Source organism: Centrocercus urophasianus, unplaced genomic scaffold, assembly GCF_019232065.1.
Source record: "Centrocercus urophasianus isolate 14NV4802_14NV808 unplaced genomic scaffold, USGS_Curo_1.0 seq_13, whole genome shotgun sequence".
NCBI lineage: Eukaryota > Metazoa > Chordata > Aves > Galliformes > Phasianidae > Centrocercus > Centrocercus urophasianus.
In genome coordinates, this window is record NW_024884475.1 from 11,867,803 (window position 1) to 11,934,262 (window position 66,460).

At 38.8% G+C, this 66,460-nt stretch overlaps 4 protein-coding genes and 1 long non-coding RNA gene across 8 annotated transcripts; 3 read left to right on the forward strand and 2 right to left on the reverse strand.

Annotated features, from left to right (window-relative positions):
• Positions 1-1,123: 1,123 nt before the first annotated feature.
• Positions 1,124-18,247, reverse strand: ZBTB49 (zinc finger and BTB domain containing 49). Its single transcript, XM_042812270.1, has 8 exons — positions 18,165-18,247; positions 16,465-16,634; positions 13,700-14,805; positions 9,238-9,284; positions 5,602-5,675; positions 4,763-4,845; positions 4,512-4,673; positions 1,124-2,554 (listed from the first exon to the last, which is right to left on the reverse strand). Exons 2-8 carry the CDS (start codon positions 16,614-16,616, stop codon positions 1,887-1,889), a joined length of 2,292 nt encoding a protein of 763 aa, XP_042668204.1. The 5' UTR covers positions 16,617-16,634; positions 18,165-18,247; the 3' UTR covers positions 1,124-1,886.
• Positions 18,248-18,282: 35 nt separating this feature from the next.
• Positions 18,283-25,580, forward strand: LYAR (Ly1 antibody reactive). Its single transcript, XM_042812718.1, has 9 exons — positions 18,283-18,373; positions 18,606-18,792; positions 19,908-20,022; positions 20,540-20,647; positions 21,868-21,951; positions 22,597-22,942; positions 23,174-23,272; positions 24,019-24,104; positions 24,428-25,580. The coding sequence occupies exons 2-9, from the start codon at positions 18,671-18,673 to the stop codon at positions 24,560-24,562; spliced, it is 1,095 nt and encodes a 364-aa protein (XP_042668652.1). The 5' UTR covers positions 18,283-18,373; positions 18,606-18,670; the 3' UTR covers positions 24,563-25,580.
• A 3,065-nt stretch (positions 25,581-28,645) lies between these two features.
• On the reverse strand, positions 28,646-37,606 carry LOC122157189. Of its 3 annotated transcripts, none has more exons than XR_006167788.1 (7): positions 37,348-37,606; positions 36,934-37,022; positions 36,407-36,434; positions 33,091-33,172; positions 31,803-31,875; positions 29,576-29,985; positions 28,646-29,164 (listed from the first exon to the last, which is right to left on the reverse strand). It is a non-coding gene; the product is annotated as an uncharacterized LOC122157189 (long non-coding RNA). The 3 variants fall into 3 exon arrangements; XR_006167787.1 differs by having other exon boundaries at positions 35,768-36,434; XR_006167789.1 differs by lacking the exons at positions 36,407-36,434; positions 36,934-37,022 and adding an exon at positions 35,768-36,028.
• Positions 37,607-37,634: 28 nt separating this feature from the next.
• On the forward strand, positions 37,635-43,212 carry TMEM128 (transmembrane protein 128). 2 transcript variants are annotated; one of them, XM_042812673.1, is made up of 5 exons: positions 37,635-37,758; positions 38,296-38,437; positions 39,473-39,634; positions 40,354-40,462; positions 41,575-43,212. In XM_042812673.1, exons 1-4 carry the CDS (start codon positions 37,641-37,643, stop codon positions 40,451-40,453), a joined length of 522 nt encoding a protein of 173 aa, XP_042668607.1. In that variant the 5' UTR covers positions 37,635-37,640; the 3' UTR covers positions 40,454-40,462; positions 41,575-43,212. The 2 variants fall into 2 exon arrangements, with proteins under 2 accessions (XP_042668607.1, XP_042668608.1); XM_042812674.1 differs by lacking the exon at positions 40,354-40,462.
• Positions 43,213-44,707: 1,495 nt separating this feature from the next.
• On the forward strand, positions 44,708-55,678 carry OTOP1 (otopetrin 1). Its single transcript, XM_042812622.1, has 6 exons — positions 44,708-44,993; positions 48,612-48,748; positions 51,041-51,099; positions 52,855-52,985; positions 54,190-55,136; positions 55,508-55,678. Exons 1-6 carry the CDS (start codon positions 44,708-44,710, stop codon positions 55,676-55,678), a joined length of 1,731 nt encoding a protein of 576 aa, XP_042668556.1.
• The last annotated feature ends 10,782 nt before the right edge of the window (positions 55,679-66,460 follow it).

Here is a 66,460-nt window from a genome sequence, read left to right on the forward strand (position 1 = left end):
CTACAAACCACTTCCTCTCACAAGCAAAATTTTTAACCAGCTGTTTGGGATTTGTATGATTTTGTAGTCCCAATAAATGCTGGACCATTTTTCATGCAAATGCAGCTCCGAAGTCTTGCAGTGCTCCCACATAATGCTAGAGATACAGTACTTACAGCTGTCTTGCTAGTAGTGCACACTGAGACTCCTTGCAAGAAATGACAGGTATGTACTTCAAACAGACTTTCCACCCTATGAATGAACTTCAGAAAACAGGTTAGTACAAGGATATTTTCTTTTCAGAAACTGCAGTATTTAAATAATGTTTTACTGTAAAGCCTGACAGCACAATGCTAAAACTTTGACAGACTGGAAGAAGTTAGACTAGCAGTGACAAGCAGAACAAAACAAAAAACAACAACAAAAAAAAGCAGAAGATCTGTACTGAAAATGAATACAACCATTCTAAGCAGCAAAGCGGAAACAGCCTGTAAGCAAAGTTTTTATCTTTCATTCAATCTATTCATTCCATTAATTAGCAGATGTTTTACACAAATTCACCGAAATGCAGGGCAATTTACTGGTGCATTGACTGCACTTATTTTATATTCCCATCAGCACTGTAAAAATACTTAGAATAGATGGAATTATGTTATTGAAAACCTTTTATAAAAGATGAAACACACTGAGCAATTAAGATATAACGTAAAACATCTTCACTTTATTAAGTTAGAATTTCCTGATCTGTATCTTCATCGTACAAATAATCTTCTATGCAAAATAGTTTATAAAATACTAAAAAAGATTTTATTGTAAAAAAAATAAAGTTTCTAGATATACAGTTACTTTGCACTATCACAAATAATATTTAACATTTAATTTTAATATCACAATACTCAAGTCATGTAAACCAATGGTCCTACTGGTAAGAAAACCACTTTTCAAACCCAAGTTCACCAGGGATTTGTTCAATATTTTCCACTTGTCACATCTACAAGGGTTGCTCTGAAAGTAACACTTCCTATTTTATGGTATCAGCCTATGACATCAGATGACGGGGGTAGAGCAGCAGAACTTGAACCTTCCCACTAATATTCCACTACATTTTGTTGCCATGTGACTGATGGCAGCAGAGGGACAATCTGGCAAAATGGTGTCTGACATGGAAGTGCGTATGAAGAAAAAGTGCATTGCTGACTTCCTCCATGAGGAAAAAATTAAGCCCATTTGCATCCACCAATACTTGCTGAACATACATGGAGACCAAACAGCGGATGCGAGCGCAGTGAAGGAGTGAGTGGTGCATTTTAGCAGTGGCAACAGTGATGTGAAAGACAGGCCATGCTCCAGATACCCATGCAGATTGTTTTTAGTTATGACATGCAGGTTCTGTTCACTGCTTGAAAAAACGCACAGCTAATACTAAGAAAAAGTATTTTGTAGCTGAGAACTTTTTCTATCACACAGTGTTCTTGTGCTCTTTGTATCTGTTGTAGTTTCCGTGGTAATTAATAGGAGGCATTACTCTCAGAGCAACCTATGTATATCCTCACATCATTCTGATGGTCTGCAGTTGAACTGCACTCGTAAAATGAAGTTAGACACTGGTCTCTCCTTTCCCCTATTATCAGATTTAAAGATAGTTAAATAGTAAATTTTAGTACATCAGCTACATATTGTAGTCACAGAAGAACAAAGATCCTCAAAACTAGAACAGAACTTTACTGAGCAGCAGTGTAAAGGCAGCCTACACTGTATTCTGGGCACACATCTTGATTTCTACCAGTACTCAAGCTAGTGGGTTGAAGAACAAGCTCAGATCTCTTTACACTGCAGTGTAATCAGGATAGAGACATATCTATTGCATGAAATGCCTTTAAAATTTTTTGATTTAGTTACTTGACCCTTCACTGCTCCAATTCACTTTCATTCTGCAAAGTCTTCATAGCTAAACCCCAGAGGGTCATGCTAGAGAAGAATGGTCCTTCAGTATTCTTGTATGCAACAGATGATGTTCGACTGCCTAGAGGATCATTACAGTGACTGTCCAAACTAACCATAGAGGAACGAATCATGGAAATACTATCAGACTCTAACGTTTCTTCAGCAGAAGATCCATCTACATCTGCATAAGCATATGGTGGTGGAGTTTGCTGTGTCTGAGCTTTGTGGAGTTTAGCTGAATCCACATTCAATTTCTGTTGGTTTGTTGAGTCATGGTGTTGAATCATCGATCGCAGCTTACAGTAAGAATCTGCAGAACTGCCAAATTCAGTTGAACTTGCAGTTGGACGAATGGGAAATTTAACTGACACTGGTAACAACGTAACTGACATTTCTTGGCCAAATGAGTCAGAGCTCTGAGATTTGTCAAGATCAGAAGTTTCAATCCCTTGAGTAAATTCATCTAGTGTGTTTGGACCTTCATCAGCGGCTTTGCAGTGCATTTTCTTGTGCCTCCGTAAAACAGCAGAGCGAGTGAAGCACTTGTTACAAGTTTCACAGGTATAGGGCTTTTCTCCTGTGTGCGTCCGCACATGTCTGCGCAGGTCACCAGAGCCTGCAAAACACTTCCCTACAAGACAGAAGTGATAACATTATGATTCTGTTCTTAATACAAGCACAAAAACAAGCTCTAATTAGACAAAGTATCAAGTGATGAGCTATGGTACATCCCAGTTGTGTACTTTTATTTAGGGTTTCTTCTGTTTCTACAAATCAATTACTTATTTCTTCTCCTTGAACTGATTTTCTGTCTTGCATTTCCAGTGCTTTAGTTTTTGTCTCCAGAGAAAGGAATATCCATTAATATTTGAAAACTGTGAGCACTCTCAATCTGTTTCAACCTTTGTGGTGGGGAAAAAAAGCATAAAATGAAGATCAATGAGAGTCCTCTGTCTGGTAAAGCAGCGTGCTTTTAATTATATTCTTCCAGCTAGATCTACATCATAGAAAGTAATGCTTTGTTCATTAGAGAGCAACTACTCTTAAAATGCTCATAAGTCAGCTATTTTGTTAACTGTGAGCTAGCATAATGCAGCAGTCCTTTTTTTTTTTTTAGTTTTCTTTTTTTTTTTTTTTTTTTTTTTTTTTTTTAAACACAAAGAATGCATCAAAACCATTTTTTAATTGCTGTAAATATTAAAGTACAATAAAATAGCAGACTGTCTGCCTGTGTTAACAACCACAGGCCCAACAACTCAATTAGCATATTGTAATTAAAAAAAAAAAAAAGGACCAAGCGTGAACCAAGGCAAAATGTAGAAGCACAACTGAGTGAGGAAGCATTAATTTTCAGAAAATGATCCAGACACCTCACGTTCTTTGGAAGAATAAAAGTAACTTAATACACCTTCGTGATTTTCTCATTTCACCTAGGTTAAAGACTACTTTGTTTTGTATGGACAGATACCAACTAAAATCATTTGTATTATCTGAAAGCTCACTGAAACTGCAGTCTGTTTTTGGCACACTTTTCATTCTACTGCTTTCTTTTTTTCAGAAAAGCCACTAAGCAGTAAAAGTTGAGATTACAAATTACTGGAATAGTACATGTGGACTTTTTGCTTCTGCGAATTTCATAACAGTTGATCAAATCTCCTTTGTCTATTTCTTGCCCTCAGAAGATTACCTGGCTAAAACAGAAAAATGATCAAAAGATCACTAGAAAACAAGAGGAAAATAAATCCACTTAAATACTAGCAAAGCAAAGGTTTGTTTATTCTTTCACATCCTGCATGTCTGTATTTCCTCCTATTGATGCAAGATCTAATAATTACAGCTTTTGCTGCTGCCTGAGGACATTACCAATAAAACATACCACAGTTAGACATTATCATTTGGTAAATACCTTCCTCTAAAGCTGATTCCTCAGAACATGAAAGAAATTATATCAATATAGCACCTACAGGCAGAAAAGTAAGTAGCCTGCAGGATGCTAAGTAATAGATGAGATATGGATAGATTGCAATTTCTCAGAACCACATTATACGAGGATGAATCATCGATTAAAGAACCATTTTCAAACCATTTGGAAGAAAAATCTACGCAGCAGATTTTGAAAGTGGATGTTCTCTGGAGTGAGGCTTTAATCAAATTTTGATTTTATTCCAGAAGTTGAAGCAAAGTAGCAAAGTGTTACTATCATTCTATGATTGACTCCAGTTAAACCTCAACAGCATTTAACCAGCAAGAAGGAAGGAAGATTCTACTGATAGCCAAGTGATGCCAAACCAAGCTTTCAGTTAGAAAATGAACAGACAGTATCAGTATTTCTATGGCAAACACATACATGTTGATTCCCTATTTCTTTCCTGTATTCTTCAACTGAAATTCACTTTTGAACTTATGATAGTTGCAACAGTTCAGTACACCAGATGATATGAAAGATACAAGACAGAAGATTTTGTTAGAAACTTTCGCAATGTGGTATTTCAATTTACAATCATTTTAGTTGTTATTCTGCTGACACTGTAAACGCTAGTTATTTAAAAAAACTAAGATACACCAAGCCTACGCACAGTAAGTCTTACCACATGCTGAACAGCTGTATGGTCTCTCTCCAGTATGTCTGATTCTGTGCTTTACTAATTTTCGTTGCATGTTGAATGACTTTCCACATTCATCACAGGTGAACACTTTATCTGCCGTATGAGTCTTTTTGTGTTCCTTTAAATTACTGAAGTTACTGAACCCTAGAAAAATATGACAGACACAGTCTAAAATGACTTATCACATTTAAATCAAAAAACCTTAAGAGGCAGAAGCTTTGATTCTTACCTACCTCTGCCACAGATGTCACACAGATGAGGCTTTTCTCCAGAATGAATGATGATGTGACGCTGAACATCCCCAGAAGCAGCAAATCTATAACAGAATATATAAATTGTGTAACTGGGTTCACAAGATCCTATATTCTCCTAAATATAACCGTAACCATATGGAAATCAAATATAATGAATATCGGATATTCTGAAGAAAAAAAATCTAAACCACAGATGCCCAAATTAATACATTTGAAACAAACATTTTGAAGTTGGCAATGCCTACTTCAATTTATGCTAGGAAAAAAAAAAAACAAAAAGAAAAAAAAAAAAAAAAAACAAAAGTCTTCTCCATAAATGTTATTAATTTCCTCCATTTAACATAGTCTACAGTGCTAACAATATTCCTAAATTATTGTTCTTTTTCACCTGTTAGCAGGAGAAAGAAATACTTAATACTTTGCTTAAATCTGTCAAGGTTCTATACTGTGTAAGTCTCATATAATGGAATAAAAAAGGAAATGATATGATCAAGTAATGAAAACAGAAATTGAGGTTAAGGTACAGAAAAGCAAGATTTACTGTGCATCAGACTGTTCAAAGTACACACAACAGTATATATATCCTTAACTAAAGATGCCAGCATAAAAATTTATATGAGGCCACAGACTATGTATGTAGTGACATCTTATTAATGAGACCTGCAACAAGAGGCTTACATATTTCAGTATATAAACCTAATGTCTTGTTATGAAATTTAGCAGCACACTGCCTAAGCTCTTGGCCCTTACTTTATCACAACCAAAGAAAACACAAGTTTTAACATGGTAACTTCACTGGAATGACCAATTTCACTCACCTTTTCCCACAGATCTCACAAATGTAAGGCTTTTCACCAGAATGTCGACGTAAATGTGTCTGGAGATTACCTGCCTGAAGGAACAGTGATTTAACATTTAACTTCAACTATCCTGTTGGTGTATTCAGATAAAAAGACAATTAGGTTAACTATGAGACAAGCTTTTTATTTCTAATTCTGAGACAGTTAAGACTACAAGGCATGTAGAAATTTAGATTACCGTGTACTTCTAGTCCAAATTGCTTATGTATGCAATTATGTATTGACATGAACAGAGAAAAAGAGTCTGGAATCTAACATTCAGGAAAACAGATCCAGCTATAAATAAAAATGACACTAACTAGATTGCAATCAAGAAGAAAATTCAATAGTAATATGGCTTATGTTTGTCTCATTTTCCCTGAGCTACAAACAAAATACATAACAGGATGCCTAAATTCACCTAGCAGGAGGTAAAGAAAAGGAGTAAACACTTTTCCACCCACAGAAGAGTTAAGAGCTAAGTGCTCCAAAGCCATATTTACCCACATTAGAAGAAAATGGAATAGGATGTATAGAAATGAACAAATAGGATTACTGCCAATTAATTTTCATTACATGTCTTTCCTCCCCCAGTCCTGTAAAAATCACACCAGTCTGCTGGCAAGCCAGCTAATGACAATTTGACAAAACCACGTCACTCATGCCAACTTATTTTTTCAGTGCTTCTGAGTGGTTAATCCATTAAGAGTCCAGTGCTCAAAGAACAAGATACAGCTCATCTCCATAGAAGAGCTGCAGATGTTTCAGAAAAAAGCGTGTGCATACTTCCAGGGTCTATTTTAGCTAAACATATTAAAGGGATGTTTCTATCAGAAAGAAAAATGGGAATGTGAAGATTAACACATCCTCCTCAGTCACAGCAAGTCAACAAAAACCTCAGTAATTTTTTCCTACTCCTTTAGATATAAATTACCTTTGACAATCAATCACTGTAATCTCAGCTTATGATATACAAAACAGAAGTACTGCAGACACGCATGCAAGACAATACTAAAAGAATTAATGTACACACTGAGAGAACTTTCTTTAACCCTGTAAGGTTTTTCAGGCAGATGTTGAAATGGAAACAGAGAGGCATTGGATACCTGTTTCTGTAGGAGAGAATGGATTGAACTGACTTCTCCAAGTAATCTGTACTCTGCAAAGACTGAGGATTTTTTGCAGAGGTGCTTTGGAAAGCAGCATGCAAGAGACAGTACTTAACTGTTATTTATGCCACCAAACAAAATAGAAATGCATGTGATATTCTAGATTGGGAGAGAGTCTGAATACGAAGCACAACAATTATTCTGAAAAGCCTCCAGTAGAGACAGTTTTGGTTCACAATAAAAGTATTTAACAGATAACAGCAAGCAGATCTATTAATTGTAATGCTGTATCACTTCTTGCTAATGAGGCCACAAGCTTGTTATTAACTGCTCCAAGACAATACAAAAAAGAAAAAAAAATTAGTACCCTGTGTTCCTCCTAAATCTGTAAGACTGCATACAACCTTGGCTAAAGCACAATACGCCATCCAAACAAAAAGATGTAAGGGAACTTTTATGAGGATTTCAGTGAAAGAAAATGTTTAGAATAATCATCTTACCAATCTTGGTTGCACAGTATTCTTCATAATTTCAGAGACTGGAGATGATACACTAGACCTGCTCTATTTGCAAATGGCATGCTTTTAAGGAGAAGGAACTGACGCCTAACAGCTCCCAAAAGGAGCTCTGCAGGAGGCAGTGAGGCAGTAAGTAGGATATCCCAGATCACGAGGAAGAGGACTACACTGCAACATGTTGCTTACTAGCAGGGAAAGACGTAGGCTTGGAAGTTCAAAAGAACCTTTTCTCTCAAAAAATCATTTGTGGATATTCCACATTATGAGTCACCATTTTAATTTTCCCTGCTTTCTTCAGTTTCTGTTTCACATTCCACCAAACGGAACATCATTTCAGCTTAATTAAACAGGAGCTGGCATATCAAACACAACAACTGCATTGTGTCCAAAGCCCAGAACATGAAAGCTTAAATAAGAAAAGCTTTACTATTTCTGTGGTCTGCAAGCTGAGAAGTTTGTAACAGAGAACAAGATCTGAGACGGCCTTTTCAACAAAAAATAAACAGTAATCATCCTCAAAACTTACTTTGCTCTTGCTTATTTGCATGATTCAGAAGCAAGCATCTCAGAAGTATGCAAGCTCCTATTTATGACAAGAAGTGTAATACACAGACTGAATTTTGTGGCTCATACTCTGAAAGTTCACAGATTCCAGAGCGTTCCTCCAGATAAGCATGATAACAGAAAGGCGAGGGAAGTTCTATAAGAGCGTTAAGTTAAAAGGCAGAAATTTGATTTTTTTCTCATTTTAAATTAAAGAGGAAAAATGCATGCTGCCTTACAGTCTGCCATATACATTGCATACATGAAGGTTTTTCATTCCCTCTTCCCACATGGTAAAGGTCTACAATATAGGAAATCACCATGTTTGCTAGAAGTGCTTTTAAAGGAATTTGTGAATACCCACTTTTTTCTTTTAATGAGTGGCTGCTCAGCCATCCAAATTAATGAAAAAGTAATTTTTTTTCTGGCTAACAAGCAGATCCAGATTTGCTCAGAATAGCTTGATGATAGCTTGCTCACTGGATATATTCAGTTCCAGACCAGACTGTGCAACTGCATCAGATACACGGATCAAAGAAGCCCCCTGGTCAGCTGCAAAACAGGCCAGAGAAGCAAAGCACACGTGGGTGGGAAGCTAAAGGCCCTGCAAGTCTAATCCTTAAACCAGGACCCCTAAGGAAAAACAAAGTTATTTGATAATTGTGATGCAATCTTGGCATGAAAATATACTGTCTCCCACAGTTCAACATAAATATTCCAAATAAGAAAATAGAAAAGAAATGGAATTTTTTGAAGGACAAGACAACTAGGCAACTTATTTCTAGAAATATAAATAAGTTGTACTCAGAATAGTAAACAAGCATAGTAGGGCAAGTTAAGACAACTACAGCTTAGGCCCTGTGTATAAGTAGGGAATTTCATGAGAATTTTGTTAAAAATTCTGACTTTTGTAACTTCAGATAGACTACGCTGTACTTATTTATAGAAGAAAATGGAGTCCAAATGTAGACACTCATTTTTCTAGACAAATCAGAAAAAATCTGCTTAATTTATGTCACTTACAAAGATTAAATTGCACTGTGAATACAATGTATTACATGAAATTCCCACGTTTTCTAGACAGTTATGTAAAAACACTATTCAGAGTGGATTCCTAAACATAAGGCAACAGCACAACCTGAGAACAAAAGTTCTATTTCAAATTGGCTGTGGCTCCTACAGATAAATATTCATTTGAAGATAAAATACATAACAGGCATCTACTGAGAGCAGACAGAATCAAAGGTACAAAACGTGTCAAAGACATCTAAAGCACTTAACATGTTATTTTCAGATAAGATGTTTAAATATTTTATCTAAAAAGTCAAGTCTGTCTGAGCAAAAAGTATCTAATCTACAGACACAAAACCAAGTTTATTCTTAGAATCAGGACATGGATGCATTTAATTTTCAAGTGTAAGTACTATAATATAAAATATTCCCACCTGTGAGAAGTGTTTCCCACAAATGTTACATTCAAAAGGTTTTTCACCTAAAAAGAAACAGAAGATAGAACTTCTAATAGCTGCAGCAGAATACAAACGTGTCAAATTCGTACACTTCCTTTTAAAGTATTTAATGTAAAAAATAAAAATATCCCCCAAAGGACACTTACCCGTATAATTAAAGGGAAATTTAAGAAGGAAGTACAGCATTTACCATGAAGCTTTTTAAGGCAGGCTTCTCAGATACATAATTTATATTTCAAAATAAACAGAAGAGCTTTGATATGAATAGGAGTGCTTTTTCATTGTTGTTAATATTTGTTGTCCAGATGAAAGGAGTACCATACCATTAGGAACAGAACAAATGACAGGTTTCTACTACAACAACAAAAGCTATGGAAAGTGCACCGGTCCTTCCATTTGTACATGCAAAGACCCTCTCTTAAAAAAGAATATGGAACACAAATTTGGGAGGATTCAGTTTTCCCTGCTCACTGAGTACCATACGCCTCCAATCAGCATATAGCCATTCACTGACCCCAAATGCGCATTTGCCTTTCAGCAGTACCTGATACTTAACTGCAATATTTCTGAATTTGTGTATCCAAAACTTGTATTCTTGAACCTGCCCACTCCAGCATTTGAAAATAACTTGATGTTCCACCTAGAATGTGACTGTGCAAAACCTTAGGTATTTCCAGAAGGAAAAAGAGATCTTATATTTCGTTTCATCCTGCTGACAAATCAAAAAATCAGTCTATAATTTTTCATTTATGTATTTTAACAAGCGTTCTCCAGATTTTCAAGAACACCACTTGGCCATTTGTAGTCTTATTTTCCACCAAATATTTTTGCACTGTGACTCTTCCTCCATCTTCAGAAGTGTTAGAAGTACCACCTGCAATATCCAGGCACCGAGGTTCTACTTTCCATCACTGCTGCAAAATACATGTGATTGATATCATTTCAGCATCTAGGACCAAATGCAATTGCCTCAGATTTAAAATCAGAGTGAACATAGTTATATGGCCTCACAGACAGGCAGCAGTCTTCTAGATATGTGAAAAACTTAGCTTAAATCAATCTTTCCTACTTACTGAAGAATGGAAAAAGTTTCAAGAGAGCTTTTATCCAAGCATAAGACAAAATAAAACAATAACTCAACAGTAAGTAGCAGAAAGGGTTGACTTTATTATGACTCTAAATATGCAAATGACCAGAAATTCTGATACTGACAAATCAAATATGAATGAAACCATCAGGACATCAGAACTCTGGCAATTTGGAAGGCTTCTGACAGCCATAAAAGCATTGAGGTAATTTGGAAAGGAACACAAAAAACATTAGTGGCAATTCCTGCAGAAATGACCTATATTAAAAAAAAAAAGTTACTGTTGACTCAAAGATTATTATCTGAACAGAAATCCAGTTGTTTTTTTTTTTAGGGTGGAAGGGATAAGGTAGAAATCAAAGGCTCAATTCCTCAAAATAACTGTTGGAGTCTGTATGCAATTCCACTAGGACTGTACTGATGCACACTCTTGTTTCAATGAACTTAGTAGTTTTCTTTTTCCCATGATAAAGATAGAACAAAAAGGTTCAGTTCGTTAAAGAAACATCCAGAGAATTTTCAGAGAACTCTTCTACACCTACACAAAACTCTAAACAACCAAGCATATCAGGCACCTACTGCAAAAACAAATTCTAGCCTAGCAGCAATGCTAGATCACTGAGTGGATGGTGGCTTCCTAGGCTGTGTTACTAAGAGTGCAGCTAGTAAGCTGAAGATGATTCTCTTCTGCTTGTCACTGCTGAGACCATACCTGGAGCCTTAAGAAGGCCAACAGGAAATCCTACAGCTGTCTACAATCATCTAATGAGGACTGATGAAACCAGATATTTGAAGTGATAAGACATAAGGCAACAGAGACAAGTTAGATTATCAGATACAGGAAAAGACTCCTTACTCCATTGGATGGTAAACACTGCTACTCCTTTCCAGGAGAGGCTATGGAATCTCTGTGAAGATACTATAAACTTGACTATACACGGTCTTGAGCAAAACAACCTAATCTAATTTCTGCTTTGAGCAGAGCATTTGGACTACGTGACCTCCAGGAGAATTCTTCTAAGCTAAATTACAGTATGATATTATGTCTGTCATTAAATTCCAAACTACAAACCTTATCTGAGATCAACACTCATCTCCCCAAAGACCACTGATGGATCAACAGCAGTAGAGAAGTCTGGAGGGAGGGAGGAAAGTAACTGAACTGCAACAGTGATAATGCTTAAACAAACATCCAGGAGACTTCTTAACCCTTGAACTGATTTCTGTTTTTTATCTTCTGTTATATCCATCTTGTTCAACGCTGCAAGATGAAATAATTATAAAGTGCACAACAGAGCTCCACAGGAGAAAGACAACAGCAGTGTTCCTGAACAGAACATACAGGCGAGGAGCATAACCCACTAAGCACAGAATACTGGCAACTTGTCCAAGCAAAGCTCAGAATGAAAAGGTTGGGGGATCAATACTGCATTCCATGACAGGGTAACTGTTTCTGTTTTTTGCAATCCTGCTATGAGTTCTTTCCACTGATTAAAAATGACATATTGTCTGAAAATGTTTTTTTAAAAACCGTTATTTTTTTTTACTAGGTAGGTAAGCAATGTGCAAGAGGGAACCAGACAGGTTCTACCACAGAAGTCACACTAATTAAAACACACTACAATATTCAGTCAAGTCAAATCCAATAGACTCCACTGATATGCAGCTGTATCTACAGAAACAAAAATTTTAAAACATTTCTGTCAGGAACCCTGAAGAGATTCCTATATAAAGTTTAGTACCCAGTCCATTCCCTTAACATTTAAGTTACAATGCATTACACAAGGATCAAAGTTAACCTTACACCTTCTAAAATTACTTTATATGATTTACCAGACTCAGAAGCATACAATAACACAGGTCAATTGTACAAGCTATACACTCTTGTACAATCAAGAAGTCTATGGACACCACGACTCACAAAATCTAGATTTCTCCCAATGATTAAGATATCTAATGGCAAATTACAACATGTTTCTCACAGTTGCAGTCTCTCTTCCACATTCATTCTCTAGCAAAAACTCTCATTTTACCAACTTCAGAGACTCTCTCTCTCAGGTGGGACTTCTCTAGATGCTCTATCTTCTATCTGACCACCTATTCTCCTGAAATTTATAAGACTTTAAAATATACTTGGTAATGTCAGCCTAAATTCAACGACAGATTCAAAACGCAAGTCAAAGAAAGAGAGGATGGAGATAAAACACATGCAACTGTTTCATGGGGGAACAAATTAATACAGTATTACAAGTAATACACACACGCAGATGCATTCAAGGACACTGAATAAAAACTTCAAAAGACAAATGAGAACTGTTCATAATTTCAGGTTCTGACTTTCCTTTTTACTAATCACATGGATAAATAAATTCATAATACTCAGGATTAATTAACAAAAGCAATTAGTCTCTGCTAAGAAAGACTCATTTACTGTCAAGGTAGCAATACCTTCCACGCTCATTTGCAAAGAGACGTTTATCTGACAAGACCTAGAGCGATGCATTTGTGTATTTAATATGGGGGAACAGAAGGGCAAAAAGTTTTCTACAGTACTGATTGAGAACAATGCCATCTCAAGGACATGGAACCAATGGTATTACTTGACTATCCACAGTACCTTTTAAAATCCCTTTTAAAAAGCGTTCCTAGTTGTAGAAATAAAATAGAATACGCTAATTCAATGGAACAGGCAGACTAGTTAATTCAAAATTAGACTTGGTCTTGTTTTTCACTAAAACAAAAATGTACTTACAGCTACGTTAGGTTTAAAAATAATATTACTAATAAGTATTTAAAACAAAGCAAGTTCAAAATTCCCATTCATTCTGTAGCTTACTTGCTTCCAGGAGTATTACTTTCTAGATAAATATCATGAAAGAATATATTTTACAGGTTAAAAAGAAATGACTACCAAGCTCCAATCAGTTCTGTTTTACAATGAATAAATCACAATGAAGAAAGGACTGCAGTTGCCTAGAAGCCTTACAATGTTTTCTTCTACTCACGTGCACTTTTGTTGTTATCTGCCTTAAGACTTCCGGACAACCCGACTCGTTTAAAGTAATGGCAAAAATGACATTTCCATTAAAATAACACACAACACTCCTTGAAAAAGCACCCCAGAAACAAACATGAGGCAGGAATCTTCAATACAATAAAAACTCTAAACTAAAATAAACTCAGTCTTACAGTCTTTATTACTACATGATTATTCACTGAAAATAAACATTAAAAAAACAAAACAAAACCTTTGAAAGCATACTCTAAACCAACGTTTCTGAATCAAGAGACACAAGACATTCTCCTCAATCCAAATATTTGGTCTGCAGACCAAGTTATTGGTAACTGTACCTGTATGAGACCTTTTATGGAGCTCCAGATTGCTTGGATGTTTGAAAGCCTTCCCACATAATTCGCAAGTATATTGCCTCTGTGACTGAAGAGTCTGTGATTGTCCTTCTTGTTCCAAAGGACCTTGAGATCTTTCAATTTCAACAGTTTGTTCAAAATTCTCAGAATTCATGGAGTCATCAGCTTCTTTTTCTTCAGCAACTCTGACACTGGTCACACCCATGGTACTTTCATTTACAGATTCATTTACTCGTGTTATTCTACTGTCATCTCCTTTAGGCTCCGGGGGCTGCTCAGCAGATTTCTGAGATCTCAGAAAATTCAACTTTTTGAGGTGAACTGCCTTTTTCAGCCTCATCTGCTTGGTGGGCTGCAACAGCATGCTTTCTGTGTCTTGATCTGGAGCGGCTTCATTCAAGGGCTGAACCAGAAAGTTTGATGGTAAATGTTCAGAGGTTTCCAGAATACATTCAGGGTGACTGACAGGACAAGAACTACTCTGTACTGTGTTTATTTCTGTAGATGTATTGTAAGAAAAGGAATGTTCTGCTACCCTCTCATTATTAGAGCAAGCATTTTGCTTATAGAACTGTTTGCTGTAGAAGTTGCGCAGTTTATAATAGTAATTTGGTTGCTTAAAAGGAAGTTCTGTGCAGTTGCCATCTATGGAGTTGTGTGACTGCTTCTGTAAATCACCCGAGGGTGTGTGAAGATTAACAGACTGTGATGTATGAGAATGGTGGTCAGCCAAGACCTTGTTAGCTTGTGCGTCGGATGAACATTCTTGCAATAAGTTTGTTCCATAACTGTCATTGGTACAACTAGTATCTGCACTCAAACTATTCTGCAGGGAAAATACACTATTACAAGGCATGGTGGTTGTTTGCTCTATGGCTGTAGAAGATTTTAAAAAGGTGTGGCAAATATTCAGCACATTTTGCACTTGAAGGCATTGCGCAATATCCAACATAGCTTGTACATTGTCCTGACTAAGATCCAGATGGGAGGTATACATGAAGTCCAAAATTTGGCCAATCCCACCTACATTTTTAATGTCCAAATGAAAGACATCATTCTTCTGGCCTGAAGAATTCTGAAAAAGGGTCCTGACAAAATAAGGTAGATGTTCAAACACACAAATAATTCACAACACTTTTGTAGGAAAAGAAAAAAAATACATATACAGACACAAACATCTCAAACAGACTGTCTGGTATGAATAAAAAAATTAGTGCTATGTGGTCTTAGCAAATCTGTTGTGGTTTTGCAGATGAACTTCTCAAAACTGCTCAAATATTTCTTTCATACTATTATCCCTACACTGTTACACTTAAAGTACACATTAAAGCAGCAGACTCTTTTTATCCTATACTCGCAGCTTCTTACCCAATGCTCTTTAAACATTTGGTGCAGGGATGTATTTATGGACTGTCTGCAATAGTCCACAAACCCAGAATGGTGTTTTCCCTTCCATCATAGCAATTAGGACATGAGAAATTTGTCAGTAAAAAGATAAGACAGATCCCAAAGTCAGCAAAATTACTCTCTTCTGGCAATCAAGTTTGTCTATCACTCATTATCAGTGAACCTTACTAAAGACAGTTCATTAGTTCTTTTTATGCAAGTAGACAAGAGGACAGTAATAGTAAACTTTTTTTTTTTTTATTTTCCATTATTTTCATTATTTTCAATCCTTTCTGTCATACACCAAAAAAAAATTTGGTGCTGAATGACCAGGTACTGAATGAGAATGAAGTAAAAGAAGAAAAAAAAGAGTAAATGTATACGAGCATAAACCAGCAGTCCAACCATCACACACTGAATTTATCTTCAAAGTAACTGAATTCACAAGAGCACCAAAGCTGTAGCTCTCCATATGCATAACCAGTCCTAGACTGATCAGCTTGGCTCTGCCTCAGCCAGGACCTTCACACTTTCATGAAAAACCCCTAGTCTCTAACTTGACTCTCCCCCATAAAATGATGATGTATATATCATCTTCATGGGTTAACTCACAAATTAGGTTTGTTGAAAGGTGGACATAACATCAGTGAGCAGTGAATCTTACACAAAAGGCAGCTGAGGCTTAATGAAAAGCAGTTTTAGGTTCTGAAAGAATCTCCTCTGGTTCAAAACTGAAAGCAGTTTTGAAAGGATCTCCTCCAGGAGATCAACAGTGGGTGGGCTACAGTGAGGGGAGAAAAATGGGGAGTGATGTTGCTTCATGAACTACCTGCATACTTTAAAACACGTACTGTCTCTCTGATAATTTCTTCTATGCAGAGGTTCAATATTACCTATGTAATCAAATCTTGTTTTGGACACCACCAAACAGAAGTGGATAACATGAACTGCTTCTGTCTGGCTCAGCTCACATTCAGTACTACTACATTCAGTACTACTTCATGTAAATAGTTATCTTTGCATATTGAAATACTGACTGCAGTATTTCATGCCAGAATCCCCTGTATGAAGCACTGTAAGCAAATAAAGAACAAAAAATTTCCAAACTCAAACACTGTAGTAGTTAATGAGGCATACCCAAAAATTAAATTAGAATGCTCTCTGTTTTTACTTAGGTACAATAGCTGATGTAGGTTCATCTCTGGACAAATAGTTTAACTTTTTACCTTCCACTCTAATAGTTACTTTCTGTGCAACTACCAGAAAAAAAATAATTAAACCAACTTCTCAGGTAAAACCTCAAAAAACAGCATTTAGTTCACTTTTTTTTTTTTTAACCAGAAGAAATTTCTGCCACATACCTGAAATACTGACTAAAAGCAGCTAACACATTTTTGTGTGCTTTGAAGCAGACACCTTTCACCACCAACATGCAGTCACAGAGAAGACCCTGAATGCGCTGCTCGTGTAGCTGCTGGAGTAGATGACAACTATGGCTAGCAACAGTGTCCATGCTAGAAAGTCACATTACCTACAATAAAATAAAATTCTAAAATGAACTTTAAATATCAACTCGCAAAATGAATTTAGAACACGAAGAACACTTTCACCATTTTTTATCTCCTAAAGGAAACACTAGTTTAGACTTGCCTTGTGAGCTCTGAAGACATTTCTCTGTTTAAAAAAAAAATAAAAAAATCAATCACAGTATCACTCACCAGAAAACACAGCAGCAGTTATGGAAAATATTGATTTTAATGAAGCATCTCTTACAACAGAAAGCTTCTGCAAGAATGTGCAAGCGGCGCTGCAAAAATGCTGATCTCTATATCCACAGGAAATACAAAGCCAACTACTTTAACAAGATTATATGGCACAACCATATCAGACCTATAAAACAGTAATATCTGTAGAGGACAACCTCATTTGTTTCATCCTCTCAACTGAGCAGGGTGAACTCTGGAGCAGCACTGTTTGTAGCACATTCATTGCTATTGCAGCTAAGCACATTTCTCACAGATCTGGTTAAATAGACAAGCTAGAATGGCAATTCTTTGATTTAACAGAACATAAAGCCTCACAAAAGTCACTTTTTGAACATGTTGAAGAGAACACAACTGATAATAATCCCACACAATACATCCACGTTGAGTTCAAAGCTTTTTTTTTTTTTTTTTTTTGAAAAAGGATGAAACTCCAGCCCTACATACTGGTAAGCACAAACGGAAAACTTAAAATCTTAGGACAGTGTCAAGTTGTAGTCTTAATTAAACGAAGCAGAAAAAAACACAATGCTTAAATGTGACAAGAGCACAGTTATCCCCATTTTCAATTCTGATGAAGAGCTATGGTTCCCCATTTTAATGGGCTCCATAACAGAATCACAGAATGGCCATGGCTGGAAGGGACCTCAAGGATCATCAATCTCCAACTCCCTTGCCACATGCAGGGCCACCAACCTCCTCATTTAATACTAGACCAGGCTGCCCAGGGCCCCATCTAACCTGGCCTTGAACACCTTTAGGGATGGGGCATTCACAACCTCTCTGGGCAGCCTGTTCCAGCAACTCACCACTCTCTCTATAAAGAACTTACACTTACCACACATTTCCTTTCCTTCTGGCATATCGAAGTGGTATTGCAATGTACATTTTATCCCCTATTTCACCTTGTCTTTTACCAGGCTTTAAACTAAACTAGCTGCACCTTTTGCTTGTCTCCCCCCCGGGGGCTTCGAAAGCCCTTAACAACCCACGAATTCGGGCATCCTCAGCAGCCAGATGCCTCGGTGTCCGTGAAAAAGGGCACCCACTCCGAGCTACTCACAAGCAAGAGCAGCCCCAGCCCCACAGCCGCAATTTACGCGCAGATCAAGGCTTCAGGATCCCCTCAGACCTTCAGGATCCCCTAAGCGCGAAGCAGGAGAAGGGCGGAAGGTGACAGAGGGAGAGCGAGGAACGAGGCAGGTACAGAAGGGAGTGGGCTGAGGATACAGCGGAGCGCGGCAAGGCTTAACAAACGACCGAGGAAAGGAGCCGGTCCCGCTCAGCCCAGCGCTTACCGGCTGCGGTCACCTCGCAGCTCCATCTCAACGCCAAACCCACACTCAACCTCCCCCCACCGCTTCCGGCGCCGCTCCTTCCGCTTCCGCTTCCGCTTCCGCTGCGTCCCCGAGCAGGGCGTTGCGCATGCGCAGAGTGGCGGCCGAGGCGGGAGCGGGGAGACAGGCGCACGTGTGGGGCCGGGCAGCCGTTGGAGACGGCGGTTGCGGTGAGAGGGGGTGCGACCGGGGATCGTAGCCCGCAAAGCGACAGCTGTGGGGGGAGGAAAGGTCTCCGAGATGCAGCGGTGCCGCTGCGGGGACACCCTGAGCTAGGGCTGGGAGGGGGCAGCAGAAAAGGGAGGGCGTAGGGGAAAGCCGAACTGCGAGGCTGTTAAACAGGGGAGATAAGAGCTGGAATGCTCCTTGCAATTGGTGGCAGCGGGGATCTTGTCTCGCCAGGGCTGTGCTGTGTGGGGAGGAAAGAGATCGGCCCCACCTCATAGCAGCTGCTGACCCTCACCGCCATGGTCGTCTTCACGTGCAACGCGTGCGGGGAATCCGTGAAGAAAACACAGGTTGAAAAGCACGTGAACATTTGCAGACACTGTGAGTGCCTCTCTTGCATGGACTGTGGCAAGGATTTCTGGTAGGTAAATGATGGCAAGCGGCCTTGTTTGCTCCTCAGTGGTTGTCACACGTCAAAGGTTTTCCTACAATGTGTGAGAGCTAACTTTGGCAATTTCTGAATAATTCAGATTTCTGCTTAAAAAGCAAACAGGTTTGTTTCAGGCTTAATCATCCAATTGCGAACAAGGGCTTGGAAGTTCTACTGCGTTGGGAGGGAGATGTATGGCACTGCACTCACTTGTCCAGAGCATCTTTGTGCACCTCTCCTGATTTCACCTGGACAGAATCACAGAATGGCCAGGGCTGGAAGGGACTTCAGGGATCATGAATCTTCAACCCCCCTGCCACATGCAGGGCCACCAACATCCCCATTTAATACTAGGCCAAATTGGAGTAGTATTGGACAAACTGGACGTCAGTGTCAGACTGACAAGTGTCAGATAGGATTGATGTTGCTGAAAAGGCCATCAGCAGTAGATAAAGGTGTCATCGGTACTGAGTATATACATTAAGTCCAGGTCTGCAGACTAAATGCCACTTCTGGACATTGCCAGAGGTTATGTGAGGTTGGCAGTGATATCCAAAATTGTGAATTTGCTTCTTCTCATAACTCAAAAGACAGCAGTGCTACTATCTGCGTTTTAAATATGAATGTATGAATTTGCGTAAGAAAGTAAGCTCATCCTCAGATAATCAGAGTTATAGAATGGCTTAGGTTGGAAGGGACCTTACAGATCATCCAGTTCCAGCCCTCCCTGCTGTGGGCAAGGTTCCCAGCCACTAGATCAGGCACCACATCAGGGTCCCATCCAACCTGGCCTTGAACACCTCCAGGGATGGAGCATCCACAGTTTTTGTTTATCTCTCTCAGTACTTTATCGCCAACAAAATTGTTATTCATTTTTTCTTTTTGAGGGTCCACACACGTTGATTAGAACAATTATTACTGCATTAGTGTATCCACATTTGATGTAAGCAGTCTTACAAGCAGATACTTTAACCATGTTGAACTTCTATCATATAAGTGTTAGCAGTATTGAGGTGTAAACAGTAGATGCTGTTACTTCAATTTGTTGACCACTGAGTCTGTTTGGAGGACTGAGCAGTGAACTACAGTTGAAAATCTGTGTTCAGGGGTGATGACTATAAGGACCATGTGAAGTGTGTAACCGAAGATGAGAAGTATGGTGGAAAAGATTTTGAAGCCAAAACTAGTAAAGGAGATGCTAAACAACAGGAGTGGCTTCAGGTAAGGGCTATACTGTATACTGATATAAGCAATTCTTGATTGTTGAATTGGCTTGATTGTTGTTACTGAAGCAGGCACTGCTGACAGAAGAAATGTCATCTGTGGCCTCAAAGATGGCTTGTTTTTCACAGTTCCAGAAGGAAAAACATTTGCAAAAGTTTGCAAAAAACAGCCAGTTGAGAGTTCATTTTCTTAATGCAAGCACTTTTCAGAGTGCAGGGCTCCCCTTTATGATGTGGTTACTTTAATTTAAAGTGTAACTTGTACAACAGAAAGTATCAGTGAGCAGTCCTGCTTGCCTCTACTCAGTATCACAGTATAAGTATTTATACAGATAACTGATGCTTGTGATAAAACTATGGGATAGTGTTTATTTTGAAGCTTATTGAATGATTTCAGTTAGCCTATGCAGTCTGTGGGTGATTTTTGTCCAGTGTGCTTCCAGCTTTCATACCTTGCATGCATCTTTTGATCACTATGCTTCTTCACTGATTTCATCCTGCTTTTCTTCGTTCAGAAAATTCATGAAGTAATGAAGAAACCCAATATAAACCCTAAAGTGCGGAACATTTTGGAGCAAATGCGTTCCTTTGGTAATATTCCAAGAAAAAAAGTAAAATTTCAGGTATGTTTTAAGAGCTTTGTAGTAATTTGTGCAGTGAACTTAAAAATAGACTTCCCTGGTGTCTCTCTTTTGAGAAAGGTGGGACAAATTGTTTTATTTTGAGCATCAGGAAGTGGATGATGTAATGGCCAACTTTCCAATAGGAGATGCTTGTAAATTATTTCTCCTTTCATAAAAGGTGTCTAAATGCAGTTTGTCTAAATGCAATTTTAATTAGTTATTAGGCCAGAGACTCACAAAGTTGATTCCCAGACTAACGGATTAAGGTTGGATGTATAGGCTTGTTCTTTTGTAATACTTCCTTTTTTCTTTTTGCAATTGCTTTTGAATATCCATATTCTTAGACATATTTGCAAAGAATTTTAATGTCTGTGGCTTAGGTTTTGCCTGGGAGCTGCAAGAAACTTTGTTATAGGGAGTTTTCCTGTTGGTTAGTGTTCTGAGCCCTTCTCCCATACAGGGTACTTAACTGAAGTGTGCTTCTCAACCACAGCAGACTCCAAATACTTTATGTGGTATCTGTAAAGAATTACAAGTTGGCCTCCACCTCTTTTTGTGTCTCAATTTGTAAAGCTGAAAGAAAATAATGATTGCTTCTAGGTGGTTCAGATAGGATGTAATAAAACTGATGTGAACTCACTGCCAGAGAGCTAGCTAGAAAGTTAGACTTAGTTTGACAAAATTGACAAAAACGTTCTAAGCAAGGGAAGTTGTATTTTCAATCATTTTTTTCTTTTTGGTAAGATGTTGCATTGAAAGATCAAAAGTTTTTGCAGTCCATTATTCCAGTTTACCAGTGCAACCTTCCCAGGTATCCCTAAAGGATTGTTTGTCTCTAGCGAAACAAGCAAGAACACACCTTTAATATTTTAGCTCATACAAACAGTAAAAAGGTTTAGTAGGGCATAGATACAACCAGCTCTGTTCAAAAGCTTGAGGATGTCATTTTCTGTATATTGATCTCATCTGGATTATTGTTGGTGAGGCAATTGACAGGCGTGGCATAGACTTTTAACAATATGCTCTACAAAATTGCATTAGTTTTAAGGGATTTCTAGAGAATAAACATCGAACCAGATCTTCATCATGCAGAATAACAAAATTCTTAAATTTAAGAGCTAAATATATGGTAATAAGAAGAAAAGAAAAAAAAAAAAAAAGGAAAAGGAGATGCACTTTTTAAAGTTACTGGTAATGTGTTCTTTTTCTTTCCTTCACAGAACTGGATGAAGAACAGTTTGAGAGTTACTGACAGCACTTTGCAAAATCAGGTGTGGGATATTTTTTCTGAAGCAACTGGAGATGTAAGTTAAATTAGAGGTACAACATTGTACAACAGGAATGAGTAAAAAAAAATGTTTATCTGCAGAAATCAAAGCTTTGTGTTGCCTTAATTTTAGCAAATATGTCTTAAAAAACTACACAGACTCTTCTTTAATCTGCACATTCCTTTTTCCTTGTATTCTGATAATGTGTCTAATTGTTAGTAGCAGTGTTTCAGAATGGTGTCTTTGCCTGCTAAGTACAGTGTTTTAGTTTTGGAAGTATATAATGTTTTCTCTCATCACATTTATGTTTTTTAGCATTCATGTTGACTGTGCCCTTAGAAATTCTGATACTGCCTTGATATGCCTTGAGAGTGGAGTTTAAACATGGATCCATGCAACAAGTGCACCATTTACATAGTGCAACATGTACCGTAAAACATAGGAAAAACAAATTAAGCCAAGTCAAAGATTTTTTTGCAAGATAACATTTCTGCTGTGATGGTGAGGGTATTAGTTAGAAGAATCAAGCCACAGTGTTTACTTGTGTAATACAGTGTTACCTTGTGTAATAAACCTGGCTGAATTCAGGATATTGGTGTATTTCAGAAATGATGTAGTGGAGAAAAGTTGAATTATCAATAAAGGCATGTCAAAACTGTCATACTCTGTCTTTGAAAAAAGGTGTCAAGTAGAAAAGAACACGACAAACCACAACAGAAGGATGGAGTACAGTTTGCAGAAAGTGGGCAGAAAACAATGGCAGAAGAAAACGGCGTTACAGATGGTAAAACCGAGCGGAAAAAGAGTAAGAAAGAACGAAAAGAAGAGAGACAAAAGAACAATAAGAAGGAGAAAAAAGATTTGAAATTAGAAAGTCAGCCTGTGAGCTCAGAAACAAAAAAGAATAAGAAGTCCAAAAAACAGAAGGATTGCTTGGAGAATGAATTTGAAATGAATGGAAATGGCCATCAGAATGAAACAGAGGAGGAAACAAATGTCAGGAAACGCAAATATAAACATGTAGAAGGTATCTATCCTACTAACTGCATTTTTGTCTCTAGACTTTTGTCAGTGCCTAAAAGATCAGTAATCTGCCTCACTGGAATTTTTAAAAGGAGTTAATGTTAAATACACAAATTTAACAGAACATGAACATTTTAGCAAATACAAGCTTATGTTACAAGAATAGAAACTTACTTCTTATGCAACTAGAATTCTTCTAGTTTTATCACTTTTTCTGTGTGTGTTTCACCTCTAGAGGAACCTTGTGTCACAAAAAAGAAAATGAAAACTGAAAGCATGTCAGAAGACATGGAAACAGAAAACACCAATGGCAATGAAGAAACTCTTGGAAAAGGTAAAGATATTCCGAAAGGGAAAGTTTAGATGGTTACAGAACTGTGCTACAAAAGACCTTGTGCAGAATATGGTGCTTTCTTAGCAAGCCATGAAGTTGTGCCTCAATCATAACATTCACCTATCTGTTCCAGAGGAAGAAGGCTGTGCTACACTTTATACCTAGTTCTGAATTCTGTTACTTCTGTGCTGGCAGCCTCTAGCTACACTTAATTTCTCTGGACAGTGAGGAATCTGGCATATTTCTTTCACCACATTAGGTTTCTTCCCTGCTGCTGTACGCCTTGGCCAGCATAGAGGAAAAACAATTAGCAGCTTTGTATCTGTTCTGTCTTTTACATTACCATTTTTTCTAATTGAATCATAAATTGGAGTTTATCTGTGTTTGACTTGGTTTATGCTTACATAAGACAAGGCACTTCATTATCTTTAGGGAATGCCTGTCCTTGAACATGCGGATTGCATATTATGTAATGGTCTCTGATTTATAGCTGAAACTCAGAAGCTAAGTAAAGGCCATCTTGAACCCTAATGCTGATGTTGTACAATGATTCTTCACAGACATCCAATTAAAATGTTCAGAAACAGCCTACCTGACTTTATGCTTAAGACACTCTGCTGTTGTAGAGTCAGCAGGATAACAATGAACCGTGATGGCAGCTGAACTGGTTCTAAAAGTTGTAGGTTGAAGGTTCCTACCATAAGAAGATCTGGTATACTTTACAGTTTTATATGCTTATTTTCTAGGTAAATTCAACTGGAAAGGAACCATCAAAGCTGTTCTGAAACAGGCTCCAGACAATGAAATTTCAATTAAAAAACTAAGAAAAAAGGTACAGTACACCATCCTTTTTTTTTAGGTTTTAAATCTTCTTTGGTCTTGATATTTTTTTTTTCCTGTAGTGCTGAAGCTTGTAAAATCCTGTTCCTGTCAAAAATGTTTGATATTACTTAGCAGAACATCAGTTGACAGAATGACTAGAACTAGACTCGTTCTTTAGAACTCAGTAGAATACAGAGGCAAGTTCTGCAGAGGTGTAGCACCTGTGCATTTTGATACATAGAATCTGTGCTGCTTTTAATACAGTAACATGAACGTATTACTGCTTTAACTGGATCTTTACTAACTCAAAGCTGTTCCTCTTTCTTTGTGCAGGTTATAGCTCAGTACTATGCAGTAGCTGGTGAACATCACAAATCAGAAGAGGATATTCTAATCATATTTAATAAGAAAGTGAACAAGAATCCCAAATTTAAAGTTTTAAAGGACAAAGTGAAACTCCTGAAATAAGTTTTCATCCTTTCCATAATGTTTGCATTGCAGACTGAGTCAAATCCTGCTGTCAAGTAGACAGACATCATATATTGGTCTCAAATTGTTTGTGTATGAGAGAACAGAATTTAAGACTGGATTCATCTTCTTTTTCTAGATCTACTGCAGAATATTTTAGGAGTGCTGCATATCTGTTTCAGATATTTTTTAATTTTTAAGGAAAATGTATATTTTTTGTACAAGTTTTAAGAGGCATTGAAAATAACAGGCAACAGCTATATTAAAATTCTTCCAGGAATGGATGTTATTTATAGGCACGAATGTTTATCAGGACCAGGGTAGGAACTATTTTAAGAGCAATAGGATTTTCATATTCAAAACGTCACCGTAGAAAAATGTTTTGTTATGATACAGTTAAAAAAATGGTATGACTGATAGTTCCTTTATGCACTGTAGCTTTAATAACCTCTTAATTTTGTGCTGTGAAGTACATAATTACAATGTCTGTAAGATTTATGTATGTAAAATTGCACATTCAGTGAATATCTGAAAACTGTTACCTGTACGTGCATAGCTACTTGGTGTTATAATTAGCACTACAACTGACTAAATAAGTGATGTCACTTAGACTAAAAATTGACCAACAAAATAAATGACTGTAAAATACCACCTTAAATTTATTAAATCTTGTCAGTTTACGATTGTACCAAAAAAAGAAACAAACCAACCCAGAAGAAATCTGTGCATGAAATCCACAAACTATATATATATATTTTTGTATTGCAGTCACTGAAAGAATGTTAAAAGGGCAGAAATCTTAAAATACCTAATTTGTAAAACTAGTGAATATATTAGAAGTGCGAAAATGTTAAATGTCTGGGTCCAGTTTCTCTGAGTACATATTTGTCTTGTTTATAAGAAAAAATTACAATGGAAGTCCATAATAAGTTTCTCTCTTCACTAAATGGTTGTTTGCCAGTTCATGAAAATGGCTTTGGACGTATGTGAATAAAGTTTATTTACAGCCCTGGGAAAACTGAGTTCTTTCAGTGCATTCTAAAAGCTTATTTTTACTTTTTTTTTCTTTCTTTTTTTTTCAAATATAGGAAAGGACATAAGACTAAAATGAATACACTCCCATTTATCTTTTCACTGTTTATTTTACTACAAATATTAATGTTATATAGAGATTTTAAGTAGTTTTGTTGGAGTAATTAATTAGAGGTTTTAATTTTTGTTTAAAGTTCATTCCAAGTTATGCCATTTTCTTTGTATCTTCCAAAGATAAAAAGTTGTTTTGTTGATGATATGATGGTGACAATGTTGACCGTGTTGTTGACCATAAGAAATAAGAAAATAATAAGAAAAGGAGAGAGAAAGAACTATGTGAACTTGTATGTTTTTCCTTATGGATATTGCTGGAAGTACTGCAGAATGGTAGAGGAGTCTATGTCCCTATAGATCACTTCAAATGCTACTTAAGACCATGCACAGTTGCATTACTGACGTGCAGCTCAACATCAAAAATAACAATAGAAAAGGAAATCTATATTTTTTCATTAGACAATTAAGAGATTCCTCAGAGGTCTGAACTTAACTTTTCTACGTAAAACACATTCAGGATTCAGTTTACTGCTGCAGCTAACAATGTCTCTATCCAATTGAAATTACCCTCTTAATAATTACCTGTTTAGTGGTCACCATTTTAGAAGGGGGCATGCTGCCTTGCATTCCATTCAGAATATTTCACCAAGACAGAAAAATAGCAAGATCTCCCTCCTTTTATCTCAAAAATGATTAATCAATGTATTTACTGATTTTTTGTTTGTTTGTTTGTTTGTTTTTCAGTCCTGTCAGTCAGTTGCAAGGAAGTTACATACATTGGGTGCTCTTTTGTTCTTACATGAAGGTTTTAGCAAATCCAAGGGGGCGATAGTATAAGCTTATCTGGAGATCTTTAATAGCATTCAGACAGCATGCAATATTTTAAAAAGATTATTCTAGGCAGTATAAAAGTGCAGCAGGGTACAACCCACACTGGTAATTTGGAAACTTGCTGCTTGGAGTTTAATTAATATGTTCATTAAGCATTATCTGATTCCAGTTTCTGAGTCAGATGATTAATTTTATTGAACAGCTCTTAAATCTTTTGAGTGGCTTTGGGGTCTTTTACGTTCAAGAACTAATGTCAAGTTTGACAGCCATCTACACATGCATGTATTTCATAGAACCCTTAGAGTTGGAAGGGACCTTTAAAGGCCATCTAGTTCAACTCCCCTGCAATGAACAGGAACACCTGCAGTTAGATCAGGTTGCTCAAAGCCCCAACCAGCCTGGCCTTAAACATTCCCAGGGATAGGGCTTCCAACTGGGCAACATGTTCCAGTGTCTCACCAGCCTTATTGTAAAAAACTTCTTCCTTATGTCCAATCTAAATCTCCCCTCTTAGTTTGAAACCATTTCCCCTTGTCCTGTCATAACAGACCCTGCTAAAGAGTCTGTCCCCTTCTTTCCTGTAACTCCCCTTTAGACACTGAAAGGCTGCTTTCCAGTCTCCCTGAAGCCTTCTCCAAGCTGAACAGCCCCAGCTCTCTCAGCCAGTCCTTGTAGGAGAGGTGTTCCATCCCTTGGATAATTTCTGTGGCCTTTCTCTGGATGTGCTCCAACAGGTCCATATCTCTCCTGTACTGAGGACTCCACATCTGGACGCAGTAATCATAGAATCATAGAATCATAGAATCACCAAGGTTGGAAAAGACCTAAAAGATCACCCAGTCCAACCGTTCACCTATTCCCAATAGCTCCTACTAAACCATGTCCCTCAACACAACATCCAGTCTTTCCTTGAACACCCCCAGGGTCGGTGACTCCACCACCTCCCTGGGCAGTCCATTCCAGTGCCTGACCACCCTTTCTGAAAAGTAATACTTCCTCATGTCCAGCCTGAATCTCCCCTGCCGTAGCTTGAAGCCATTCCCCCTGGTCCTATCACTAATGACACGAGAGAAGAGGCCGACCCCCAGCTCACTACAACCTCCCTTCAGGAAGTTATAGAGAGCAATGAGGTCTCCCCTGAGCCTCCTCTTCTCCAGGCTGAACATTCCCAGCTCCTTCAGCCTCTCCTCATATGGCCTGTGTTCCAGACCCCTCACCAGCTTTGTTGCCCTCCTTTGAACACGTTCCAGGGCCTCAATATCTTTCTTGCAGTGAGGGGCCCAAAACTGGACACAGTACTCGAGGTGCGGCCTCACCAGTGCTGAATATAGGGGAACAATCACCTCTCTGCTCCTGCTTGCAACACTGTTTCTGATGCAAGCCAGGATGCCATTGGCCTTCTTGGCCACCTGGGCACACTGTCGGCTCATATTCAGCCGAGCATCAATCAATACCCCCAGGTCCATTTCCTCTATGCAGTCCTCCAGCCACACCGCCCCAAGCCTGTAGCGTCGCCTGGGGTTGTTGTGGCCGAAGTGCAGGACCCGGCATTTGGCCTTGTTGAAACTCATCCCATTGGCTTCAGCCCAGCTCTCCAGCCTGTCCAGATCCCTCTGTAGGGCCTCGCTACCCCCAGGCAGATCCACACTTCCAGCCAATTTGGTGTCATCTGCAAACTTACTGAGGGTGCACTCGATGCCCTCATCGAGGTCATCAATAAAGATATTGAAGAGGACAGGCCCCAGCACCGACCCCTGGGGAACACCACTCACAACCGGTCGCCAGCTGGATTTGACTCCATTTACCACCACTCTCTGTGCCCGGCCCTCCAACCAGCTCCTTACCCAGCCAAGAGTGTATCCATCCAAGCCTCTGGATGCCAGCTTCTGCAGGAGAATGCTGTGGGAGACAGTGTCAAAGGCTTTGCTGAAGTCTAGGTAGACCACAGCAACAGCCTTTCCCTCATCCACCAGATGGGTCACTAGATCATAGAAGGAGATCAGGTTGGTCAAGCAGGACCTGCCCTTCATGAACCCATGCTGGCTAGGCCTGATCCCCCGGTCACCCTGCACATGCCGCATGATCTCCCTCAAGACGATCTGCTCCATAACCTTCCCTGGCACCGAGGTCAGGCTAACAGGCCTGTAGTTCCCCGGATCCTCCTTACAACCTTTCTTATAAATGGGAGTCACATTGGCAAGACTCCAGTCATCTGGGTGACCAGATCCAGAATCCAGGTGAGGCCTCACCAGTACGGAGCAGATGGACAGGATCACCTCTGTCACCCTGCTGGCCACACTTCTTTTGATGTAGCCCAGGATATGGTTGACTTTCTGGGCTGTGAGGGCATGTTGCTGGCTCATGTCCTTTTGTTTGTGAAGAAAAATCTAACAGCATAACTGCAGTGATTTTGTGCATGCTGATCACAACTGCCATTCTTCCACTGTGCTCTATCTTTGACCATCCAGGTCAACAGCAGCATGCTACTGCCATCAATACAAAGTTTGATGTCCAAGGAAATTGAGCTGACACAACCTACAACTAACATTTTAATACAGTTAACAAACACATGATGAACCAGAAAGCTCATCATCTTCAACCTAGTTTCTTAGCAGCAGTCAATTATTATGGTTTTGCATGGACAGGAAAGTTGTGGGTGCATTCATCAAGCACGCTACTGAACTCCTGTTCAAAAAACACAAAAAGTACAGAATATGTTAAAGAATGTCATGACAGTAAAGTAAGCAGCCTTTTATTTTAACCTTTTATCTGACAGAAATGCTGTGGTATTGAAGTTTCTTTTAACAACTAATCAGTGTACTGGGTTTGTGATGCCATGGAGAAATTTAACTACTAAACTACTGTTTTCACCTTTTTGTAGCCTTTTAAAAAAAAAAAAAGAAAAAAGAAAAAACTTTCTTCCCCATAAATTATATGCTTAGCAGTCAATTGGTAATGATAGCAGTCACAATAAAGTGCTGAGAAACCATAAGATATCAGTAACAGCATTACAAAGTGTTTAAGCATGTTCTGTTTGTTGATTTTCTAAACAGCATAGTAAGAAAACATAAGAAAACATAAGAAAATATGCCTTACCATTAAGATTTTTCCTTCCAAAATACTGCATTGGAAATTGAATGTCTTTGGATGAGTGAGAAAGATGGAAGTATTGTAGATCAGAAAATGAATTGTTTAAAGTCGGTGGCTTTCTTGGTAAGCATAGCATCAGAATTTAAGCAGGGATTTTAATCACTGAAAAGAAGAAAGCTTCAAAGGATGTCTTGTTTGTTGTACTCAGCACTCCACCATACGGGTGCATTAGAGTATTTCATTCTCCTTTCTCCCAGTGAAAAAAGATCCTCCCACCTGTTGCTTTAATCTGATTGCATCAGTACAATGCAATCAGCGTCCAACATGAGTACTGGCTTATAACCGATGACCACACGATAGAGTCCCAGTACATTACTCCATTCAGAAACTTTTAAAGCTGTAATGCTCACCCTTATCTAGGAAATGAGAGGGCAAATATTAAACTCCTTGTGCAAGATAAGCAAAAAAAAAAAAAAAAGGTATATTGTTCTATACATTGAGCTGTGCTCACAGGTCACAAGATATCTCAATCAATATATTCAACATCTCTCCCTTTCTTCTCCTGGTTTAGCTTTCAAGAAAAAAAAAAAACAAAAAACAAAAAAACAAGAATAAGCCCTCTAAGTTTCTTTTCTGCTCTGTCAGCCAAGAAAAGCAGCACATTGTGTTCCCCATTAGTTCTTTTTCAGGAAGTGTTATTTTATATTTAATACTAAATTTCACTTGGAGCAGAGAAAGTTTCAGTGGTAACTGTTCTTTGCACTTGATGAGACAATTCCTTTTGCACCTGTATTCTCATGCTTTTACATTCTCACAGGCTGAGACAACTTGAAGAACATATTTTGTTTCATTTCTGTCTCCAATTTATTCTTAATGACGTGAAACAGCCATTTCTTCAAATAGACTGTATACTTTGATCTTCTGATTTGAGATTTTAAATAGAAGCTTCTCTCGACACCCCCCACCCCCCTCCCCAAGTTTACATCAGAAGCAAAACAACACACTTTGCATAGAATCTGTTTTATAGTTCCTGAAATGACTTGAAAGCAGCAGGATAACAGAAATTGTGTTTCTGTATACCTACCAACTAATCAGGTAGAATGCATTACTACTAAATAGCACTGAAATCCTTAGTAAGGCCTGATTACAAAATCAATCTCAGTTCTCACATGCATTTGTTCTATTAGAAAGAAGATGCTTTAAAACATATGGAGATATTGCTCAAAGTCAGCATGAATACAAAGGGAAGAGAATTATGTGTATCGGTATCTGATAGGACTGCAGGTTAACATGACCAGGAAGAAATAAAGGGAAACTCATCTCTCATATTCTCTTATAGCCAGTAAAACAAATAAAAAAACGACTTTTATCAAGAACTCAGAATGCCATTACAAATTATTCTGTGAATGACCATTTCATTGGTCCATCTTTCAGTATTGGTTTCCCTCTCCTGAAAAATCAGGGTGAATCTACACTTAAACCTCAACATTTCATTTTTTGCTTTTATATTTTAACACATCTTTCTCCTACTAGATATCAGAACTTTAGCATAACAGCCTCCTCTTTCCACTAAAATGCATGAGGCATTTGATCCATATAAAAGCACTGACATCACTACATCTCATTTAGATGACAAACAATGAAAAATAATACCAGAAACTTGCCTGCATTATAAATGGCTCAAGATATGTGAATTTTACTCCTTTGATCTGTTCTTTGCAGCAGCCATGTAGTGAACTCTTAAGATTCAGACACTGAGTTATAAATAGGAAGCATGAAGTGCACTTTTATGTGCTTGATTTTCTGCCTTTCTGATGGCCTTTGATTCTTGGTAATGAGAAGGAATTCATCAGCTTTTGACACTATACAGTACCCATGCAGAACAAAAGCTGATTTTTTTTTGTGAATGAGACAGGGCCAAAATTTTCTCCTAGACTTTTATTGGTTTTTTGTTTTGTTGTTTTGTTTTTAATGATTAAAGCAAGTGCTTCACTGACTGAAGTCAATATATTGTACCAGCATTTTTGCTTTGGACTTCTTAATCAACTGCTAGTATGAAAGCTTTTACTGAATTTATAGACGTTATGCATACAGGTCTTTATTGATTCTTTTTTCCATCTACTCACTCTACCATTTATTATATCTTCATGGACTCTTTGTTCCTACAATTTCCCTATTCTACACCATGAGATCTGTTTCCTCTTCCTTTCCTACTGCAACATATCTCACTCACCTGCTCTGTGTTTGAAAATTCAGCTTTTTTGTGAACACTTGGCCATTTCCGGGGTTAGCACTGGGCAAGTTCTCTGTGAGAAGAAAAAAAAATCAACTCTGTCTTAGTTGTACACTTTTTAAAACCTGTTAATATGAAGCACATTTGTCAAAGTAGTAACAGGAATTGCACATCTCCCAGCTAAAACTTCAGATTGAGATACTGCTGAATTTAGTTCTCATACTAACAAACATCTTTCTTCTTTTGACAGTATAGCATTCTGTAGGCTCCTTCTAACTCAGCTGTCCAATCAGGTTAGCAAATCAAAGCACGTATAAAAATTAATCTTACAGAAAGTAAGTAGCAATGGACTGCAAACGACAAAAACAAACAAATAAAAAACACCCCCTGACCTGAAAGAAATTTATAAGAACTTTGTTTCATGTTTCCTTTTGCAGGACTCCTCAGAGAAATTTCCACAAGCGAAGAGCATGGGCTGAATTCCATGCAGTATACATCAATGAGAAGTTCCTATACTGTACGTGGTACAATTTTTTTCCTGTACTTTGCAATCTTGTAGCAGTGATGTCCACACATGCCTGAGCAATTTTGTTCCACTGCCTCTGGCAGTGAGGGCACTAGACCAAGTCTGAAAAATAGTTAATGTGCTACCAGCAGCCTTAAAAAAAGGCTCTTTATAACTTCTATAAAGTGTCAAGTCTAAAAAAAGCAATACTCCTAGAGTAAGACATTTCAAGTCTAAATAGAGCAAAAAGTTCTTTCAACAATAAACCCGAATACTCTTTCCCCTGACTGATACACAGTCTTTCCTACGTAAATTAGACCTGCCTTGATTATTAAAAAAAAAAAAAAAAAAAAAAAAGATACTGTAGGATGTACCTATGTGCAGTGAGGATGCAGAACTTGTCATAGTTTACAGATGTGCATGGCTGCACAGGCATTTTCCTCAGCGAGGACATCAGTTTCAGTAATTCACAAGCGTTCCCTTTCCCATCCTCTCACATCTGGCCATTTCTTTTTGCCTCTTTGCCATTTCCCTGCATTTTTTTCGAAGGCTTTTAAAACCAGATCAAATCCTCAAACTGAGAGGTATTATATACCTCTACTGAGGACTGAGTAGTCAAGAACAATTATAGATGGAGCACTGCTGCCAAATGCTTTGTATCTTTAAACTGTAGTCTTGGGAAAACATTTTGAGAGCCATTGTACTCCCTAAGAAAGTCAGCATAGTTAAGTGAAACTAAATTCAAGAAATGATTTAGGAGACAGACTAAGAAGATTTACTTACCAGCTTCTAGGAGAATGGTTTGTCCAGATTTATTTCATGCCTCTTTTTTTTTTTTTTTTTTTTTACACTTCGAAGATTCAAACTGGAATGAACAAAGTTGTTTCATTATATATTCTTAATACCAATTATTGCAAAAGGCAAGAATACAACACTGACGCTACCTAAGATTTTTAACCAGGATAACTGACGGTGTTGAAATAGTCTTTAATCAAAGAGACATTCCAGACTAAAGTGATGTCCTGGACCAGCCACATTTTTGTATTTGACTACTTTCAAGATGAAGAATAAGATAACTTGATAAATCAGATCACGTGATGCGTTGATTCTTTTTCATTTCTTTTAGATATTTACTTCCTGTTTTTAACTGCCTTTATCTTTTCTGCCTTCTTTTCCTTCAAAAGTTTCAGATGTTTGCATGCTGACTGGTAGTGTATTCTTTGCATCAAGCACATTATTATATCTATTGCTTCTTTCTTAAGGGTCAATCTAAGGATGCACTGACATTTAATACTCAACTTTAGTTCTGTAGTTTGTATATGTACAACATTCAGATCAGATTAAGTTTTAATCTCTGATTGATATTCATGTTTGTATGAAGGTACTAACACCATGCTTTTTTTTTTTTTTCAGTCCTTTGGTCATATTTTTGTTTCCATTGTACTGAACTGAACAATTATTCCTCAAAATGAAGAATACACCTACACTATAGCCACCCTCCTTCAACTAAAAATGCCCTACCTAGATAAGTAATGAAGGCAAGGCCAAGCAAGCTTCTTGTGAACAAACACCGTTCGGGCTCACACAGCTACTAACTTTTGCAATGGGGAAAAATTTGCAGATATTTGATAGAATACTAGAAAACAAATTTTACTTTTTTAAAAGTCAAATTAGAAATCTAATTCTAAAATACACATGAACCTACACAGGGAATATAAAATAACACTTCTGTATTAAGAGTTACTTGTAAATGAACATTAAAACAACAGTCAGTAAGTGGGAAATACTCAAGTGAACACCAAGAGAACAAACTTAAATATATGCAAGATTGGAAAACTCAGTTTTCATTTATAATTGCAAAAGCTTGAATGTTTAAAAGAACTGAAATAAAGCATTCTTTTCTCTTTAAAAGAAAAGAACTTGAAGGTGTTGAATGCAATTTTTGCAAATGAATGCAAATGAAACTTTTACTTGCAAGAATTATCCATAACACACCCACAGTCTGGATGCTTTGTTGATTATGTTGTTGACTTTGTAACAGCCTCAGTTCAGCTCCTGATCATTATCCTTTAGCAGATTAATAATGACTGAATCAGAGAAGCTCTGTGAAAAGATCACAGAAAACATCTCGGCTCTACAAACACTGAACATGAGTGGTCTAGGTTAAGGTCAAAACTGAGCCAGGGAAGGGAAGCTCTTATTTCAGCTCTTTGCACAATGCCTACTCTGTAGGTAAACAGGAGTCTTCAGTTTAACAACAATAACAGATCTTAACCTTTTCAAGCATACATATTTATTTAATTACTACCTTTAAATCAAAGATATTTCCTATGAATAGCTTTAGTAAAGAGAGTGCATGATTTCCTTTGTTTCCTATTCGAGTTACCAGCATGAAAGTGAAGGCTGAGGTAATCATTTCATTCAAGGAAGTAAAACAAAGAGTCCTTTATTTCATTGCTAAGAAAGCTGAGATCAGAGACTCCTATAAGCTGTTAACTTCAAAATATTCAGCTGAACTAAACAAAACATAATCACAGACATTAATGTTCATGATGTGGATATAAGGCATGTTCTACAGCAAATGAAGTAAGCAAATAAATAAATTCTTGCTTTTTTTTTTTTCTTTTACATGGAATTTACTCAAAAGTCAGTGCAAAGTAATGAAGAATAATCAGAACTCTTGCTTCATTCAACATGAGAAATCCCTACAAAACAGATGATGGGACATTTAGGAAAATATACTGTGTGAATCACTGTTTGCAGCCCCTTGGCTGAAAAGATTACATCTTCTGGCAGATGATACAATGCAGTATATCTGCATACCAGGCTACATGGCAAATAGAATCACAGAACAACCAAGGATGAAAGGGACCTCAAAGATCATAAGGTCCAACCCCTTGTAGGAAAAGGAAGCCTAGGTGAGATTATCCAGCACCTTACACAATTGCATCTTGAAAGTCTCCAATGATAGGAACTCTACCATGTGCCTGGAGAGATTGTTTCAATGACTGATTGTTATCACCATTAAAAAAATGTCATATCAAGACAGAGCCTCACCCAGTGCAGCTTGTACTCATTACCCCTTATTTTCCCCATGTCACCCCTTTGTGAAGGAAGTGCCTCTGTGCCCTCTGTAGCAAGTACAAGAGTACTTGCTACAAGTACTGAAATACTGTGATGAAGTTCCCCCTAACCCTTTACTTCTCCAGGTTGAAAAGTTCTCTTTCAGCCCTTCCTTATAGCCAGGTGTTTGAGCCCTTTGATCTCCTTCATGGCCTTCCTCGGGAACCTCTCCAGTCTGCCCACATCTGAATTGAACTGGGGAACAAGAACTGGACTCCAGGTACAGTCTGACAAGCGCTGAGTGGGATGATTACAACTCCATCTCTGCTCGTAATGCCCCTGTAGGTACAGCCCAGGATCTGCTACATCAGTACAGGTGCAGGACTTTGCAACTCACCTGTTAAATGTACACCTTGAGTATCCTAAGTAATGAAGCCTCATTTCCTTTATCTCTGAAATAATTGCTGCCAAGTCGCTCATCATCAGTCCTGTGCCTTGCTTCACCCATATGCTGGGCAGGACGTAAAATGCACAGAAAAGTACATGATGAGCGAGTAAAGACATGCTATTTCAGCTGAGAAGTCATATAAATGAAGAATTATTCTTCTTCCACTTGCAAAATGCACAGATTAAGCCAAATTCTCCAATGCTTAATCACCTGTAACTCAAACCAAATATAACATAAATTGTTAACGTATTGAAAAATTTGGTCATAACTACTGTTAGGGCTATCATTACACAATTTAGATTAGTGCAAGTCTACTGAGTTGTGGAGCTGCTCTAGCACTGTACTGAATTAGGCTGTACCTACAGAAGACCTATTATTTCTTAAAGATTTATTCAAGTTGGTTGTTTGGTATTTTTTTTTCCCCATTTCAAAAGGCCTTTGATAAGGTCACAATTATTAACCACTGCCTACATGCCATTCATCTTGTTTTTCCTGTTTTCTGAATGTGAAACTACAGAGAAAATATCTGCAAAACATTTATGCTGAAGAATGCATGTGGTATTGTGAAAACTTATTTTTCATACTCACCGATTTCATGCAAAATACTGTTTACCTTCTAAAAGGGAAAGTAAAATCAGATAATGAAACATTTATGTTCTGAATTTCAATTTATATACAACTAGAAGGATGGTAAATATACTTGATGGTAAATATACTTTTGTTAACTAGAATACGTACTAAAATTATTTTTTCTTCAATCTATCTCATACGAATCTCAGCCTTTATGGAATAGTTCTCTGAGATTTTTATTTGAGTCCTGTGCTACCTCTATCATACAACCATTAAGGCTGGAAAAGATCTCTAAGGTCTCCCAGTCCAACCATCAGCCCTTCCCCACCATCCCACTGACCATGTCCCTCACTGCCACATTACACATTTCTTGAACACTTTCAGGGACCGTGACTCCACCACCTCCACAGGCAGCCCATTCCAGTTTCCCATCCCTCTCTTTCAGACATTTCTCCAAATATCTAACCTGAACCTCCCCTGGCACAGCATGAAGACATTTCCTCTCATCCAATCACTGTCATTTGGGAGAGGAGGCTGACCCTCACCTCACCACAACCTTCTCTCAGGCAGTTGTAGCAATTAGGACCCCTGAGTCTTCCCTTCTCCAGACTAAACAATCCCAGTTCCACGTGGTCTGCAAAATACAAACAGCAAAATGTTTATGTGCTACCCAATCTCTGCTTATTTTTCCTATTTTTTTAAGCTACTTTGATAAAACAAGCCTCTTTTTTTTTTTTTTGCACTTGGATTTACATAACACAGTTTCCCATTTTCAACGACGACTGGCATCATTCACAACACCACTAATTTGTAATATATTGCTGGTCCATTATCAGAGTCACTATTTGCTACAGCCGCACTCATAAGGCACGCTTTCATCAGTTTTCTTTAGGGATGAATAATATGAAGTGTTGTTTTATCAGGTGAGCATTAACTGACGAATCCAAGAAGGCAATCACCTGGGTGAAACAGGCAAGCAGTTACACCTAGACCAGGCATGGAGAACTAGCTCCTGGTAACGCTGCGTGTCAGGTATTTCTGCTCGGTCTGGTGGGCTTACACAGCCGCAAGGTGTGACTCCATGAGGCTAAGCACGGTGCCCACAGCGCCCGCTTTGGAGAGGTAACAGCCGTAGAACCGGTGACGAACCCAGCCGGCCGCGACACCCTGCACAAAACCACAGGCCATCACGGCAGCACTACGCGTTCAGGGAAGCGCCCGCCCCGTCGCGTCACTGCCGGAGCGGTCCAAGATGGAGGGCGGCGGGCTGCGCGGGGAGCCGCTCCCCAGGCTCAGACGCCATTTGGGGCAAGGGGCAGAACGCCCAGCCCCGCTGCTGCAGCCACTGCTCCGGGACGGCGGGACGGCCGGTGGGTGGTGCCGGGAACGCTGGCGCTGCCGGGAGAGGTTGGGACTGTGGGGCAGTCGGTGGAGCAAGTGGGAGGATGAGCACGCTCGGGATGTTCGGGGGTTCCCGGAGCCTCGCCTCCACGGCTTGCTAGCGCTGCCTTCCCGCTCGTCCTCGGCCGTAAGATAGAGGTGCTGCTGATGGTGGCGGTGCTGAAGGGCAGAGCGGAGGTCCGAGCGCTTGTAGGGGGCTCAGCCGGTGGCAGTGCTTCTGCGGGGTGCAGGGCCGGTGTGCGTCAGGCTGCTGAAGGCACGCAAACCACCAGTAACGATCAGAACAGTGCGTGAAGCACCACATACGTGCCTCAACAGGTACCTCTGCTCCACTGCTGCCCAGCTAAAAGCGCAATCTATTTAGCTGTGCATGTCCCTGTTCATGGCAAGGGAGTTGGACTCGATGACTTTTGAAGGTCCCTTCCAACTGTACCAGTTCTATGATTCTGTAATGACACTGCAGTTAGTGACTGGCTATGGTGGTATCTTTATGTTTGTGTTTACAGAAGAGTCTACAGCTGGAGAAAAGAAAAAGAAGCCCTCTCCTAGACTGAACATTCATTCTGCATTCTGGATTTTGGCTTCCATTGCTGTGACATATTACTTTGATTTTTTTAAATCTATTAAAGAGACAATTCAAGCAGATAGGTAAGATGCCTTACAAAGATTTCTTACAAAGAAAAGTTGTGTTTTCAGCTTATGTTCAGATTGTTACATATAAACTTTGTGTTTTGAATCTTGGATAAACAAGATCCACAATAGAAACAGAGTGAGTGGGGTCTGTTCAGCCTGGAGAGGATAAGGTGAGGAGGGGGGAATCTCATCAATGTGTACAAATATCTGAAGGCAAGGTGCAAAGAAGATGGAGCCAAATGCTTTTCAGTGATGCCCCAAATTGAAACAAAGAGGTTCTACCTGAGCATCAGGAAACATTTCTTTATTGTGCACTGGAGCAGGCTGCCCAGAAAGGCTGCAGAACCTCTGTCCTTGGAAATACTGCAGAAAAGCTTCCTGGATGTAGTCCTGGGTGACCAGCTCTAGGTGGCTGTGCACGAACATACAGACTGGTACCACCTGGACCACCTGAATCCTTATTTTTTTTTTTTTTTTCAGGCTTGACCAAACCATTTATGTGCATGTAAAATGTGTTCTAGTAACATTGTATCTTAATATGGTACCTTCATATTTGTGCTTAAGTACAAGAAGCCACTGCCTATTTTGTTGAAAGTATTGGGGTTTTGATTTTAATTAAATAATAAAAAAAAAAAGCTGAAATTAATCTGTAAGCATCAGAAAAAGGTTTTTTTTTTTTTCCTTCTTGTTTAGATGTCTATTGAGTAGACTGAAAATATTAGAAATAATTGCTATGAAATAGTTGAGAAATAATTTCACAGAATTATATCTTTTTCATAAAGTTAATTCTCAGTGGGGTTGATAGACATTAAATATTTTCAGATAGCTTCATCTGGAGGTGCCTTTTGAACAGGAGTGATGTATTATGAAATTAAACTCTAGTAGCTATGCAAGTGTTTCATAAAAGTAATTTAAGAAAAATATTTCAGGAGTTCTAGGCTAATCTGTAAATTTAACAGGTATTGTCTGTTCTGTTTCTGGAATAGAATGAAGAGTAATATGTGGACTGAGATGTTACTATACTTAATGTGATTTTCCCTTCTACAACAGTTGGTGGTTTGCCTCTGGCAGTTGTTTATTGGCTGCATGTTTATCTGTTGCCTTTTACTGCATAATATATCTTGAGTGGTATCGTGGAATTGAGGACTACGATGTGCAGTATCCTGTACTGATACCTGTCACGACTGCCACTTTTATTGCAGCAGCAGTTTGGTGAGTTGAAATGTATACACAGACTTTTGCTGCACCTGAGCAGTTCAAACTGTATTAATGGATTCATTTGATCAGAAGTATAATTCCTCTAATTCCACTTAATGTATTGGAGATAGTATAGCACGATTTCTTCATTTTCAGCATTCATCCATGATGCAAGATTTATAATATTTGAAGCTGTCATTAAAAAGCTTACTTTCAATATACTGGATCTTTTCTGATTGAAGAAATAGTTTAGAATTAGTAAGATCCGTAATCCTTGTAAACCATTTATAAAATAAATTTTCTTGCTATCCCTTTGTTTTAATTCATACTCAAATCGACTTGGCTGTAAGTACAAATTAAGGTTTTATTTTCCTCAGATACTGTGCTTGCCCGTGGAAAAATCAAGAATGTTTCTCATATCTTTTACTTACATAATCTCTGTGCACATTTACCCTTGATGAGTCTGAGTGGTTTTATTCAGAGTAAAACAAATCTGCAGGAGTTACTGAAGTTTCAGGATGAGATGTCAGTAAATAAGCAGTAAACTAAACTATCTATTTTATAAATACATGCTCTTTTTGCCCTATTTTCTTTTTATCTGTGAAGTTGTAAAGAAATAAGTATTCTTCAGTTTAAGTTATTTGAACTTCATTTCTTCTTGTGCTATGGTTTACTTCTGTGCCTGGCTTTTCCACAGTGTGAACTTCTCTAAAGCCTTCTTCTTTTATTCCCAGTTTTAACGTTGCCTTATGGCCAGTCTGGTCATTTATCACACCTGTGGTGTTGTTCATTCAGTTTATGGGTGTTGTGATGCTTGTGTCGCTCCTAGGATAAGTCTTACAGGTAAATAATTGAATTATTCAAGCACATAGAAGCGTTTATCTTGTTGCATGAGTTGCTTTGTTATATAAACCATTTAAGGATTCTTTCTTTACATTTTATATACAGTTTTAGAATGCTGAAATTTTATGGCAAATGGAGTTACCTGAAAATATGCAAGTATGTTTAAGGGAAGAATACCTTTTTCTTCTTCTGAAAGATTCTCTTGTGGACAGTGAAAAGAAGAGATGAGTGAGAGTGGATGGTTTTGGGGAGTATAGGCCAAATACTTGCAGTTTCTATCCAGGCTGGGAAAACTTAGGGAAGTTGCTTGACATGATAGTAAAAGGGAGAAGCTATCCAAATGCAGTTGTCTTCTCTTAAACTCAGATTGTCTTACCTTTATCACTGAGTATGCTGCGTTGATTTTTTGTGGTGAATGGTCTAGTTCTTCCTTAAAAGCAACCTTTTTATGGCAAATACAGACAGTTTTTCAACTTTAAAAATTCTTTCTCAACAGCCACCGTGTTGAAAAGGGCTTTTCAGATTTTGTTGATATTCTATTCAAATGGATCCTGTGAAAAATGGAAAAACTCAGTAGGGAAAACATTAAAGACAGCTCAGTAAGTGGAGTGAGAGATGCTCCCCAAATCACAGCTGTATCATCCAGGGAGGTGACTCCTTCAGAACTGCTTTAGTTTATTTTGGGACCTTGAGTTATGTTTGCTGATGCAAAATTCTTCAATGCGTGTTTATTCCTTCTGTCATTAGCAGTGCTCTGTTTAAGTGCTGGAAAGGTGGGGAAAGAGAACATTGTGAGCTGTTAGAGCTGTGCTCATATTAATAGTCTGAAACAACCGTACTGCTTTAATTTGTACTTAGAGGTAGAAAGTAAGAAGTATAAGTGAACTGCAGATATTCTGAACAGCTAAATCTTAGGAAAACATCCTGGTTTTCTCAATGAACAGCCAGGTAAATTATTTTATACAGCATATTATTTACTTGATGATGTAAAATCATCCAACTAATGTGTATCAAATTAGTACAGGATATGGCTTGTGCAGTATGTAAAGCCTTGTAGTGTGTGTATACATGTGTATGCATAACATTTGATGTGTTTTTTTCTTTTCTTTCAGCTTCGTGTGGAGGATTCAAGTAACAATTATCCTACGGAGTGGATGTTGCTTTAGTTCCATTCCATTCTGATTATACTAAGCTACCTGATTTTATAAATGAAATTGACATTAATCCATGGTTCAACCAATGGCTGCAAGAAGGCAGATGATTAGCAAGTAATTGAAAGATGGATAGATTTTCTCTTAGTGACATAATGCATTTCGTACTTTCTTTCTAACAACATTATAGAACTGACTTATTAATCATTCACCTAGTCTTAAATCCCATCTGGGGACTCCAGAGGTCACTTAGTCCAACTTCCTGCTTCAAGCGTGTTGATTGATTTGAAAATAAGTGATGCTTAAATTTAAACGTTATGGTTTTTAATATGCTATTTTTACATTTGAATTGATAGCTAAAATACTAATATTTGGAATCTCTTTGAGCTTATAAACTTGGAGATAGATGACAACAGAGGAGACATTTATTGATCCACTAGATTTATAATTTTATGTGTGTTTCAATGAAGGAAATATTTCATTGATCTAACCCTTGACTTCAAATATGTAAGTATTTGAAAAAAAGATATGGATTTGAGTAAAGGTCTGGAAAGCTGGTTGAAATTTACATCACTGATAATCTGACAGTGCCAACAGTGAAATAAATGGATTACACTTGTATTGACATAATTTGTCTACAGCCAAAGGCGAGCTATCAAGTTGTGAGTAACCAGCAATACAGTGAACAATAGGAATGTTACACAAGAAATTACGAGCACGAAGAAAATTATTTTGATGTATGCACTATGTTTTATTCTATGTATTTTATTCAAAAAGTAACTTTTCATTCTTTAAAGTGCCTGTTAATAAAATTGCCATTTTTCCTTCCTCAGTAATAGAGGTCAATATTAAATGAAAAGCCATTACCCACACGCATCTGGGTAAATAAAATAACATTGTCAGTTTGTTCAGCTTGGCTGTGATACTAAAGTATCTGGGCACCATTTAGTTTCCAGACCATTTTGTATATGTCGTTGTGTTAAACGTTTTTTATGCAAGATACGAGAACGTAAAAGCTGGGTGCTGAAACTTGCTTAAATTTACTCTTTGTGGTTGTTGCTTGAAGTCTGGACAGTTAGAAGAGTCTGTGTTCGTTATCCTGACTTTCAGATTCACACCATTGCTGAAAAAACAATATGTGAAATTTTTAGTAATGAAAAATGTAGATGTCTGAAGTTACTGCTGCTTCATTGAAGAAAAATTGCTGTCAGTATGCAGTTTAAAGGATCAGTCAAACCAAACCAAAATACATTAACACTACTGCTAAGTTGGTTGTAAACAGCTTGATATTTTTTTTAAGTAAAATATTTGAATTTTGAAAAACATTTGCACTGAAAAGATCTTAAAATCTTAATCTTTTAACAAATTCCAACAATTTTATGTCTGCACAGATGTGCGCATTGAGTTACTTTGTTCATTATGATATTTAAATGCACTGTTGCTCAGGGATGGTAATAGTCATTGTATTTTTATTTATCAACTATATAAATGCTCTGGGTGCTTTAAGTTGTTTTGTCCTTTTGAATTAATATTTGCTACATGTTTGTTTCAAATGTATTCTTTTGGACATCTTAATAAACTTTGTATTAAAGTGATTAATTATTGGTCAGTACTTAATTGTTTAGCCATCAAATTCCACTGTTCTTGGTCTGTCAGCCCATCATTTTGCCCATGTTTGTCTTTCATGACCTCTCAGCTGGGTTAATTGATTGTGTAAAACCAGTTCATATAACTTGTTTAGAGGTATTTGCCCTCTGACTACTTTGTCTTTTTCTGAGAATGCCAGGTAGAGAGAGAAGCTTACTGCACAGAAGTCTTGCAAGGTCTTTTGGTAACCATTCTGAGTATCAAATGCAATACTCATATCCTTGTATGCTCAAAAGCAAGTAGTGGTGAATCTGGTAAGAATATTTGCTGTAATTAACAACCTGATGAAATCTTGTTGCTACTTCCAGTTCTGTCAACTCCTTGCTTTCCTTATTTTCCTTCTACCAAATCAAGAACTTAGGGCAAGACATCAGAAAGAGATGTCTTAATAGCTTCCTGAAAACAATGATTAGGTTGTCAAAAGCCTTACTTGCACTAAAGCATGAATATATTTGCTGGCTTCAAACCGTGCTCTCTCTAGATATATATTATTTTTTGTCCATTTCCATTGATTTCTTTTAAGAATGAGAATATGTGCCAGTGGCAAAGAGCTCTTCTTCGCAGGTAAAACTAGATGCTTTAAAATCCCCTTAAAAAGAATGGAAATAAAATAACCCAGACAGTTACATGTAGAAGCTCTGTAAAATGAAAGCACCTAACTTCCTTTTCTTTACATGTAACAACTGGGTAAGATACCAAGTAGAACATAGCAGTTCTACAAGCTTCAGAAAAGAACGAATGTAGTTCTGAGATGATGGAAGGCTTATGTGTTCATCTGTTACCAGAAATGTCCTTTGTTACTTTCGTTCTTTAGCTTAAGAGAAGCTTAAAACCTTAAGTTTTGCCAGTTGGAGTAAAATAGATGCCATCTTCTCATTCCTTCCAGTTGTTTAAGTAGTTGAGTTAGTGGTTTAATTTCATTCGAGACATAGGCTGCAGAGTGTTAAAAAACAAAACAAAAACAAACACCATTGCTTTGGATGTTTGATATGCCACCACCAGGGTTAGGTTAAAGATGTGAGACCTGCCTGGCCAGAATAAGGACAAGTCTATCTTTGTATTTAGCCTCCAACCTATGGCTACGCGAACACCTAGCATTAGGAGAATTCGTGTTGAACACAAACAAAATACCACCTGAAATATTTCATGTTTTACGCTGGGATGAGTTCCTGTCAGCCCCCACAGGCAAGCAACTGGTGCTCCGGATCTGGAGGTTTGCGTGCATTCCTGTCTTCTGGCTATAGGTCACAGAACGTTTTCTCCTCTGGTCCTGCTGCCGTCCCCAGCTATTGGCCGAACCCAGGGCACGGTGCTCGCCGCCCCTCAAGCAGCCCCGCAGCGGCGGGAGGCACGGCGAGGGCCGGCGGTCCCGCTCCGCCCCCGGTGCCGCTGTGGGCCGGGCTTGGGGCTGTCCGGGGAAGCGGGGCCCGCAGCGAGCAACCGGGAGATGGAGAAAGCCGGCGGTTCGTCCTCCGCGGGAGGCAGCTACCCGCAGAAAAACGCCGAGATCCTCAGCAGCCAGTACGGCATCAACCTGTTCCTGGCCGGGCTGCTGCTCACCTTCGCCTGGGCTGTGCACGCCGTCGGTATCAGCAAGAGCCATCTGCTCTCCTACCTCATCACGCTGATGCTTGTCCAGCTGCTGTGGATGCTGTGGTACCTGTGCAGGAGCTGCACGCAAAGGAGGCTGATCCGAGACAAGGACACGCATGCTGGAGCCCGCTGGCTGAAGTGTAAGTATATGGCATGCAGGTGGCACCGGGCACGGGATGTGTGTGTGTGCCATCACCCACCTCCATACCGCACCGATCCCCTCTGCATCTCTATCAGGGAGCATCCTGGTGCTGGGGATTTGTGCACACACAACGAGTGCTAGTTAAATACAGGCATAAAGATCCCTAATGAGGGATCATGTGGGAAAACTGTCTCTAAACATTCCCACTTCCCAATGTACTACTTACAGTGCTGAGAAGTACGGAGCCTTTTTTCCCCTTTCCCTCATGTACCAGGCTACTTTGACAATACATAAGAAATAAAATACAGATTTTGGAAGAGGCAGTTGTTACGTGCAACATTCCCACAGGATTTACCACCTTTTCCAGGCAATGAAATAGTCCTTATGGTAGCACCAGTCAGAAATGTCCCCAAGGGTTCTCTCCACTCATGTATTCCAGATATTCCCATTTGTATGTGTCCAGTGATGCCTTAGAATAGTTTTATGGAATCACAGAATGGCTTAGGTTGGAAGGGACCTTAAAGATGAGAAGCTTCAATCCCCGTGCCATGAGCAGGGCTGCCAACAACAGGTCAGGCTGCCCTGGGGTACCGTCTGTAGGCTGGATCTTCAAGATCACCAAATTCAACCATCAAACCTTAGAATAACCTCGAATTAGAAGAGGGCAAGATACTTGTCCAAACCAGTGTATAGTTTAGTAGGTAAAATATATAAACATGTAAAAGTAATCAAAAGCTAGCACTACTTGTAAGAAAAATATGCAATTCCAGAAGGGTAATGGAGGGCTGTAATGGCTATTATTTTCAGTTCAGGTGCCTATTGTAAGGACACAAATTATACCAAAGACTGGTGCACTGCAGTCCCACCGAATGCCATATTTCTGGTTCCCAGGAAAAGGAAACCCAAATCAACATTACATACAGGAATAGACAAGCCCAGCTTTACTGACTGCTTTTCCAGTCTTGGTACTTCAAATAGTAGGTTGGAAAGTAAGTATGTTGAGTGCTATAAAACAGCCTAGGCATGAAGTATTTTCTTGCTCTAGCAAAGATACAGCAATCAATTATCACAGCATCAGCTGATGAAAAACTTAGATGAAAATCCCAAGAACATCTAAAATTTGATTAGTTTGAGAAGTAAGGCTGTGGTGTGAAAGTCTAGTTTAGCCTCAGTGGCTGTGTGTCTTTCATTTTTCTTTGCACCTGTTAGCAATTATTTTATAAAAATTAATCTGAGGAATTATTAGGGGATTTTTAAAAATTATTATTTTTTAATGTATAACAATATACAGCCATGGTCTGTAGACTCTCTTGAATGTATGGACTTATGTGCCAACTGTTTCTTTTGATTATTCACTGTTTTCCAAAATAATATTCAGTTCTCAGGCATTTTTTTCACTTATTACCTTTTGTGTCGTAAATCCTACCAAAATTCATAATTGCAAGCTTTAATTTGATCCTATTTTGGATCAAGCTATGCTTTTCTTACAAAGAAAAACTTTCTCCTCCTAAGTATGGAATAAATACTACTTAACAAGGGTGAGAAGAGCAGAACCCCCTGCCCTTTCTTCTATTGGCACAGAATTCACAGCATTTCATTTGTCCTAGAGGATATAAGGAGCTACAGACATTGAGAAATAAGATCCTGGAATGCACTACTTGGTTACCTTATCCATTTCTTTTAGTAGCACAGGGTTGCTCTTTGTAATATGTTCTTGGCTGTGGCGGCTTCCACGGTTTTTCTTGGATGTCTACGCTGCAATTCAATAAATTCGTCCTTAGGGAAAGTCCTACACTTTCCTATTCTTAAGAGTTTCTTGTAGTTACATCAAGCTTGTAAAACTCCTTTATTCTGTACTAGTAAGAGAAAACTTAGCTGAGCTAAGGTGGCAGTTCCTCTGCCAAGATCCCTCTTGTTCTTCCCTGTATCAATGGTTTGGCATAGAAATCTTTTATCTGGCAGAGAATTCCAAAAATGAGGGGCATTGACACATTTTCATCAAGTCTTTCCACAGAAAGCTCTTGGCAATTCTTGACTAGCTTTATCAGCCGCTTTTGAAGAACATGTCCTTGCTTTCATTGCTGGAGAAAATGTCTGTGAATCAACTAGTACAACACGTAAACACAGGCTCAGTGTATTTTCATGATTCCCTTCAAACCGTGATCATCATTTTGGTGAAAGTGGTGGTAGGTGGCTATGGCAAATATGGGAAGAGAATAACTTAACAAAGACCTTTTGTAGCAGAGTCCTGGCACACAGTTAACAAAGCTAGAAGGAGAAATGGCCAATGACAAGAACTGCCTACATAAAGGTTTCCTGAAGTCTTTTTGTGCCTAAATATGAACTTCGTGAACTAGAGCAGTTCCCTTCCAGCTTGCATGGTAGACCAGCCTCTTCTACTTACTGACAAAAGTTCCTGTGAGATCTTTGTCTTAAACAAAGTCCTGCTGTTCTGACCCAAATAATCCCGGGGAAACTGATGAAGCCTTGTATAGATGGACTTCTTCCCTTTTGTTGTTTCAAATTTTATTCCCCTGAGGACACTTTCCTGTAATGAAAAGCTCTGTATTCATTATTTTGAAGTTCAGCCTGCTGAGACAAAGAACTCGAATGGGAAATTGATTGGTTTCGCAAATGGCTTTATTTCTTTATGTTCTCCAGCAGCACATCTTCAGTTTAAAGCACAGGTGGCTGGTCACCTTGCCCAGCTCTTGGCAGACTTCAGCTTACATCTTTTTCTCACTTGCATTAAATTGTCCTTTAAAATCCAAACTCTATTTTTAGAGTGACACTTTCACAACTGTATCATCTTGATTTCCTGCTTTTTAATGGCTAATAGGAAGAATTAAGCCAATGCTTTGCAATACTGAAAATCCTATTCTTGATCTTCTAAAATACAGAAATTTCAATGAACATTAGAAAAATAATCAAATTTTCTTAGTACAGTGCTCAATAGAAATTATATAATATTTCTTAAACTTACAAATATAAAAATAGCGGGACCATCTTCAAAAATTTTAATAATGTTATATATCAATAACTAGGATTAAGTTATAATACTGAAGTTTTCATCTTTGGCTCCTTTCTAAAAACCAACCCGCACAGCTTGTTGCAGTTTTGGTCTCTGACATGAAGTGTAGCCTCCAAACAACGGAGATGGCATATCAAGTGATTGCGTTACTGCCTGCTATAGAGTTCTTAGGTCTGGAAACTGTAACATTATTGTTCAGTTCCCCTGATTTGTATAGTTGGTTTTGTGACCACATAAAGCATTAATTTATGCACTGTATGGCTGCTCCAGAGCTACATTTTGAGAGGCTGATCTTGCAAGGACTTGAGAGCCATCTACAAGGTGCTGAGACTCTTCAGGTCCGTCGCTGGATGGACTAGTTGTGCATAGTGGTATGCTTTAGTGATGTGTTGGGCAGAGGCTTTCAGTAATCTTACCTATTACTCTGAGTGAGTCGTCCTCATGAACACAGATCCACTTTTATTTCCCTAAACAAGAATATGTATATCAATTTGCATTTATTTTCCTAAACAAGATTTTGGCATGAGGTAGAGATTGTCTCTAGTCTATGTACAATGACATTTTCTAATATCTTTTCATTTGCAGGTGGAATTACATTATTTGCAGTGATTACTTTAATTCTGGACTCCTTTAAAATTGGATACTATATTGATTTTTCAAACTGTTTGTCGCCAACTGAAGGCATTTTTCCTGTTACACATGCAGCACACACCATCTTACAGGTAAAAGTCACCAGTTGCAATTTTATATTATAGATGTACTTCTTGCTAAAAATATCTTTCTTTTTTTTTTTTTTTTCCCTTCTCATCATCAGTGGATTTCACACTATTTAATTTCTAACTATTTAACAAGATAATTTTGAGGGCTAAGTTTTAATGCATGTACATAAATTTTATGCGCACATTCAGACTATGCATCCTGACATTTCAGTAATTGCTCAGCTGGAAAACTCCTATGGGTTCAAAAAAAGAAATTAAAAAAACCCCTCCGTTGTACTTGAAGTTATACGTTTTTCAGTTTGTTATGTATAAAGCTTTTCAGAATTTTGTGGCAGAAGAGAGGAGCTTGATGATAAGACAATTCACTTGTTTCTGTATGCACAACTTGCCACACAAAAATCAACCTATCTGTTCTGATATCCCTGATAGGAAAGGATGCCTGATTCTTCAAGTGGAAAAAAAAACGTTTCTTTGTGGGTAATAAAATACTTGCACATCTTTTGTGTAACAAACAAACATAGATTTTGCTTCCAGAAGCATTTGGTTATGCTTCTCAGTAGCTGTGCAGTACCAAAGATGGTCAACAACTCCTGTAAAATACTCCATCCACTTGTTTACTTTCAGGCTTTGTCTCTGTATTACATTGTGACGTTCCGTAGCAAATTTGTTATTGCATGAATAAATATTGCCCTTTTCTTAATTACATGACATAGCAAAAAAGGGGCTGGCCAGTTTTCTTAATAGTTTTCCTTATTTTGAGTGCCTGGATCATGAATACTGCCTAGCTCTGTTGCAGCTTGTTATCCAGTCTGTGTGAAAGCACAAATAATGAACTGTTGATATCTGCAGGAGCCAGGTGTGTTTCATGGTAAGGTGAAGATAGAGATTTTTATCCCCTTTCTTGTCAGGACACTCCAAAATTCGAATTCCTTTAGGCCTCTATGAGCAGATTTGTGGTGAAGAAAGAAAGGAAGAGCCACTAAAGAATGATAATCAGTTGCAGCCAGGTGATCTGATGCTCTTTTGAAGATAATTAAGTAACACACTGATGAGAGCAAGAACAAGAAAGAAAATAATGGTTTTTCTAGTGATTGTGGTTGCATGTAAGTGAGCCATCAAACCACCTACATTCTATACTTCTGTAGCAGAAAAGAAAAAACAAATCATTGAAATTTAAGCAGTAATCTCTATTTTTTTTGTCTGAGAGCAATATTCATATTTGATGGAAGTAGACATAATTTTACATTCTTATACTATTCGCTCTCCATAGAATCATAGAATGGCTTGGATTGGGAGGGATCTCAAGGATTATCAAGCTCCAATGCCCTGCTGTAGACAGGGCCACCAACGTCTAACTGTTTCTTTGCTTTACTTTTGAGAAACAAACTTGAGAAGTTGAGCCTTTTTTTTTTTTTTTTTTTTTTTTTTTCCTACTGATTTGCATGCAGCATTCTTTATTGCATCCAGTAACCCCTACTTGATGGTGATTCCAGCTACTGTGAACTAGAGTGTGGAATAGATGTAGCTGAACAAAGAGAACAATAATTTTGTTTAATTTAATATTACGTCACTCATGTTGCTAATTTTATCATTTGCTTAGCTTAAAATAATGAAATCTTGAATGTTAGTATCAGCACTCAAAGAAAAGGTAAAGTGTGTAATTTACCACATACCTCTTACTGAAGAAAAATCTCATGTCCTTGAAATGCAGGCTGAAATTACACCAGAGAGGATTCCTAATTACTTGTCATCTGAAAGCCTAGGGATTCATTTTCTGCAGAACATGTGTTGGATGCTGTTGTATTTTACTATAATGAGACATCCTATTACTTGCCAGTAAATGAACAAATATATCCTGCAACTGTGCAAACAATGAACTAGCACTGACCTACCTCTGATCACCGTTCCAAGGCAGCCTTTGCATTAAGCTCTTTCACAGACAGAGCCCTTTGTTCCTTTGATGCAACATGTGCTCTGGGAGCAAAAACTAGATTGTGTTTAATTTCTTTACCTTAGTTATTTTTCTATCCCTATTTTTGTTCCACTGTCTTGATTTCAGTGTTTGAACTAAGCTTCTTTTTTATTTTAGTTCTGAAGAATGTTTTCACATCTGCTGTTAGATTTTACCACGTATATCCTATGGCAGAGATAAGGCTAAGGTGATATGGAGCCACCATGGTGTAGGTCATCAGTGGATTTAATCATCAAGGTTTCTGATTTCAGATATGCCTTCCTTTTTGAGTTTTGTACATATGCGTTAGTATAATGACATTTCTCTTTATTTCATTCATTTAGGTATACTTTCTTTGGTGTCATGCAAAGGATATTATCCAGTCTTTCAAAACACTTGAAAGGTAAAGTAGATCTGATCCTCATCTAGAATGCAATAAATGCATGTCTGCACAGTGTTTTAACACCTATGGTTTTACTGTGTAACTGACACTGAAAATTCACAAAGCTTCATTTTCCTCTTAGTTGTGTTATTGTAAATAAAAAGTAACACTGTTCACCCGAGTTGGAAGATAATAGTCTGAATTATTTTTTTCTTCTTTTAGGCATGCTTAAAAGCATGCAATAGACACAGAATAAGTATATGTTTATTACGAGAGAGGGAAAGAGTGTAACGTATGACATGTCCAGAATCATATATGTTTGTTAGAGGAAGGAAGCATCAGATTTATGTCTGAGAACTATGCACAACTCTGTTTTCTCTTGCTGAGATGGAATCTGCATCATCAACCTGCAGTCAGTGCAGTGTATCTGGGATATTTTATAATGACCTTTTAGGAACTCATCTTTTGGAGCTAGGTGCAGGCATGCAACTACTCTGACAAACACAGCCTCCCCAGCAGTATCCTGTGCACCCAGCTCAGTTCTGCATATTTTTGCCACCAGATCTTGATTCTCCTGCTGTGATTGGTGTGTCCTCTGAAACAAGTGAGTACATGGATTTGGTATGGAACTGAGGACTGGTCTTTGAGGCAGAAGAGCTAGCTCTGATGTATTTTGGTTCTGTGGAAGCGTAGATTAGTGAACATGAATTGTCTTGACACAAAAGTAAAATAAACAAACATAGGAACTTTTTAAATAATAATGTCAAGTTGTCAGTGAGCTGACCACTTCTTGTAGGAAGTAAAAGAAATGTAGTCAGATACTTCAGCTCTGATGATAGCTCTCCTTTTCTCAGCTCCCTTGGGTAAACATTTCAGCTTCATAGCAGAAAGCAGAGTGATCACAGAAGGCTTGCAGTGTCACATGGAGAAACCAGATCTGTTTCTATGTAGAATTTCTGAAATACCTGATTGCAAGTCATTCACTGCAAACAGTTCAGTAATAAAGAACTGATTCTTAGTGAAGAAACATCATGAGTCTTGGGTGCAAGAGAATAATGCTTGGCAGAACAGTGAATGAAAGGATTGTGCCCAGGAAACAGATACCATGGTCTTCTACAATAAAAAGGGAAATGCTGGGCAATTAAGAACAAGTATTATATGGATTTTACCAGAAGCTTCAGAATCATTAACCCATTTCTTTCTCTGATGCCATTCTATTTCACCAAGCCATGACATGGCTTGTCCAAGACCAAGATTCTTAAAACCACTTGGAGACCTAGCCTCACTGTACCAGTAGTCTGAATGGGATAAAGCCCTCTGTTGTCTTCAAGCTATCTCCAGGAGACAAAAATGCATGGACTAGAAGTTAGACAAAGCAGTGGTATCTCTTAGAAGAAAGGCCAGCCACAGTGAGTATGAAGAAGCACCACAGAAATACAACTTGCAGAACAATTAACCCTGGTCAGAATGTTAATTCACTGTCATTAACATATCCAGTCCAAAGAATAATAAACATCACAAAAGAGAGCATGAAAGCATCCCATCTGTGCTTTAATATATTAATCCATTTTGTTTCTGTGCTAATTTGAAGGTCTAACATTGATTGTGCTCCACTGTGGAACATGTTTAGAGAGATCATTTGATCATTTACTATTTTTTCTCCCTGCACTAACTAAGTAGTGCGACATGTGGTACTATTAATCCATTTTACTTAACATACGTATAGATATAGATATATGTTGTGCAGATTCCTTCAATAATTACCTTGTTTTGTAGGTTTGGGGTTATCCATTCTGTGTTCACAAATTTGCTCTTGTGGACAAATGGAGTGTTAACAGAGTCAAAGCATCAACTGAATGAACATAAGGAAAGACTGATCACACTTGGCTTTGGGAATATAACAATAGGTAAGATGAAGTGTTGGTACATTTTGGAATTGCTGCTCCCACACAAAATGCTACATTTCTGCAGGACAGAGCTGGGTACCTGCTGTATGGGCAAGAAGTCAACTGATATACAGTCTTTTTATATAATAACTAAGATGATGTATTACCATGATCATGTATGCAACTCAGGCTGTGGTTTTCTGTCATTTTATCTACCCATTGGTTGAGGTCCAGAATAAAAACAATTGCCAGAAAATACAAGTGAATCTTAAAAAATAATTTTAATAATCCTCAAAATAATCTTTTGAGGAATAACATCACTGAGTAACCTTTTATTAGTAAATGAAAGAAGTAAATTGAATACAGCTATTGCAAAAACATAATTTACTATTTTCTAAACTATCACTAGAGAAACAAGAATGGATAATTTTGGATAATGGAAAATCCTTCCCAGGAGAGAGGCAACATGTGGTATGCAGACCCATGGAATTTGGCAGAATGATTCAGAGTGTTTTTAAATGAACACATTGTAAAAATGCTATCTTCTGGCACTGTGGAAATGTATGCTTTCTTAAATTACTTGATTGGGTTATAAATACACGTTAAGTACATTTATTTTACACACATGTGCAATTTGTTCTTTGAGTTTACAATGCAGGTTATCGCACAGCAGAGAGAGAATGATTTCACAGGTTCCTCTCAGGAGTAGATAGATTCATAGTTATTTTACCTTCAAACTATGCTGGGGTATCACAAGAAAGTATCTGTGGTTTATTTTATCTTTTTCCTAGACATAAACAAAAATTTAATGAAGTGCTGTGGTTATTAGAAGTGACACTAGTGTAAGTAACTGATACAAACGAGAGGAGCTTTCTTCTCATTAAATTTGTGCTGTCCATCTGACCCAAATGATTGAGGACTCAATCCCTTGGCATCTTTGATATTTGTGTAATAGAACAGTATTTCTACAAAGGCTCCTCTGCACTTTGCTGCAGCATTTGTTCATGGTGTGGTTATTGCTAAGCAGCTAGAGATCACAGTTTGGGGACCATGCTAATGACTTAAACAACCTGAGCCCATTTTAGATGGCTGAGTGGACAGCACGATGTGTTATCTCACTGAAATCTTACCCTTATGTTTTACTGTTTTATTTGTGTTTCATTTGTTCACTTCAAGCTATAATTCTGTATAGTTCACAGTTCTAATCTCTCTCCCTTTCCTTTAGTTTTAGATGACCATGCTCCTCAATGCAATTGTACAACAACAACTCTCTGTTCAATATTTTCTCAAGGAATATATTACCTGTACCCCTTTAATATAGAATACCACATTCTAGCATCCACAATGCTCTATGTCCTGTGGAAGAACATCGGCCGCAAAGTAGAACACCATCAGCAATACAAAACTCCATTCAAATTCCACGGCATAACCGTTGGGATGATTTTTGGACTAATTGTGTTAACTAGCACAATAGCAATTGTTGTGGTGTATTTAATCCAGATTGGACGTTCGAAAATCAAAAGCGAGTTAGCACTGACAATGTTTTACCTCCATGCAATCTTTGTGCTGGCTCTCATGTGCACAGCTGGAGTCATTGCCCTGCTGATCTACAGACTGGACGATAGGTCGTTGGACAACTCCAAAAATCCCGCTCGAAAACTGGATGCAGAGCTGCTGGTCGGCACAGCTGCCGGGTCCTGGCTCCTATCCTGGGGCTCCATCCTAGCGATTATCTGTGCTCAGGCTCATCCCAAATACACCTGGTATAATCTGCCCTATTCCGTCCTGGTCATCATTGAGAAATACATTCAGAATCTCTTTATCATTGAATCCATACATCGTGAGCAGGAGAAGGTGAATGATGATGTTAAAACGCTTCGAATAGTGACAGTGTCTCGAGGGAGCACTTTGACACTTACACCCTCATACAAGGAGATTTACAATGGCCACGCTGCCCAGGATGTTGGGGAGTTGCCATGCCTGTTCCGTGGCAGCATCTGTGCCAGAGGACCTGTTGGGAGCAGCGGTGACAATGAAGGGACAAGTCAGGGAGGTGATTCGGGCATGCATTTTGCCTCTGAGTTCTCCCTCTGCAGCAGGAGCTCGGTGGCTGACAACAAGAGGAGAATTCTGAAGAACATTGCTGCATTTTTATTCCTCTGCAACCTTTCGGTAAGGCATTTTGAACGTAAATCACAAGCTACTACCCAAATCTTCCTAACCCGTCTAGCCTTATAAGTATGTTAAAATTACAGGGCTCCATAGTCTGTAGCAAGTAAATTTTAATTCTTCTGGAAGAGTAAGTAGATATGCCTTTGGGGAACAGAGTTTATCTGAACAGGGAATCTAACTTTTTTAGTCATCATAAAGGAAGCGTAAAAAAACTATGAACAGTAAAAGCTGAAATCTCTGCCGTTGTGCCCCAGTAACAGGGAGGGCTCAGATATTTCCAGAACTAAACTGCAGGCTTATGGGAGCACAGTCATTATGGGCTGGTCCCTCATCATTTATAATTAATATAGCATTGCTTTCTTCCCTTGCAGCTTTGGATACCGCCAGCTTTTGGGTGCCGCCCAGAATACGACAATGGGCTGGAAGAAATCGTTTTTGGCTTTGAACCTTGGATAATTGTTGTGAACCTTGCGATGCCTTTTTCTATTTTCTATCGGATGCATTCAGCTGCCTCACTCTTTGAAGTCAACTGCAAAACATAGATCATACACGGTCCCTCAGTGAACAATTGATTGAATAATTAATTAAACAAATAACAGATGAAAGAGTGAATGAATGAGTGAGCGTAGCAACAGCTGCTCAATAGACAGAAGATTCAATAAATATTTCTAAGAGAAGGGACCATAGCTAATAGCATGTAATATTTTTTTATTTTTTATCTGTGCATTTTGTTACATATGTAGTGTTATCATTTAGACTTTTCAAAATCATATTAGTGTTAACTGTACATAGTCAAGTTAATTTAATCTAGTTAATCCGTGTTTTGTCAAATTCAGCAATTTGTCCTGAGTTTGAACTGTTTGCATTGCTCTTTTTTCATTCATTGTGACCTGTGAAAGTTTTTTAAGAAAGGAAAAAACAACTGGTCGACTTCTGAGGGAAATTCCCAAGGACTGCTGTACCAACTGATGTCCCTGAGTCACGGATGCTCTGAAAACCCCACTTTTTAATTCCTAGACACATTTTTAATAGTAAAACAGGAAAATATTTTCTGCTTTGTTGGGTTATAGGAATTATATTAAACTTTCTGAATATTTGGAATATATATCTGGAAAATCAATATTTAACTATTTTTTTCCTAACTATATGACATGAAAACCAAATAACTAACATGTAGGTTAGATACCATGCTGTGTATAAGTTCTTCTGATAAAATATATTCCTATTAATGCATCTCTCTTGTCTTGTAATTACTCCATGACATAACCGTGAAATAAAGTTTTTTCTTCTGTTCTTTATTCACGCATCCTTGAAACGTTTTCAAAGAGAAAAATCTAATCTTGTAGCTTAAATTACATATGTTCTGTTGCCATAATGCTTTAAATTTCCTGTACAATTTCTCTTAGTAGCTGCTAATTTCTTTGTACTTCGTTCTCTTGGGTGGAAGGTAACCGTATATACTCCTACAGGGGTCCGATAGAACGCAGCTTTCAGCTGCTTTGTTCACATCACGGACCAGAACGGAAATTTTGGCTTTGTACCACTAGAGGGCAAACACAGACCATTACCTGATGCCTTCTAGGAGTTTCTTGATATAGCAGTTAAATTTCGAATCTACTCTGTGGCAAATACAGCCATAACATACATAGGAGCTTTGTTACTTCCTTTACCTGATGCAAAACCCATATCAAGTAAAGCAACCTGAAGTCTGAATTAGGTTCACCACCACTGAGGTTGAGCATGAGAACACTTGTGTTCCTGCAGAGCAATTTCAGCTCCTTAGAGCCACCCCTGATCACATCATTGTAACCTCTGCCTCTTTCTGGTGCTGCTTGTTGTGCTCGTTTATCACATTGCTATTGGTTTCTGCCCTCATTCTCTCATAGCCTTTTCTATCTTTCCCCTGGAACAGAGTAGACTCATCTCACCTTCTTGCACACTCTTTTCATGAAGCTCTCTCCACTTGGTTCTCTCAGACCAGTTTCATTTCAAGCAGAATGAATAGGGCAAGCTGGAACACCAAATAAAGCTTTCTTCTTCCTTCCAAACCAATGCCTGGATCAACTTTCCAGCTACTTCTGGTATTGGAGAAAACTCATTTTGCTAGGTAGCCCCACAAATTCCATTTCAACCTTTGAACAATAACAAAGGTTGGTTAAAGAAAGATTCCTTTGGCTTCTGCTCTGTTTGTGGGATGGGTCGCATGTCATTCTTCAGCCAAAAGTGGTGCTCTTTCACTGACTTCTAACACTTGTGTTCAACCAAAGCAGAACTCACTAATCCCTAGGGCCAGAAAAGAATCCGTATTGAGAATTTGGCACACATTTGGAATTTTCAAAAATAAATAACATTAGCATTTTTGTCTGTCATTACTTAGTCTTCTCTTTTTCTCAGCATCACTACTGAAATAATTTCATTTTCCTTCGGTATTAAATTGATTTTTAGTGCTAAAATTAACGTTAGCAGCATTCTGGCTGCAAATGCTTTAACCATACTAATGAGCAAATTTGGTTCCAAGCTGCACTGATGAAATCCCACTGACTTAATTGATTCAGGGAACTGGAGAACAGATTTCAGTCTGACAGTCTGAGAGATTTTCACAAGAGGATTTGACCCAAAAATATCATTTTGCCCAAATAGAGAATATCTTACAGAACGAGACCTTAGTGTAAATTATTCTTGATGCAATGGTAAGTCATAAAGTTTCAAGTATGAACATTTTAGAAGTACAGCTTTTGAAGAAAGAAATTTTTAACCAGGAATGTTAATCAGATTGTTTAACTTGGTGTCACATCTACCTCTGATCAGTGTTCACCCTGGTCCGTTCCAAACAGCTGCTTTCAAACTTCTTTTTTTCTCTCTCTCTTTGGTGTATTTCCACAATAGCAGTATATCATAGCCTATATATTCTATAAGGAATAGCAGAAAGTTAGCCTATATAATCAGTCACTCAGGCACGTAGCTGGAGGTTGGAGAGCAGACTTACCCTGGTCTCACTGTTGCCATTGCTGTGTTTCAGAGGTGCCTATGGGGGAGAGTTTGTCAACTTTTGTGCTCTCCAGTGAATGCCATTAAGACTAATTTAATACTATCTAAAAAGAGACTTTTTAAAAAAGAGAACATGGTCAAGTCCGATATTCCTTAGGTAAGTAAACTACTCTGAATTTTTGCTGCACAATATAAATCAGAAATTTCTTTATCGTGACTCTCCTACTCCCTCAGTTTCCCTCCCTCCCTTTCTTCCTACATCATCTTATTATGCTTAGGTAGCATTTGAGCTCATTTATGTATAAAAATAAAGGCTGGTAACATATTGAAGTACTCCTGCTATCCTCAAGCATTTGCCTGGAGAGGCAAATTTCTGTGACCACAGACTTTTCTAAGTGGCTTTTAGAGTCACTGATACTTGATCTAAGATGGAAGAAGGTGGAAGCATCATGGTCGAGTTTTTCTAAATGAACTGAATTCCCTCTATCAGTATTTCACAATCTTTAAACTTTCCTCTTTTAATCACTTTTAAAAAATTACAGCGATCAATTTGATCATTTTGCAAGTATTCCTGTGTTGCATGACCTACTTGTGATCTATATCAGTGCAGAGAAGGGGACAGTTCCAAAGAACAGCAGAGAGGGAAACTGTCTGAATAATTTAAGCACATGATTCTTTCCACTGACTGATGAATTAAAAGTGTTTATGAGGATGATAAGCTCATCTAAAAAAAAAAACAAACCAACTGTGTCTTCCATTGAGCATCATGTAAATAAATTCTCCAAGATCAAATCTACAGAGACCTTTCTAAGCTTGGGCACCTACTATGTCCTGACTATGTTCTGCCTTCTCCTGCAAAAGCTCTGAGCAGAGTGGGATTATGTCCAGCTGGCTTTGAATCACTGACTCCTCACAAATGAAGCACAACTGAAAGGCAGAGGAGTGTGTTTACACAACATATATAAGTTTATATAAAAACTTTTGTAAAAAGTGGCTGGTCTGTGTTTATTTCCCTGTAAACCTTTGCTTGAACGTCACTGTAGTATCCTGCAATTAAAAGCCAGCTTGTGAAAAAAGCACATATATCAACTGCTGCCAGGGAGTGTGTCAACATTTCAATCAAAGCCGAGTGAAGAGCAGCCCCTTCCACACAGCCAAGAGTAACAAGAATACCATAACTTCTTCATTTTAATTTATTATGCAATTAAATATTTTTCAGGGCTTTCATTCCTCCAAGCCTTTAATTTTCTTTTATTTGTTCATTCTGTTGGGAAACCTGTCCAGTACAAAAACAATCACGAATAAAAACTTCAGTATATCAGGAAAATATCATAGAATCATAGAGTCATTCAAGATTGGAAAAGACCACTAAGATCATCTCATCCAACTATGGACCCATCAGCACAGTACCCACTAACCATGTCCCTCAGTGCTACTTCTATATGTTTCATGAACACCTCTGGGGGTGGTGATACCACCTCCCTGGGCAGCCCATTCCAGTGCCTGACCACTCTTTCTGAGATGGCAGTGCTTGCATCTGACCTCAGGTTTGTGCTTGAGTATGTCACTGAGACTGAATCTGTGGTACGCAGTTACAAGTACAGGTAAACCAGACGCCAGCATGATCTGTATGCCACTAGGTGGGGATCAGACACTGAAATAAAGTACATTAGTGAGGCATCATTAACAGATTAAGTTACTCCAGGAGGGAAACCACCTCATAGACCTTTGTGTTATTCTGTCAAAGCAGAAATGGGTGTTAGACTTCCATGTGACTGCAATTCTCTTGACTATATTTTATTTTTAGGTAGAGATGCTGCTCTGCCTAATATAAACTGTCACTTTTCAGGACACAAATCTCTGTCAATTGTACTAAAATAAATTGCATTAGCTTGTTATTTTTAACTTGAAGGGTCATGGCAGCAAAAGTAAGTAGTTGCAAATTGTTCTGAAATTAAAATTCAAATCCTGATATGGTATTTACTTATTCTAGATAATTATTGCAATCAATACAGCTAATATGCAACAAACAATTCCCAAATTGGGAATTGGAAACTTGATCCACAGCCTTTTCTTTGATGAAGGCATGCAGACAATATCTCAATGGAATACTCCTGTCCTTGTAATGCCCTGACATTTTGGAACCCACTGTTCCCTTTGGCCACTCTTTTTTCTCAGATCAATGCACATTTTATGCTTGATGAAGACAAGTCTACATACAGTTACCTGTGCTGAATGCCCAAGGCAAAGGTAGTCCTTTAGCATATCTTGCAAGTCAACATATATGAGATTTCTGATTGGCCAACACTGCCAAAATAACATAGAGAAAATCTCACTGGGTTCAGTCTCTGCTTTACTAACATGAGGTTGATAGGGATGAACTGTTGGCTTAACAGCTCAGATCTCACTGGCACCTTCAAACAGGAGGAGGGCAAAGCCATTCCCAGAATGAATCCTCTGCTGACCAGTTGCCACAACTGATGTCAGCCTGGATCAGCTCCACACAGTGCTGTCCTCTTCTTCATCTATTTTTTTCCTGCATTGACCTATGCCAAGGCTTCTTTTCGTTGCAAAGCTGCACACTATGCCAATCCACTGTGGCTATGACTTGCAGAATTTGAGCTATCTCCCTTGAATTATTGGACTGCATGTTTTTGACCCTTATATTCCTTCCTCTGATTTGATGTCATCCAGATCAGGGGTCATAATGGTGCTGTAGAGGTTCTTGAAAAAGTGACAGTTTCTGCTTTGCCTTTCCTTACGTGTTTTAGAGAAGGAGAAACCAACAGGATGGCAATTGTAGACATACTGTATGTTGAAATGCCTCTGTTCAGTATCCCAATGGCTATTCACAAGTTAGAATAAATAGCTTTGCTGTCTCATGTATGGATAGAAGAATAAATTTAGGTTTGTCTTTGTCAGTCCCCATACAACTCTGTCCTGTGCTGGCAGACTGATGTCTTAGTCAGCAGTTGCACTGTGCTCTGTGGTGGCACATACACATATGAAGTAGTCCTTAGGCTCATTGCAGTAGGGTTGCTGATGTTGCTGATACTATGCTATTGAGATTAATTAGACAAGTTTATTGTAAAAGAGCATTTTATTTCAAGGCTTACTTGAGGAATAAATAAATAAATAAGCAGGACTAAGTAAAAGCAGTCATTTACAGCTATTATCCCAAAGTGACAAAAGTGCTCATTCATACCACTTGTGTTTATAAATTTGAAACTGTAATTCTTCCCTGAAATAAATCCTGAACTACAAAGTTTAGTCCCGGTCCTATATGGCCCCTAAGAAGTTCAGAGCCACTAATAAATCATCTCCAACTGTTGGCCCATCTATAAAGCCTCCTCAAAGCACAGTTCTCTGCTGAGCATTTGCAGTGTTGTGAGAACACTGCTGTCCCCCATACCACTATGGGGGTCCCGTTCCCCTCTGAGCTCCATTCTGTCCCAGAGTTGCCTACCAGAAGGGAAGTTCCTCATCCATTCCTCATCCAGCCCCACGAGATACCACCTATGTTCCTTGGGAGGTCAAGATGCAGCTGCTGACCTTCCCTGCTCCCAGATTCTTTCTGGCTGGGATGATCCTCGTGTTTTCACATTAACAGCCCAGTCAGGGCTGCGCTAAGTTGCCGATACATTTTTGCTGACTTGTAAAAGAGGGACATGGAGATATTCAAGACCTGTATGGATGCCTACCTGTGTGACCTATTGTAGGGTACCTGCTTTAGCGGGGGGGTTGGACTCACTATCTCTTGAGGTCCCTTCCAACCCCTGCAATGCTGTGACTCTGTGATTAAAAGCACACAGAGTGACTGTTCTCTGAGTCCTTGTATTCTACCAGAATTTTTATGAACATAGCTCATTTGCACCACTGAAATTGCTATTACTATTCCATGCTACTCAAAAATGACTGGATTTTACTGCTCATTTTGTGCAAGACCACCTCAGAATTAATGGGCAGAGTACGATCCAGAGATGTTGATAGCAAACGTTCCAATAGAGGTAACTAACAAGAAAAATCTATAATTTACACATGCCATTCAATATTCACAGATCCAGTTATTGATCCAAAAATATTGAAATGATTAGTATTAGATAATCAAAATAGCTTATATATGTTGATAATTTTCTGAGAACAGATGTTCACATAGGATGTGGGTATGCATGCAATGAGAGTACATATTTTATCATTACACAAATCAATATATCTTCTTTTTTCTTCATCTTTCTTCAAAACTTCTGATCTTTAGTAGTTCATCATATGATCTCTTGCTGTATTATCTGCACCTTCTGTAACCCCTGAAAAATATCAATATGAGTTTTTACAATACTGTTATGGATATTAAAAAAAATCATATTTTATGCAATAGAAATTACAGAAAGAACTAAGTTGACCAGGAAAACATATTAACAAAAGTTCTGTTTCCTTTGCCTTTTGTTGTGACTGACATTCGTTTTTCATCTTTTACCATGAGTTTAAGTAGTCAGGGCCAGTATGAACAACAGGAAAAGAACGTCTGTGGAAATCTCTTTTGGTGACATCAATTACTTCATGACTTCAAGCATGAACAACCAACAACTTGTGTGGGAACTATATCACATCCCCCCTTTCTTCCCCCCCCAAAAAAATCAACAGAAGTACTGGGAGGGCTGTTTATTCTCTCACCTGGCTAATTAACACTATCCATCACAATCTCAAGTCAACAAAAACACTGATGGGTTTTAAAGCCAGAAGGGATAACTGTAATCATCTGCAATTGCTTTCCTCCCTGCACAGCCTCCAGACCCCTGTCTGCTGCCAGGATGAGCTGCTGGGGAGTGGAGGCACCACCGTTAAGAAATGCACTCAGCCTTGAATTTCAGATCTCAAACCCGGCAAATCCATTACAATCTCAAATCAATCGTGTCAGCTACTAATTGTCCTCGCTGTTCAAACCATGCACCTTATCTATGCCCTGATTTCCCATCAATTCAGTTTCCAGCCACTGCAGTTTTAAAACCTTACCTGAAAGATGAAAAAAGGCCTATTACCAGGAAACATCCCTCACTCATCAGATATTTCCAGCTCTTTTGAACCCTTCTGGTGCTCTCTGCTCAGCTCAGGAAGTTTCCCAAACAATTTTTACAACTCATTTGCCTAGATATATATATACTGCAGAACAGAACCAAGTCTAAAGGATTTTTCTGTGCTGAACAAATTGATGACATCAGTCCTCTCTTCTTCCTTCCTTACTCAACATCTTCTCTTTCTATATATATACGCAGCTTTGTCCATTCCTCTGCAGCATTTCAGCTTCAGTGGATGAAATCAATGGAGCTTAAGCTAAACAGAGCTCCACTTGAGCATACCTCCAAAGCTAAGAGCAGCACAGCTGCCTCACCAATATGGCATCACACACAGTGACTTCAGGTTAGATGTCAGGAAAAATTTCTTCTCTGAAAGAGTGATTGGGCGCTGGCACAGGCCGCCACAGAGGTGGTGGAGGTGTTAAAGAACTGTGGTAATGTGGCACTGAGGAACGTGGTCAGTGGGTATGGTGGGGATGTGCTGATGGTTGGACTGGATAATCTTAGTGGTCTTTTCCAAACTTAATGATTCTATGATTCTGTGACTTCTAGACACCTTACCTGAGTTGGAATCTAATTGATCAGAGCTGCCTGGTGAGGAGTTTTTGTATCCCAGCCCTTAGTAGTACGTCTATGTCTATAGCTTTGACCTTCCTTCTGGCCTTAATTATTTTTTATCTCTTTGCACTAAGTATCTCTTAGTGAGAGTGTGATAATTTTGCTAATCACCTGCTTTTGAATGAATGTCTTTTTTCAGAACAGTGCATTTCTGTATTTTGAAGTGGAAGTAAACTGAGCTGCAAGGAAAGGAAGGAGTGGCAGTAAAACACACATCTCAAGAATCAGGAACTGCAAACTGTTTTTTCCCTCAGAAGCATTGCAATAGCAGTTAAATTCCATTACTTCCAATCCGCCAGCTGTGAGAGGATTCTAACAGGTGAATAAAATAAAAAGAGAGAAACGAGATGAAGCTCTGTAGGAAAAGCACAAAGCCATTACAGAGATGATATCAGGATGAAAAAAAATACCCCAAATCTCTCAGCAAGTGACAGCTGTGCTTTAATGGACACTCTTAAAATGATATTTATATGCAAACTGCCTACAGAAAGTAAAAAAAGGATGCTTGTATCCTATAAATGTTGAAAGATTTTATCACAGGCTTGAAAGATACTGATGAAATGGGTGAGATACTACAACATCTGTAACTGTCCCCATTAAACCATGGCCCTGGGCCCAGTTCTACTTCCAGTGATGCACTGCAAGCAGTGCAACTGCTGTTTTTTCTCCCCTTGTTTCCTCTGCTGAACCAACTGCCATGGCACACAGCGTGGCTTTGTCTGCCGCACTGAAGGTATTGTGAATGCCTGGTGCACTGCTGAGGCTTGGAATGAGTTCAGAGTGCACACAGTGCTGGGTCACCACTACAGACTGCACTTCCACGAGCCCATGGATCCAGTAAGTGAGCCAACTTTTTCCATAGGACCTCTGATGGCAACTTCATAGAATCATCATAGAATCATAGGATCATTAGAGTGGAAGGGGCCATCAATGGCCATCTGGTCCAACTCTCTTACAATGAACAGGGACACCTACAGCTGAATCAGGCTGCTCAGAGCCTGACCTTGGTGTCTCACTCCAGCTCACAGTAGCTGGAGCTCAGGAGCATTTGCTAAAAAATAGATGAGAGAGGATCATATCTGAATTCTCAGCTACACAGGAATCAGAGACATCCAGATATTGCTATGCAGATACACTTCAAAAATTCCTCTCAACTTTGCGTAGCTCTCTGGAGGTCCTGCAGAAAGCAGAATACAACTCCATTCTTTAGATGCTGACCATTTAGAGCTCAGACCATCTTGTTCTGATGGGTCAGAGCACCTCGCCTGACACTCTGGAGGAGGGCAGCCAGCCTGCTGCTCATTGGTGCCGAGCCACCAAGCTCTGTGCTGTCCTGTTATTATCAGGCTACTTTTGTTGTCATGCACAAAAGCTATGTGTGTGTGTGTTCAAATAGCTAACACATAGCTGGCAACATAGTGACTGTATGCATGCATGCTATCACTATTATACATAAATGTGTTTACATGTCTATGCACACCTCTGCACCACCAAAGCAATGCATGCATGCTAAACAAGCAAATCAGGTCACTAATTTTTGTTTTACAAAATGTCCACGTTTCGGGATCAGTGGCTTCAGGGCCATGTGCACAAATACCTGTGGGATTTGTTCCTTCCTACATCCATCTCAGGAGGCACCGCTTGGGTTGTGCAAGCAACACAGTGCCTCAGCATCCCCGCTTTAGTCACGCTCAGAGCTCAGTGACAAAAGCTATAGCCTCCCTCCGATATTAAATATAACTCGGCTTAAACGTGCAAAAGCAGTGCCAATTTCTTTAGCAAGAGCTAAAGTGGAGCTCCAGTTTTTCTTTTAGAAAATTGCCCAAAAGGTTGCCGAGCTTCTGTTGTTTCAGCATTTAGAAACACTGTCGCTGCATCCTCGCTCTTGTCACTCTGGATCCAGGAGGTCTTTGAGGTTTCTGCCCGGTCCCACCCGCAGCGGAGGGGCAGCTGCTACTGCCTCGTGCATCCCGAACGGGATGCTCAGTCAGGGATGGTTCTGGTCCTATCGAAGGGTTAAAAAAATAAAAGAAAATAAAGGTATTTTAAATAAAAGTCACTGCACTATGTTTGAAACACGGGTGTTATACCAGCTCACGGCGAGTCCAATCGCACCGTGTCTGCTTCTTTCCTGCTGGCTGCGTCGAGCCCTACGGAGACAAACGATGCATCCCACGGAAGAGCAGCGACGAGGACACTCGGGAGTCCTTTACCAGCTTCTTTCCCTGTGCCAAACCTCAGACGCCCGGAGAAACCCGCCCTGCCCCGCTCTCCACGGCCCCTTCCAGTCCCACCGTCCCCGGGACCGGGACACGTTTCCCCGTTCCCTTCGGTGGAACCGCGTACAGCGAAGCAACAACTGCACGGACGACCCGTACTCGATTTAGCGTTCGCTTTGCTACTCCATTCTCCGCCGGACCGGACGGGGCGTCCCCGGCGCCGAGCATGCTCAGAGGGCGGCGGGGGCCGGCACGGGGAGCGAGGAGAGAGGTGAGACAAGGGAGGAGAGAGGAGCGGGGACGGGGGAGCTCCGTCGAGCGCGGGGCGGGCGGAGCTGGCGTCGAAGCGGCCACGTCGAGCAGCGCCGAGTGGAACAGAGCTGAGCGGAGCGGCCGGGCAGGGGCACGCCGAGCGGTGAGCGCGGGC

Coding starts and splice junctions, on each gene's coding strand:
- LYAR (XM_042812718.1), top strand. CDS start 18,671: ATGGTCGTCTTCACGTGCAACGCGTGCGGGGAATCCGTGAAGAAAACA. Junction 20,648..21,867: donor GAAAAAAAGTAAAATTTCAG/GTATGTTTTAAG, acceptor TTTCCTTCACAG/AACTGGATGAAGAACAGTTT. Junction 24,105..24,427: donor TTAAAAAACTAAGAAAAAAG/GTACAGTACACC, acceptor TTCTTTGTGCAG/GTTATAGCTCAGTACTATGC.
- OTOP1 (XM_042812622.1), top strand. CDS start 44,708: ATGGAGAAAGCCGGCGGTTCGTCCTCCGCGGGAGGCAGCTACCCGCAG. Junction 48,749..51,040: donor CAGCACACACCATCTTACAG/GTAAAAGTCACC, acceptor TCATTCATTTAG/GTATACTTTCTTTGGTGTCA. Junction 51,100..52,854: donor TCTTTCAAAACACTTGAAAG/GTAAAGTAGATC, acceptor CTTGTTTTGTAG/GTTTGGGGTTATCCATTCTG.
- TMEM128 (XM_042812673.1), top strand. CDS start 37,641: ATGGAGGGCGGCGGGCTGCGCGGGGAGCCGCTCCCCAGGCTCAGACGC. Junction 38,438..39,472: donor GAGACAATTCAAGCAGATAG/GTAAGATGCCTT, acceptor CTTCTACAACAG/TTGGTGGTTTGCCTCTGGCA. Junction 39,635..40,353: donor TTTATTGCAGCAGCAGTTTG/GTGAGTTGAAAT, acceptor TTTTATTCCCAG/TTTTAACGTTGCCTTATGGC.
- ZBTB49 (XM_042812270.1), bottom strand. CDS start 16,616: ATGGACACTGTTGCTAGCCATAGTTGTCATCTACTCCAGCAGCTACAC. Junction 9,285..13,699: donor CCATAAAAGGTCTCATACAG/GTACAGTTACCA, acceptor GTTTCTTTTTAG/GTGAAAAACCTTTTGAATGT. Junction 4,674..4,762: donor GTGTGACATCTGTGGCAGAG/GTAGGTAAGAAT, acceptor ATATTTTTCTAG/GGTTCAGTAACTTCAGTAAT.